General features: G+C 34.3%; 1 long non-coding RNA gene across 1 annotated transcript; it reads right to left on the reverse strand.

Annotated features, from left to right (window-relative positions):
* Positions 1–13181: 13181 nt before the first annotated feature.
* On the reverse strand, positions 13182–37486 carry LOC147827613 (uncharacterized). The gene is made up of 4 exons (XR_015451857.1): positions 37372–37486; positions 36186–36256; positions 25530–25672; positions 13182–16273 (listed from the first exon to the last, which is right to left on the reverse strand). It is a non-coding gene; the product is annotated as an uncharacterized LOC147827613 (long non-coding RNA).
* Between the last annotated feature and the right edge of the window lie 34603 nt (positions 37487–72089).

The following is a 72089-nucleotide window of genomic DNA, read 5'->3' on the forward strand; positions in this document are numbered from 1 at the left end:
AGGAAAAAAGTAATAATGAAACATATTCATACTTATTACATCCCGATATTAGGCTACATAAAATACAGCTCTGTTCTTTGAATACTGTTTGTCCTAGCAACTTCTATGAGGTTGGCTTTCATTCTTTAAAACTCACTGACTAGTGTTTTAATTGTTTTCTAGTCATCTATCTCATCACCATTTGTCTTATTCAGTACTCATTTTATATCAAAACTTTGCAATTCCAATATAACATACATGAAGATGTGATGATCTATAATTTTTTCAGGATAAAAGCAATATAATTTAAAATTATTACTAACAAATTATCCCTGGAAAACAATTAAATCAGTTTTCTTATTTTATACACAGGTTAACATAATATGCACTAAAAACCCTTCATTTCATGCTCATTTCCATAATTTTCACTAAAGAAAATAACCTATCATAGGATTCTTTCACCTAAAACACTGACCTATCACAACTTAAAATGAGTTCAACCATTGTTTAGCAGGAGATAATCGACTACCACAATAAATCTTCCTAAAATAACACCACTTTTCTGCTTACTTCCTTAAGAAAGGAATGCTTTGCCCAAGGGAAATGTTCTTATGATTCAGTTTAGCCATGTGGGAGTAGTAACAGAGACCTGACAGAAAAGGAATCTTCATTTGATTCTTTGCGCTCTCATAGTAAAATACCACAAACCAAGTAGTTCAAAGACCAGAAAAGTATTGACTAGAGGATAGAAGTCTGAAATCAAGTAGTTGGCAGGACCACACTTCCTCTGAAGTTTATAGGGGACAATTGCCTCCATGATTTTTTCCTTAGCTTCTGGGTTGCTTGCAGTTGGTTTTCCTTGGCTACACATGCATCATTCCCTTCTATGCCTTCATTTCTTCATGAGGCGTTCTCCCTTGTGTTTGTGTTTCTATGTAAAAATTTCCCTGTTCTTACGAAGGCACCAATGATTGGATTTAGAGTTCATTCTAATCTAGTCTCTTCTTATTTTAAATACATCTCTTGTTTCCAAAGAAGGACAGCTTTTGTGGTCCCAGCTGAGCATTATTCTTAAGGTCATTATTTAACTCAGAACAGAAATCCTGGTCCAGAGTATTTTGGGGTGGTGGGTGGGGGAGAATGGTCTTGCTTGTATTCCAGGATGGCCTGAAGTCACTGTGTAGCTCAGGCTGGCCTTGAATTCGTGATCCTCTTGTCTCAGACTTCCAAATGCTGGCATTACAGGAGTGTGCCAACATGTCTGTCTAACCTTTTATAGTTTTTAAAGGTTGATCAATGGTAGTATTATAATTCTTTAGAAGGAGGAAGTTGTGTGGTGTTATTACACAGTAATGTAACTATAGATACCAATAATTTGATATTTCAAAATGCTAGATTAAAGTGATTAGAAACATTTTACCATGAAAGAGGGATAAATGTTTAAAGAAATTATATTTTTGAGCTGATTTATATGTTGGACAATTTTTGGGTATATCCAGACTTTATGCTGCTTATTAATATGAAAATCTTAATGTTTTATTCACATTAAAATAATTTAAATATAAAATAAAGGCCATTGCTGGTGTAATGTTCATGCATGCTACTTCCAACTAGAGTTGGTATGTTTTATAAGGAATTCTGCAAATGAGATTAGAGGGTTTTCATTTTGAATCAAGCATTCATATGTATTCTCCAAGAGACCATACTCATAGGCTGTGAGATGGATGGAAATATAAAAATAGGAATATATATTTAGAGTGAAAAATTTTCCAATTCAATTTTTTTCTGCCATTAGGACAATTTGGGTTTAAACTAGTCATGGCTGTGGTTCTGCTGAGTTTAATTGATAGTGTCTAATTTTCAATGGCCACTTCCTAGTGTCTTGTTATTAAGCCTCCCCAATTTTCCCATAACAAGCTGAAAAAAATCTATCCAAAAACAGTGATGACCTGCTGAGGATTTTATGGTAATTTTTATCTCTTCTCAGGCTCATTTGTCAGTTCTCCCACATCCTTCAATTCTATGGCTTAAACAGTACCTTTCCAATTAATTCTAACTTAATATAAATAATTTATTTCTAATATCAGAAAATAAAGGCTTGTAATATTAGAATTAACATGAAGAGCTTAACATTTTGTAGGCATATGCCTTCAGGTCATCAGAGGAAGCAGTATGATGTGAACTAAAATTTCTGACTTTTTTGGTTCATCTCATCTCAATAACCAGTTCTAAATATCCACATTTCCAAGGTTATGTTGCTTATGACCTACTTTTACTATTGATTTAGATTCTGACTATGGATTTTTCTACCAAACAGAAACAGGTTCTGCTTAATTTAAACACACAATAACATGAGTAAAAAATAAGTAATTTTTTAGATAGAAATTATATAGTTAATAGAATTAAAAGAAGAACTGAAAGGCTAAAGTCTTTAGGCAAGACATCCAGGGACAAAAGACATTTAACATATAACATACTCCTAAAATTATCACTGGGGAAGCTTGCAGAGGAATATCCTTGATTATATGTCTAATATCTTTGGTTATGGCTCTGAATCAATGGATACTTATTTACTACAAACCTTTCATTATATATTTGCAAATTAAGCCACAATCTCACTTTAAGAAGCCTGTGTCAACATTTTTATTATCCATGCATGATAAAGCTTAGAAGGTCCTCAAGGAATGTGCCTGAGTATGTTTTTCTCAGTGACATTTGTATATTTGGTGAGTGAATTTATGAACATCTCTGCTTCCCATTTTAGACTTTATGCCTACAAAAATAGTGATGACATTTAACTACAGTCAATGTCATTTTGCCTAACATATAGACATCTTACTTTATTAAGATTACACCAGATTTCTCCCCAGTAGGGATTATTTTGAAGACTTGTTGATTCATTAAATAATATATTTCTCCATTCTACCATTAAAATGAAAACAAGATGGACTTTAAATTGACATATTTAAATATACCCAGAGAGGAAGATATTCTCAGACATATTAATTCAATAAGATTTTTTAAAAAATCTATAAATTTGCATTTCCATATAAAAACCATGCAATAGATAATTCTAAATAGATAATTCTAAGCCCTAATTTAAAATATATTCCATATGGAAAAGCTCAAGTTTTTATCAGTTAAGTCACTCACCTTTCAGAAAGATTTTTTTTATGTGGTCAAAGTTTCTGTCATAAAATTTAAAAATCATTTCTTCACTTTGAATATTGAAAAGAAGATAATGAAAACCTTGCTCCTTGCGATTTCTTTTTAAAACTTCTGATAAAAATTATGCTGATTCATCCACAGAAGGGATTAGCAATTCATAAACTAAAGATTTAACATTTTCTCTTTTCTAACTCTCACTATATTAAATCTCTTTTACTGGCTATTTATATATATAAAAAAAGATCATTGCAAAAACAAAGTAAAATAGTTGCCTTCTTGCATTTAAATTATCTGGATATTTGTAAATGTTGAAAACTAGCTATTTAACGGTACTATTTAATCAATATTATTGCTATATTTGTTTCACAAGAAAGATAAAAATATTAATTTGTATAGACTAGTGGCTGATTCAGTATCATAGGATTTTGAATTGAAAATGCCTGTTGTACAAGCAGGAATTTTAAAAAGAGTTATTTTATTGCATGTTGTTCTAAGTAGTATGAATGCTAATATGACTACTGACAGTGCTTAAATGATTTTATATAATAATTTAGGCATGAAATACTCCTGGTTAAAAAAATAAAGTTGCTTGATTCTATTTATTTATTCAGTAACTAAGGAGGCATTTATTATGTAATTAGGCCTTTGAATGAGGTACTTAGCTAGGTCTTGGGGGTCAAAGACTTAAAAAGGGAATAATAAAATGTGAGTTTTAATTAACAGGAGATTTATATCATTAAAATCTTTCTTCTTTCTCAACGGTAAATCTAAATACTAATTGACAATAGTCTTCTCAGCTATAACCATGGGCTCAAAACAAAAATATAAGTATCTCCTTCTGAGGTTTTAATTAGTATCATTTAAAAAGATGTCAATAAAGAAGTTTGGAAATTAAATGTCCTTTAATCTTTTCATTCCCAAATATGATGGATTATTCAGTTGAAATTTATATACACATATTGACAGGAACACAAAAGATTTATTCTTCATAATATGGGCCAATCAGTTGATCAGCTTACTTGCTTTTATTTTTATCTTATGGTAGGAAGGAGCCCAGAAATAGTCTGTTTTCAACATATAAATTATTTAAATTTTTTGTGTTAAAATCAATGTGTCTTTGAATTTTTGAAAACTCATTACAGCTTAAGAACTGTAGTTTTTTTTTTTCTTTCTCCTTCTCTCTCTCAGTGTATATACTTGTAATTCCAAACAGAATGATTATTAGCATTTTGGCATGTTTGCCAATCTTATTAGGGATTTTGGAAAAGTCTCAGGAGCTCTTATATGTCAAAAATAGTAAAGAAAAATAATTATTTTCAAAGTTCAATAAAGGAATTAAACCCATTCCTTTGTGAACATTCAGAACTCTGGTTTTATTGTGAAATTCAGACAAAACTGTACATTGGCGCCTAGAAATAAATTTGTAATACTTGCTGGTGTTTAACAAGTAAAAAACAAAACAAACTATACTTAGTATGCTCAGGACTATGGAAATGAAATTTAATCAGGTTGAACCAACAGGTTTCTTTCGAATTGTATCATGCCACGATTGTAAGACTGGTTAAAACAAATTTCTGTGCCAACTTTAGTCTTCCATACACAGATTAAACCATCATTTTTGCCTCTGATTTAAAATTTATGATTTTTTTTTGCCTTTGGCATCAGGAAATTTCCATGGTTTACTTTATTGAATAGGGCCTAATTTTGTAACTTGGGAGAGGAAGGGGATATAGTGCTTATTAGTAAACTCAAGGTTATGAAGAGAAGGCTGCATGGAATCCTATTTGCATAAAAATATCCTGCAATTTCTCTTGGGAAAAATGATGACAGATATTTTTGAAGTGTTAAGTAGTTTGCCTAGCCAGGATTAATAGTGCTTAATGAAGCAAGGTGCAAAGACATAGGTGACTGCCCAGAACTTACTTTAAGAAAATAGGAAGGAAAGACATGCAAAAGTAGTAATGATTAGTAGAGAAAAATTCCTTTTAAAGCTACACAATCAAATCTCTTGGAGGAAAAAACTAAATGTTAATGAAGCATCTATTAGAAGTTACCAGGTAAGAATGTAAATATGATGTAAAACACTCCTAAACATAGGAACAATATTCTTTGTGACTATTTCTATCTTTAATCCTTGTGTGTTCCATAACTTTTAAAAAGTATGCAGCTTGTGTGTATTAATTCATTAGTTTTTAAGTGTGAAATAGAAGATAAGGATTTATCTTCTATTAATCTACTTCTTATTAATCTATCTTCTTATAATATTTATCAATATTTTGATCACCCATTGCTCACTCATCTGTTTTCTTTGCCTGAATCCAATTTTGAAAACTATATTATTGTTAAAGATATTGCTTAAAGTTCTTTCATTAGTCAATGTACTAGGTTTGCATACTTCTATTTATTTTCTTTTCTTTTTATTTTTTCCAATAACAATATTTTATTGTTCATCTTACAAGCTGAGCCCACTTCAAGTGTAAAATCAAAATACAGAGCATTGTCATCATTCTCCAAAATTTCCCTATGTATCTTTGTAGATTATATCTTCTTACACCTTCTCCAGATAAACAGTAACACACAGTTAAGTCAAACTCTGTGTGTGTTAATTGTATTGGCATTTATGTGACTTAAAAATGTAAAAGATATTCTTTTGTGCCTGCCTTCTTTTATTGAGCAAAGGGGTCTTTAAATGGATTTATACTACTGGATGATTTATTAGTTCTTTTCTTTTTGTTGCTGAGTAGTGCTCTGTATGGATACATCACATATTGCCATTTATTCAATTTTTCATGGATATTTGGCTTTTCTATGTTTGATCATGATGAATAAAACTGTTCTGAATCCACGCATGCCTTGGAAATGTGGCAGATTCAGTGGTACCACAATAAAGTGAATATTGAAATAAAGAATTTTCACATTAATTTCTTGATTTTTCAGGACATTTAATAGTTATATTTACACTGTAGTCTATTAATTATACAGTAGCATTATAGCCAAAGTAACAATGTACATACCTTGATTAACAGTACTTTATTCCTAGAAAGGCTAATACTATACTCAGCTGAGACTTCAGTGAGTCAAATGGCAATCTTTTGGCTCCTGGTGAGTCTTTCTCTGATATTGATGGCTGTTGATTGATGAGGGTGGTTACTGAATATTGGAGAAGCTGTGGGCATTTTTGAGAATCAGACAACAATGAATTGTTGACATTAACCGACTCTTCCTTTTAAGAAGGTTTTTCTCTGAATCATGTGATGCTGCTTGATAGCACTTTATCCACAGGAGGAGCTTCTTCCAGAGTTGGATTAGGTTCTCTCACTCCCTAACTCCACTTCGTCAACTAAACTTATGTGATATTAAATCCTTTGTTGTCACTTCAGCAATATTCACAATGTAATTATCAGGATCAGATTCCTCTCCCATTTTCTTTACTCATCCATAAAGAAACTCTTCACCCATGAAAGCTTTATCAAGCAATTGCAATTTAGTCACATCTCAGTCTCCACTTCTAATTTTAGTTCTTTCACAATTTCCACCACCCCCATAGTTACCTGCAGCACTGAATTCTTGACCTCCTGGAAGTCAACCAAGAGGACTGGAATCAACTTCCCTCACGCTTCTGTTAATGTTTACTTTTAAAACTTCTTCCATGAATTAAAAATAATGTTTTAATGGTATCTTGGGAACCAGAAAGTTTTACTTTTACTTTGCCCTGATCCTTCACAGGAATAGCTATCCATGGCAGCTATACATTTACAAAATGTGTTTATTAAATAATATGACTGGAAAGTCAGTAGCTCCTCAATCCATGGGCTTCAGAATGGATGTGGTGTTATCAGGCATGAAGATATTAATCTCATTATACATCTCCAACAGAGCTGCTGGGTGATCAAGTACATTATCAATGAGCAATGATATTTGGAAAAAAATTTTTCTGAGCAGTTCTTGACAGTGGTCTTAAAATATTCAGTAAACCATGTTATAAACAGATGTGCTCTAAACCAGGCTTTGTTGTTTCATTTATAGAGCACAGGCAGAGCAGATTTAGTATAATTCTTAAGGGCCTTAGGGGTTTTAGAGTAATCAGTGTGCACCGGCGTCCAGGTCACCAGCTGATGCTTTAGTCTCTAACAAGAGTCAGTTTGTCCTTTGAACTTTGAAGACAGACATTGGCTTCTCTTCTGTGACTATGAAAGTTTTTAGATGGCATCTTCTTCCAAATATGCCTGCTTTGTTCACGTTGAACATCTGTTGTTTGTGTAGCCAGTTTAATGGGTTATCTTTATCTCACCAAGCTCATTTGGTTACTGGGCAGCTTCTACACCACACTGACTGCTTCACTTTGCTGTGGAGATGGCTTCTTCCTTTAAAACTCCTCAACCAACCTGTTCCTACTTTGAACTTTTTCTCTGCAGCTTCTGAACTTCTCTCAGCCTTCACAGAAATGAAGAGTTAGAGCCATCTTTTGAATTTCATTTGGGCTTAAGGAAATGCTGTCATTGGTTTATCTACTACTCAGACCACTAAAACTTTGTCCAAACCAGAGTGTTTCACTTTCTTATTATTCACATGTTCACTGTGGTAGCACTTTCAGTTTCCTTTGAGAATGTTTCCTTTATATCACAACGGAGTTAAGAGCTTGGTGTAAAAGGCCTGGCTTTCAACTTGTCTCTGTTTCCAACACGCCTTCTTCATTAAGCTTAATCTTGGCTAGCTTTTTATTTAGAGTAGGAGATATATAACTTTTCCACTTGAACAATTAGAAACCATTGTAGTATTAAGTAGCCCAATTTCAATATTTTTGTGTCCAGGAATAGGGAGGCCCCAGAAAGAGGAGAAAGATAGAGGAACATCTGGTTGGTTGGTGGAGTAGTGAGAACCAGAACACACATCCTTTTCTATTAAGTTTGCCGTTTTATGTGGGGACAGTTCATGTCCCCCCAATAGCAACATTAATGATCACAGATCACCCTAATAGATATAATAATAATAGAAACTTGAGCTATTGTTAGAATTACCCAAATGAGACACAGAGGAGAAACTGGTGTTTGAAAAACAATGTCATTAGAGCTGCAGCATGCAGAATTTCCCCAATCTACCATGTGTGTAAAGCAAATAAAGTGAGGGCAATAAAACAAGGCATATGCTTATGACCAAAATGGAAATTATGAGTTACATGGCAGGTATATGTTAGAATTTACCAAATAGTTTTCTAAGGTAATCTGGCCAATTTTCCTTCCAACAGAAAATTGTAAGAATTCCAGTACCTCCACATGCTCACCATTTTGGGTACTGTCAGTCTTTCTATCTTCAAGTATTCTGGCAGCTTTGCAATGATTTTCCTAATTACTACTAATTACGACTAATACTTTTTCTAATTACTGATAAGGTTGAACATCTTTTCTTGTCCTCTTTACCATTTATACATTTTTCTAAAGTGTCTGGTCAACGTATGCCCAATTTGGGTTGTTTTTAAATTATTGAATAAAGAATTATTTATATATTCTCAATACAAAGTCTTTTAAAAATACCACAGAGATATATGTGCACCTATGTTTATAGCGGCACAGTTTGTAATAGCTAAGGTTTGGAAACAGCCCAAGTGCCCATCAACTGGAAACTGGATAAAGAAGATGTGGTTTTTTTATAAAATGGAGTACTACTCAGCCATAAAGAATGAGAAACTAGAATCATTTATAGCTAAATGGATGCATATTGAGGCCATACTCTTAAGTGAAATAAATAGGACACACGTATAAATACCGAATAGTTTCTCTGGTGTGAGAAACTGAAAGTGTACATAAGGATTAAAATGATTAAAATGAATAATTGATAATTTGAAATAGGAAAAGGTTCAAAGGTGTAGGGGTGGCAGGAGGGGAAAGGCAAAGGGGAGACAGGAAAGGAAAAATTATGAGAAAAGAAAAAAAATGGAAACAAAGTCTATGTAAATAGGGAAGGGTGGTGGGGGTGAAGGGCACATAGGTAATGGGGGAAAAATAAGAACCAAGATACATCATGTTCAGGTACAAACACCCAATGATAAATGTAAATGTATTATATACCTAAAATGTACCAATAAATATAAAAAAAGATAAATGTATACAAATATTTCCCCAATATATGGCTTGCCTTTCATTTTCTTAATAATATTCTTAATGCTTTTCAGTTTTAATTTAGTTTTATTAGTGCATGTTTGCAGTGAATAATGATTTGTTTTTCATCTCCTACTTCCCCTCCTTTGCCCACTTCTTCTCTCTCTTGATCTCCCCATTTTCCAAAGATCTAGCTCCCTACTTCCAATTATTTATCTTTTATTTTGCCCTTTAATTTATTTATATTTTGCATTTCTCATGTAAGAAAAATCAAGTGATATTTAAGCTTATATGTTTGATTTATTTCACTTAATAATATATCCTCTCTCCTAAAGAGAAAAAGGTTTTAATTTTGATAAACTCCATTTTATCATTTTTCTTTTATTATTTTTCTTTTATTATTAGTTCTATGTCCTAATAAATATAAGATTATAAAGAATTTCTTCTAGAATTTTTTTAAATTTATTTTTTTATTAGCACATGTTTGCCATTCATGATGATCACATTGATAACTGGGAATTTTTACCTGTATGTAATATATCTTAGTTCTTTTTATCCCATTCTCCTCCCATCCCTTCAACCATTTTTCCCCTCCCCATTTACAAAAGCTGTTTCCATTTTTTCCTTCAATTTTCCTCTTTTTTTTTTTTTTTTAAGAAAAAAACGTTTTCCTTTCCTTCTCTTCCCCCTCTGCCTCTCCCTTGTATCCCTTCCCATTTGAACACCTTCTTCCTACTTCCCAATATCTATCTTCCATTTTGGTCCTTATTTACAGTTTGGGTTTAATTTTTAATTTTAGCTCTATAATTAATTTTCATTTAATTATTGATCACATATACAGTTCTATTACTGGGCTGTATTCTGTTCAATTGATTCATATGTTTAAGCATTTTTCTATATTAGGGTTTTTACTACAGAAGTAGTAAATATTGAATTCTTGTAATATAAAATCAGAAATTTGATCATTTTCTTTGGAAAATTGCTTTGGCTGTTCTATATCATTTGAAATTTAATGCACATTTTAAATTTAGCTATCTAATTTATATTTAAAAAAAAACCTTGTAATTTAGACAGAGATTAAGTTGTGTCTGTATCTTAAGTTGGAGACTACCGGCATTTAAAAATATTGAGATTTCCAAACCATGAATATAATTTAAATCTTCATTCTTTTTCAGTGTTTATGTATTTTTAAATATTTTTAAAATTTATGCCTGAGGGGCTGGGGATTTAACTCAGTGGTTCTGGGGCCTGCCTTGCAAGCACAAGGTCCTGAGTTCGATCCCCGGTACCAAAAAAAAAAAAAAAAAAAAATTTATGCCTGAGTAATTCATGCATTTGAGTTTTATTTTAAACTAAATTATATTTTTGAAAAAACCTTCCATGATACATGATATATGATACAATATAAATTATTTTTAAATGAACATTATTTATATATTTTATTTAATGAATGTATAGAGTACATTTTTCTAAAGTATATGCATGGAAACAATAGACATTTATTACATATTATATATAATATTTATTATATATTATATTTGGGATATTGCTCACCTCTTAGAGGGAAAGAAGAAGGAAGAGATAAAAAAGAATTAGAAAAGATTGTAGTTATTTATTTATTTATTTATTTTTGGTACCAGGGATGGAATTCGGGTCCTTGCGCTTGCGCAGCAGGTGGCAAAACCACTGAGCTAAATCCCTGGCCCTGTAGTCATTTTTAAATCTCATTTTCTATAAAAACTTCTGTAATGTGCATATAATAAAATGCTTTGTCTTACTCTTTCTGAATGTTAAAAAAAAATCACAATAAGTACGAGAAAGAAAACTGAATCTGAGGAGAATAATTAGACCAACACACACACCATAGGAGAAATGTCGGTTCCCTGCACTAGTGCTGCAGCTTTGGAATCAGTAAGATACGGATAAATTCTAGATATACTTAAGAAAAAGAATCAATAGTACAGATTGTGGGAGGGAGGTGAAAATCAACTTGACAAGTTTATATCCAGTCGTTAAAAAGGGATGCAGTAGGATACTATCAGCACTCCGGGGATAGCAACTTGAGTCTTTCATTTAAAGGCAAAATGTGAAAATGGCAATAAGACAGTTGGGCCTAGTGTCTCAGGTTAGTTCCAATTCTGTGTCTATTTTATGCCTGAATCAACAAGTCTGATTATAGCTAGGGAAAAATCATGCTGATAAGAGTGATTTTAAATTCATAAGCTAAAATAAGTATGTACTGATGCTTGATCTACTTCCATGGTCTAATAATTCACCAGTTTGTTCCATTCAGAATTGTAAGACATTAAATGTGACCTACACCTGGATCTTCTCCACATTTCTTTTTCTTGTCTGAAAGCTGATCTTTTTTTTTTTTTTTTTTTCCAGAAGCTTATCTAAATCAGGTCTTCTAAATGCACCCTTTGATTCTGAGTCTTTCTTTCATGATTGCTTCCCAGGAATTATCTCCTGACTCCTCTGCTGTAATATATCTTTCTGTTGATTCATCAAATAAGTCTAAAAACATTCTGATCTTTACATTTCTCAAAATTGTGCCTCATCTAGATTTTTTTTGCCAATAACCTTAATTTTATTTTATTTATTTTTTTCATTAAGTTTATTGGTACATTTTAGGTATACAATACGATGACATTCATCATTGGGAATTAGCATGTTTACATGATATATCTTGGTTCTGATTTTTCCCCATTCCCCTGCCCTCCCTGCAACCTCTCCACCCCTCCCTATTTACAAAGACTTTGTTTCCATTTTTTCCTTTTCTCATATTTTTTCTTTTTCCTTCTTTCCTTTCCCCTACCCTTCCCAGTACCCTTTCCCCTTTAGATCTTTTCTTCCTATTTCACATTATCTATCCGGAAGACTTCCTGAAGAATAACCTCCACATGTGTTTACTTTATTACCTCTTGTTTTACCTTAGACAATTTCAAGTGATTTTTTTCTAACACTCTATTAAATTTCGTGAATGAAGTTACTCAATGACCTAATTACCGTATCTAATGACAAGAAACTTCTGATCTTTATCTTTTTCTGCACCAAACTTAAATGGCACCATTAATGTTCCTTCTTGTACTCCTATGAGCCTACTTTGTCTTACTTCCCTAGTTATTATACTATTGCTTTTCTAATGGTTGTGAAGATCCTTCTTGCTTTTTAGTCCATTTGATTCAATTATTGCCTCATCATTTTTATTACTTCATATATTCTTCCTGGGCATTGTAATGTGGGCTACCTCATATTTATATGCTGCTGAGTCTAAAGTCTAGATCTTTGAATTTTCCTCCATGCTTCAGACACACACACACACACACACACACACACACACACATATATATATATATATATGCTTTCATTTATAGATAAAACTGTTTATTGGAGTCTGTATTTGGAATCCAATAAAAACCTGAAAAATCACCTTTCCCAAAGTGCACTAATCACTTCTCCAATTCTAGGCTCATAAATCTTCTCTTAGTGTTTCTACTACTAAGAGCCTGGTTGATAAGATGAGAAATTTAGGAATTTGTCTGGACTCTGTCCTCAGTATTTGCTCTAATACATAATCAATTGCCAAGTATTAACCGATTTTATCTTCTCACCCTGTAAGGATTCTTCCTCTTCTTTCTTCTAATACTGGTATTTTCTAATTTTTCCATCATATCTAACCTAATTGCAATAATCTATTAGTATACTGTCTTATTTTCTTTCTAAAAGCTATTTAACATATGACCATCATGGAGTGATGATACACACTAATATAGTGATTGTTCCCCCCCAATCTTTTACATAGTTTCCAGTTCACAATACAATAGTTTCTCATAATTATAGAATGGTATTTAATATTCTCAGTGTAATTCTTCTATTTTATTTGTTTCCATTTCCTGTCTTAAGATTAAACTCCAACAAAATAAGAAGCTTCCAGTGTTTCATGAACTACTATATATTGACATATTTGTCTATGCTTTGACTACTCTTTTTTATTTCTTTCTTATTTCTGCAATACTATTGTTCTTTCATTTTTTTACCTGGCCAACTTTTACTCATCTCTGAGAGCTTTAGGTTTTACAGACATAGTCCCCTCCTTCAGGGATGACCTATATTTCTTTTTCTTACCCCAAATTGTCTTAGAATATCTTCTCTCATGACCTGTTGCTTCCCATGGTTGCATTCTTAATAATTCATACACCACTACTTGTACTTAATCTCTTTACATACATGTCTTTTAAATCAGAGTAAACTCTCTGAGAGTAGAATTAAGACCTAATTCACTTTTTAAAAAGAATCTCAAGTGCCTGATATAAGGCTAAAAATGAAAGATGACTTTTGTAAAAGGCAGGATTTTAAGATGGCTCCCAAGATCCCATATTCTGGTATACATCTTTTATAACCTCCCATTGTGTGTGTAGGCGTGACCATGAATATGACTGATTACCATTCCCATTATTAAGTTCCAAATCAATTGTGCTGGAAGCTATACAAAGGCAGATTTTCCTAGATTGATTTTACCTAATCATGTGAACACTCAAAAGGAAGTGAGCCTTCTTAAAGTCTAGATTTTCCACTGTCATTGAAGTAAAAGCCCCTAGGAGTTCTACAGATGCAAAGAAATTAATTCTACTAACACTTGTGTGAGTTTGGAGGAGTGCTCCAAGCCCCAGATAAGACTTGAGCCTTAGACACCACCTTAACAATGTCTGTACTTCCGAACCACAGACATCTGTAATAATACATTCGTATGATATAAAGTTGTTAAGTTTGTGATCATTTGTTAAATAGCAGCACACAAAGCAAAATACTTTTTAACCTTCTAAGACAAGTGTTTACTAAGAAGATCAGTGTTTACTAAGTTATCCAAGAGTATTGTAGTCACAGGAGAAAGCACTCAACTTATGGGATTGCCAGAGGTGGTTGTGGCCACCATGATGGGAGCAGGACAACTACTGGTGAGTGACCAACAACAGTACCATAAATGCAACAATAATTGATTTCCACTTGCAACAGTGACTGAGCTGAGAAAAGCAACACAAAAATAAGACAGTAACTAAGGAGTAAGGAAATAGGAAAAAGAAATTTTGGGAAAAATGGAGTGTAACAATTCAATAAAGTGAACTCAATAAAGCATCATTACTCCTTTCATTTATATTCTGATTACACTAAATATGAACCTGGAAAAGGTCCATATTAACTAATGATACTTTTACTCTAAATATTAAAACAAATAAGCTTCAAGGGAATAAGACATGGAAAAATAGTTTGTGACACAGAGTAAAAAGTCAGAAAAGGTCTGGAGTTTGAGGTGTTGCCAAACAACGAAGATGTGCTAGAATCTTTAGAAGGTGGTAGGAACATGGTAAATTTAATTCACTTTATGAAGTTTTGTTCCAAAGATACACAGGCAAGTAGGTGTAGAAAATAGAATAATTTATATACCCTCAAAAGTGTTTCAGGAAGACCTGGTAGACTTTCAAGATAAAACAATTCTCTGCCATTGTTGTTACCCTGACTGACATCTTTTCTTCTGTTTTCTTTCCATCTGTGCTTTTTAGAAAATTTACTTATTCCTTGAGTTTCATTTACCTCTTATTCATTCCCAAATGACTGTGGTGAACAAGATAAACCAAGATAATTCTACCCCTTTTGCAGGAGCTTGGATTGTAAGGGTTATTTGACTAAATAGTGACTTAAAAACAGGTAGGCAAGTCTTCTTTAGAGGGTCTGGGAAGTTTTCTTTCCACAGGAAAGAGAAGAAACTGTCAATCTTCTTACAGGTTCTGAATTTACTTGTTAAAGTTCTACAGGCTTTTTGCTTGCTGCTTGAGAACAGAACTCACAGATGAGACACCATTCACTGGGAAGTGGAGCTGGAGCTTTAAAATGTTGTCCCTAAACCACATGTGCTTCTGCATTTTTTTGCATAAAAAATGTTAACTTATTAGTCAATCCTCTTTAGGACAGAACATTCTATGAGCTGCATTGAGATTGCATCTAAACTGGTAATACTCACCCTGAATGTCTATTTGTTCTCTAAGCCACTTTACTATTTTTGTTCCTCTCTAAGCTTCATAATGAAATGCGCCAAGAAAGATGTGTCTCTTTGCTAGTCACTATGTAATATAAAGTCACCTTTTAAAGACATACATTTTGCAGTATGTAGGTTTATCATAGGCCCTTGCCTCTTTCATACCAACTTTAACATCACAATTGATTCCCGATAAAGCCAGAGACCTAGAAAAGGATAAGCACGCAGGTATTTTGCAAAGACATAGGCATTGAGAGATAATAGACTGGGATACCATGGCTTGTCCTGAAAAGGTGATTCACAAGGGAAGCTAAGAAATCCAAAGGTAAAGTTTTCTCACTTGTTTTGCTCTAGGTTGGGTTCAAAAAAATCTTAGAAAAGACAAAAGAAATATAATATTACATCATGGGAGCTATTAGTCATGGGACAATAGTCTTTAATGAAAGAGCAATCTCTTTAGGTAAGGTTTTGTATTTCCTTTGATTAGAAAAATGCATCACTAGATCAGCTAATATGGTAAAATCTGTAAAAGCAAAGTAGAAATACAGATGAACCGCCATGATTGCTTGTGCAATGTTTTTGAATAAAAGGAGAAAAACTGCCAACCAATATATAAAGTCAAATATCAAGTGGGTATTACTATTTTAAAATGTTTTTCGTCAAATTTTTAAAAAATAAAGGTAAATTGTTGAGCAATTTTTCAACAATTACACAAAAATCTATGTCAGCTTTATGTATATATTATCTTCAAACTTGTATTCAACTCTTTTTTTCTGTAGAAGTTTCAAGACATCAGCTCCAAATGAAGCCAGGGTCTCTTTAAATTATAACAACAGAAAAACATACAAGTGCATTTTTTTGGATTGCACAACACAGAAAGAGACTTCAGAATAACCCAATCATCTGTGTGTCAGAATGAAATGTTTCAGGTGATGGGAGATGTCTGTCTTGTCTTTTTTTCTCCTCCTTCCACTCCCATATTTTAGAATGGATACACCTGAAAGAAAAATACATTTATGAGTATGAATAAAATTTTGGTTTTCTGAAAGATAAAAATCACTACAAACTTGATCTAATAAATGATTATTCAAAACCTAAAAGATATTTTATATAATAACATAGTTCTGGTAAGTGTATGTTAAAAGAACAAGCACTTTGGACAAGACAGTTACTCTTTCAATATGGGTTTCACTGCTCCTCTGGCAGAAGAAGTGACCACCTGAATACTAAATAGTACCAATTTGGTCTGGTACTTTCCGACAGGTGGATTTGAAAGAAACATATTGTGTAAACCCGTGCATGTCAGTGGAAGATGAGAAAAATGATGCTTAGGGCAATCTGATGGTGTTCTCTAATATTCTGTGCTGTTTGTGTCTCTTCTTTGATTATCTTTATGTCCCAATTATTAGCAGCCATTAGTGCCCTGTGGGTAAAGCAAAGCACAACAAAACAAAACAAAGATCTGTCAATCTGCAACTGACAGATAGGTCTTTGAGGTTTTAGATGGATTTATTGGTTCTCTGTTTCTAAATCTGTCAAAAAGACCCAAACAATTTCCTGTCTGAGAGAGGCTGAGAAATGAGCACCTGGAAGCCTTTAATAATGATGATGCTAGGAAAGCATGATACTTTTGGAGTTAATTTTAAATGTGAATTATATTGAGTACTCAGGCTCAGAAAGAAACTCCTCTTGTGAAAGAAAGGGAAATACCACATTTCCTGAAGAGTTTATAAAATGCTGTCAGATTCTGTTTAGAAGTGGTATCAACAACACTAAGAAACTAAGTTCATTTGGGCTCCACTGAACAATATGAAATCTGTCTTGATTTTTATTTTTTTGTTTTAATTTTCATACTTCATTTTTTAAAAAACTACAGAATCCAGATTGGTGCACCATGGCTCCCAGGCAGAAGGAGGCTTCTGGGTAGGTGTGCTGCAGCTTCCAGCCTAGAGAAAGCTTCTGGGTAGACATGCCACAGCACTAAGCCCAGAGGAGACCTCCAAATCGTCACACCAGGGGTCCCAGGCAGCAGGAGGCTTCTGAGTAGGGGTCCTACGGCTCCCAGCCCAGAAGAGGTGAGCCCCGTGGGAGCCAGGAACACAGAGCCACCCTACTCCTGCCCCCCCCACCCCCTGCGCATCAAAATGAGAAGACAGGTAAACAAAGCCACAGAACCAGACTTCCAGATCACCCACAGCAACCCCAAAGGGAAATGAGATGGAACACTCTGATACTCAACCACCTGGACTCCCTGAACTAGCAACGAAAGAGGATCTGGAAAAAATGAAATCAGAAATAATTTCTCACATAACAGCAAAGATCGTGCCCATAGTGCAAGACATGATTAATAAATCTAGAGAGGATACAGATATAAAAAAATAGAGAAGCTGAGGAACATGATGGAATTCCAACATAGGAAACAAATTGAATCCAAAAAACAGATGCAAACAGATTTCCAGGAGATTAAAAACTCCACTGAAAGTCTATGCAGCAGAATGAGCCAATGTGAAGACAGAATTTCAGATATAGAAGATAAGATTGCAATTAGTGACCAGGAAAATAAAAAATTCTTTAAAATTTTAAGGGACCACGAGAAATCAATCCAGCAGTTGCTAGACGATGCAAAGAAAAATAACATAAGACTGATTGGAGTCAATGAAGAAACAGGAGAGAGTGCAGATGACATAAAAAAACTGTTTACAGAAGTGATGGCAGAAAACTTCCCAAGGAGGGGAAAAGAACTTGACATACAGATAAGCGAGGCATATAGGATTCTAACTAGCCTTGATCAAAAAAATCTATACATAGGCATATAATTGTTAAGATTCCAGAAACCCAACAGAAGTACAAAATTCTACAAGTAGTTAGAGAAAAGAAACAAATCACATACAAAGGAAAGCCCATCAGAATCACAGAAGACTTCTCAGTGCAAACCCTCAAGGCAAGAAGAGCTTGGAGTGATGTGTTTCAAGCCCTAAAGGAAAACAACCTCCAACCCAAATTGATGTACCCTGCAAAACTATCCTTCAAAATTGATGGTGAAATAAGACACTTTCATGACAAAGAGCACCTTAGGAACTTCATGAATACCAAACCATCACTCCAAAATATTTTAGACAAAATCCTAGGAAAAGACAATGAGGATCACAACCCCAGGAAGCCTAGCAGAATGAATCTGCTGGGCACGACAAGAAATTAAAAGCAAAGGGGGAGGATCAAACAAAAAGAAAAAGTCATGACAATAATAAGTCAATATGTATCAGTTATAACCATCAATGTTAATGGTCTCAACTCACCAATTAAAAGAAATAGACTGGCAGAATGGGTCAAGAAGCAAGATCCAACAATATGTTGCATACAAGAAGCACACTTAATTCAAAAGGAAACTCATAGACTGAAAGTTAAAGGGTGGAAAACAATACTCCATGCGACGGGAACCCCCCAAAAAGCAGGAGTAGCTATTCTCTTTGCAGACCAAGTGGATTTCAAACCCACACTGATTAAGAGAGACAAAGAAGGACACTACATCCTTGTAAAGGGAACAATCCAAGAGGAAGAGATGACAATCATAAATATCTATGCACCAAACACTAGTGCACCCAACTATACAAAACAAATACTAATGGACATGAAAAATGATATAAGCACTAATACAATAATAGTGGGGGACCTCAATATTCCATTGTCACAAATAGATAGATCAACTAGACAAAAAACAAGCAATGAAATACTAGAACTAAATCAAACTATTGAAGATATGAACCTAACAGATATTTACAGAGTGTTCCACCCCACAAAACCAGAATACACATCAGCTGCACATGGGTCATTCTCCAAAATAGACCACATACTCGCTCATAGAGCATATTTAGGTAAGTGCAAAGGAATTGAGGTTATCCCCTGTACATTATCAGACCATAGTGCAATGAAATTGGAGATGAACAGCAAAAAAAACCTGCAAAAACTTCATAAACACATGGAAATTGAACAACACATTTCTGAATAACCAATGGGTCACAGAGGAAATTCAAGAAGAAATCAGACAGTTCCCTCAAATAAATGACAATGACAACTCAACATATTGGAATCTATGGGACACAAGGAAAGCAGTCTTGTGAGGGAAATTCATAGCAGTGAATAATCATATTAGGAAAACAGAGCGTGCCCAATTAAACAACCTGATGCTGAACCTCAAGCTTCTAGAAAGAGAAGAGCAGGACAAACCCAAAGCTCCAACAAGGGAGGAAATTATAAAGATCAGGACAGAAATCAATGCAATGGAGACTAAGAAAACAATACAAAAAAATCAATGAAGCCAAGAGATTTTTCTTCGAAAGAATCAACAAAATTGACAAACCCTTAGCCAACCTTATCAGAAAAAGGAAAGAAAAGGCCCAAATCCATGCAATTAGGAATGAAAAGGGTGAAATTATGACAGACCCAGCAGAAATCCAGAGAATCATCAATACCTACTTCCAGAACCTATATGCCAATAAGATGGAAAACACAGAAGAAATGGACATATTCCTGGACATGTTTGAATTACCAAAGTTGAGTGAAGAAGATATAGAAATTCTAAACAACCCAATATCAATGAAATTGAAAACATAATTAAAAACTTACCAATCAAGAAAAGTCTGGGTCCTGATGACTTTACTGCTGAATTCTACAAGACATTTAGAGAGGAACTACTGCCACTACTGTTTAAACTCTTCAATGAAATTGAAAGGGAAGCAATACTCCCAAAATCATTCCTGGAAGCAAACATCTCCTTGATCCCCAAAGTGGAGAAAGGCCCAACCTAAAAAGAGAACTAGAGGCCAATCTCACTAATGAACATAGATGCAAAAATCCTTAATAAGATACTGGCAAACAGCATGCAGAAGATCATCAAGATCATACACCCTGAGCAAGTGGAATTCATCCCAGGGATTCAGGGATGGTTCAATATATGCAAATCAATCAATGTAATACACTATATCAATAGAGCCAAGGACAAAAAACATATGATCATTTCAATAGATGCAGAAAAAGCATTTGACAAAATCCAACACGCATTTATGATAAAAACCTTACAAAAAATCGGAATAGATGGTCTCTACCTCAATCTGATAAAAGCCATCTATGAAAAACCAACAGCGAATATCATACTAAATGGTCAAAAACTGAAATCCTTCATACTAAAATCAGGAACAAGACAAAGATGTCCACTATCACCACTCCTGTTCAATATAGTTTTGGAAACATTAGCCACAGCATTTAGACAAGAGAAAGAAATAAAAGAAATAAAGATAGGAAATGAAGAAGTCAAATTGTCATTATTTGCAGATGACATGATACTCTACATAGAAGACCCCAAGAACTCCACCAAAAGTCTTCTAGACTCAATAACCAAATTCAGTGAAGTAGCTGGATACAAGGTCAACACACAAAAATCAATAGCTTTCCTCTACACGAACAACAGACTCATTGAGAGAGAAATAGGGCAAATAATTCCTTTCACAATAGCATCCAAAAAACTGAAATACCTAGGAATCAACTTAACGAAAGAAATCAAAGACCTCTTCTCTGAAAATTATAGCACTTTGGAAAAAGATATTGAAGGGTATTTCAGAAAATGGAAAGACATCCCTTGCTCCTGGGCAGGAAGGATCAACATAGTGAAAATGGCTATACTTCCAAAATTGCTATATAGATTCAATGCAATCCCAATTGAAATCCCAGCAGCATACTTCATAGACCTTGAGAAAACAATCCAAAAATTTATTTGGAACAAGAAGAGACCCAGAATATCAAAAGCAATTCTAGGTAACAGAGACATGGCAGGGGGTATTACAAACCCCAACTTGAAACTAACCTACAAAGCTACTGTGATAAAAAACAGCATGGTACTGGCAAAGAAACAGACCTGAAGACCAGTGGAACAGATTAGAAGATGCAGAAACAACTTCAGACACACTCAGTCACCTCATCTTTGACAAAGGAGCCAAACACCCTCGCTTGAGGAAAGATAGTCACTTTAATAAATGGTGCTGGGGAAATTGGGTTTCAACTTGCCAAAGACTAAAACTCGGCCTATGTCTCTCACCATGCACTAATCTAAAATCAAAATGGATGAAAGATCTAAACATAAAAACAGAAACACTGAACCGGCTGGAACAGAGGTTAGGTAGAACTCTTCAAGACATTGGCACAGGAAAAGACTTCATGAACAAAAACTCAATAGCCCACGAACTAGCACAAACAATCAACAAGTGGGGTATCTTTTTACTAAAAAGCTTCTGCACAGCAGGAGAAACCACCAGCAGTGTGAAGAGACAATCCACAATGTGGGAAAAAATTTTCACCAGCGGCCCCTCAGACAAAGGTCTACTACCTGGAATCTATAAAGAACTTAAAAAAATCAGACCTCCCAAATTTAAAGACCCAATGCAAAAATGGGCATCTGAAATGAACAGACATTTCTCACACAAAGAAGTAGACATGGCAAATAAACATATGAAAAAATGTTCAACATCACTGGTCATTCGAGAGATGCAAATGAAAACAATGCTGCGATTCCACCTCACTCCAGAAAGAATGGCTGCTATCATGAAATCAACCAACAACAAATGCTGGTGGGGCTGTGAGGAAAGAGGAACACTGGTCCACTGCTGGTGGAAGTATAGATTGGTGTAACCACTGTGGAAATCAGTATGGAGATACCTCAAAGAACTAGGACTGGAAGTCCCATTTAACCCAGCTATTCCTCTGCTGGGTATCTTCCCCAAAGAATTAAAAGAATCATACCACAGTGATATATGTGCACCCATGTTCATAGCAGCACAGTTTTTAATAGCTAAAACTTGGAAACAGCCCAAATGCCCATCAACTGGAGACTGGATCAAGAAAATGTGTCTTTTTTTTTTTTTATAAAATGGAGTAGTACTCAGCCATCAAAAATGAGAAGTTAGAGACATTTATTGCTAAATGGATGCACATTGAGGTGATACTCTTAAGTGAAATAGGACACAAATGCGTGAATACTGAATAATTTCTCTAGTGTGAGAAACTGAAAGTGTAAATAAGGACTAAAAGTTATAATAGATAATGTGAAATAGGAAGAAAAGGGGCAAAGGAGAGAGGGAAGTGGGGGAGGGAAGTGGGAGGGAAAAGGAAAGAGGGGAATGGAATTAATATGAGAAAATGAAAAAATGGAAAGAAAGTCTTTGTAAATAGGGAGGGATGGAGGGGTTGAAGAAAGGGTAGGGGAAGGGGGAAAAATAAGATCCAAGAGAGTATGTAAACATGCATATCTCCAATGATGGATGTCATTATACTGTACTCCTAAAATGTACCAATAAAAAGATATACAGAAAAGTAGAAATTCATCATCAAAAAAAGAAAAACTGCAGAATCAAATTTAATCTCTTCTTCCTTATTGGATAGAATTTGGCCTCCTTTTACTCTAAAGATTATGATTATGTGACTTTCCTTAATGTAAGTAGAATACAACATTCACAATTTCTAACTGACTTAAATATCATTTTGTGCTCATAAATGGAAAATATTTAATGGTAAGTGCTGGAAGTGTCATTCTTCGGTTTACTCTTTTTTTTTTTTTCCAATAGCAGGAATTGAATTTCTACTAAGTCATGAGCAAGATACCAGAAATCATAATTAAAATGTGACAGATCTATATGTGGACCTTTTTGTGCATGTTTTGGTGTTTAGGGTGTTTTAGGAAAATCAATGGACAAAAACTAAACAGGGAATTAAGACAGTGTATTAAATGCTATTGAGATTGCCGGTTTGTAGTTAAATTAACCAGATGATTTTTTAAAAAAGGACTTACGCTTTTAAAAGCTCAACTACTTTATCCTGGGTAAAAGTAGTCAAGTGAAGTAGATGTTTTATTGATGCCTCTTGACATTCTAACATCTATGATTCAACAAATAGTTTTTTTGAAAGTGCTTGAGTATAAAATACACTGACTCAGTTACCACTCTGTCCCTTGACCCTCTGACCTTGTTCTCCTTTTAAGATATTTCTGGGAAGGGTCTGTTTGGCATGTAGATATTCACAGTAAAAATGTGGCAGTTAGTCTGATAATGCTAATTTGCAATATTATTTTAATATCACTGGTGACTTCAGGGTTACCTAGTTTTAGTTACTAGCTGAAGCTAAAATTTCCTCTTTTATAGATAGGCAGTTGGTATTAAAAACTGTGTCAAAACTTCTTTTAAGTATCTAACTATTGGCATTCTTCTGAACATATTCCATAAAGTCATGTAAGCAGCTACTTCAGAAAAAATAAGTTGATTTTATTGGTCCTGAATACCTTATGAAACTTCTAAAATAGAATCTGGAAAGAAAACTGATGGAAAAAAATGAACTGAATATACTTCCAAGGAAGGTACTAGTAAGTGACATTGGTGGATTTGACATTTTAGCACATGTCAAGCTTTGTATTAGAGTTTGCAGAATATGGCACAAATTCCGTGCATTTTCATGTCTTCAAATAGAAGATAATACATGGATGACAACTGCCAATGTTACAGCATTTTCATATTTTAAATTTTCTAATTTACATTTTCTCTTCATATTTAATTTAAACAATATTCTGAGAATATAATTTTCAAATCCACCCCCAAATAAGAAAGAATATTATGTATCTAGAATGATTGACATGGATTGCAATATTACTGAGACAGAGGAACACTGGCTGGTCCAAGTCAATTTTAAAGTTAATTTAAAAAATATATTAATTTTTCTACAAAGGGAGAAGATAATTCAAATCTGTAATGTGGTGTCATTATCACCACCATTATTATAGGAATAAAGAAATTGGAGGAGATGACAATTTAGGTCATTTGTAGTGATAATAGCTTTCAGTAGTTATAACTTTATCACAGTGCTATAAATTAAATGAAATAATGTATGTAAAAGTGATTTGAAAATTATAGTGTTTTATATAAAAGTACATGTTGGGCTTTGTGATGGCCAGTTCTTTCTTAGTTGATCATTTAATCCAAACCAATGGTCAATTCAGTCAATTCAGAGTTTTACCTCTTTTTTGTAAAATGAGTGTGCTATAGATTGACTGTTAGGCAGCTGCTGTAACATGACTTTCTGGACCCAAACAGAGTCTTGTGGGCCAGAGTGTGGAGGAGAAAAGCACCATTATTGTTGTCTGATTAGACAAACCTAGCCATTATAGAATTATTTGAAATGGTTGTAAAAGAGCTGGTGATTCAAACAGGACAGTGAGCTCCTACTGACTGGGATAAAAAGGAAAGCACAACCAGATGCCATTTCAGAGTACAGAGTGTATTAGTTAGGTTTTCTATCACTGAGACATAATATCCAACACCCATAAGTTAAAGAAGGAAAGGTTTAATTTAGCTCATGGTTTCAGGAGATTCAGTCCATGGTCAACAGGCCCCAAGGCAGGAACATCATGGTGGAAGAACATAGTGAAATAAAGCTACTTATGTCATGGTACCTGGGAAACAGAGCAGGGAAACAGTGTCAGAAACCAATGAGTTTGTGATCATATATGGTAGTCAAGATCATGGGTCCATGACCACTCAGACACATCCAAAATTGTCCTCTACTAATCTTCTAGGTGTTAATTCACTGAAATTGACATATAAGAATTAATAGTCGCAGGGAGCATGTTGGTCATGCTTATTTTGGCAGTTGTCTGGATATCTAATTATAGCACTCAGACATAATTTAACTAAAGAAACCATTGTTACATTTTTCTCAAATGTACATAATACAGAAGATAAAAAACTAGCATGTATTAAGAATCTACTTTGTGTATGTGTTTATATGCTACATTCTTTATTAACTTATTTAACAAATGCTATTGGAGATATACCAATCTGTCACATAAATGGCAATTTCATTTTACTGGGGCTTACAACAAGGTAGAGGAGTAATTCAAAAAGAAAATTAAGGTAATTTGTGATATCATAAGTGTTATGGAGAAGTAATAGTGTAGTGTTGTAGAATGATTGAGACATTGAATTAATCAGCTTTCCTGGTGCTGGGACATAATACCCGACACCCAAAATTTAAAGGAGGAGACATTTAATTTAGTTTATGGTTACAGGGGATTCAGTCCATGCTTATCTGGCTCTAAGACAGAAACATCACGGCAGGATGGTGTGGCAAAGAAGCAGAGTTCATGGTAGCTGGCAATCGGAGTTGAGAAAAAGCACAAGAGAGGAAGCTGCCAGGACCATATATAGTACCCATGGTCATACCTCTGTGTCTCACCCAGACACATGCAGAACTGTTCTTCACTAATTCCTGAGGCATCTCTCAAACCAATCAAATTGACAATTGGGTTTAACCATCACAGGTATCTTAGGTCGGGTGTTGTCAGCAAGTTAACTTTGATGCAGAGCTGAAGAAAAAAGAAAGAGTCATATTGTCAATAGTAAATATAAGAAGAAGAACATAAAGCAGCACCCAAATGTGTCAGATTTTACTAAGAGTTTCCAAAAATACAGCAAAAAAATATCATCTGATTTAGTAAAACAGAGATCATGAATAACCGACAAGACAGGACTGAAATTGAAGTTGCTGAAAATAAAGATACAGAAGTAGAGAAGTTTATAGAAAATACTTTCAATTACTTTAATATTAAAAAAACTCAGACATGGTAGTAGATGGAGAGAAATTGGTTCCCAAGAAGTAAATTTTCAAAGTACTGTATGATGCTAGGCGTCATCTCAGATCAATAATAATAATACGAATAATGATAATGATGCAAAAGTAACTATGCTGGCTTATAATACGCCAGGTATTTTACTAAATGCTTTACCTGAAGTATTAAAATTTAATATAACATCTTCCCTTCAAAGAAGGCACTATAATGGATTCTGTTTTACAGAGAGAATGGAAATGCAGAGATGACACACACAATCAGTGGCAGGGTCATAGTTTGAACCCAAAAGGTTTAAATGTAGAACATAACATTCATAACCAATTCTCTATAAACTGAAGCAGCAGGTCATAAAGAAGGGAGTTATTGAAATTAGATGCATTATGAAGTAAGGTACTTCTACCAAGTGACTCAACCTCTTGATGCAGGCTCAACATTCACACTCAAACCTCCTTGAGTCAAAAATTTCCCCTTATAGATTGCTGCAAAATCAACTAGCCCACCCCTCTCTAAAGTTACCCAACACTGTGTTTCGGGGTGAGGAAAATGGGAAGCAAACCAAGGAATTTATTACATAAAAATTGTCAACCCGAATGTGCATACCTGGTCATATTTCAGGAAGCCTGCATGGTCTTCTGAATTGAAAGCTTTATATTTTATTTAAAGGCTGTGGTCAAATACCAGTATTCGGGAGCATTCATTTTCATTCTATAAAATGGAGATCTAATAATTCTTAAAGGATTTTTGAGAGATAAACTATCTTCTGTAGGTATTTTCTAGGCTAAAAATTGTTATTCTTTGGTAAGATGTTAAGATGATGATTTTTGCTATGATTCAGTTCATCGTTCTTAGGTGCTGATGCATACCAGCCTTTCCTGAATTTTACCTCTTCTCTTGTTTCCCCCGCTGGATAAGAAAGGAACAGGAATGATATCTGCATAATAAATTGACTCAACAATTTTGCATTGTTTTAGTTGGATTCAGCCAAGAGGAGGCATAAATAGGAGAGTAAGAGTCAGAAAAAAATAATACACTACACTGGCTCTCAACTTGCCAGGCTAGTTTTAAATAGCTCTAGTTTCCTATAAAAAACAGATACTGTCATGTACTATTTCTGGTTCTGGTAACTGTTTTCTCCTCTTGCCCACTGAGGACAGGGGGTAGTAACAGTTTTCTATTTATCAGTGTCACTATGCTTGACTATACTTTGGTGCCTTCTCCAAATACACTTTAATTACCATTTTTGACTATGAATGTCTGAAATCTTGACCATGCTGTTAACCTGGAGATCTCATTTTGTTTTATTTTCATACAGTGGTTTCTAATATTTCACCAGTGGTTCTTTTTAAAAATCATCCTCTACAGAAGCATCTTAACATTTTAAGTACTGGCTCCTTAAAACAAATAAATAAACAAACAAACAAACAAAAAACTGGTGGTGCCATCTTGTAATTCTAGCACTTTGAGAAGCTGAGGAGGGAGCAATTTAAGTTTGAGCCCAGTTTGGACAACTTAGCAACTCAGCAAGACCTTGTGTCAAAACTGAAAAAACAATAACAATAATAATAAAAGGGATAGGAATATATAGCTCAGTGTGAAAGCACTGAGCTTAATCCCCAGTAGAACCAAACAAATACACAATCAATACAACAAAATGACAGGTAAAAGCTAACATTAAAATCTAGTTTAAATATAAACAAATGTTATCCACTATATTAGTTACATATGTAATAAATACTTTTTACATTTTATGTCTTGCTTTATTTTCTGATAAGCAGGAGTTAAAAATATCAATTTGTTGGCTGGGGATTTAGCTCAGTGGTTCCGCTGCCTGCCTCACAAGTGCAAGGTCCCAAGTTCAATCCCCGTTACCAAAAAGAAAAAATCAATTTGGCTTAAATTTGTAGCTTTTGTTTAATGAATTTTAACATATTTTATAAACTATATAAATTATTTTCTATTGAAGCTTTATACTTCTATTTTTTAGTGATTAAATCTGGGTGAAATTAATATTGTATTATTATGTGAGTAGGGATAAAGTTTCATTTTTTTCTATAGTAATTACCTATTTAATAGTTCATTTTTCACCATTAGTAATATCAACACAATCAGAAGCTAAATTGACATATCCCCATTCTTTCTATTGGTTAATTTTTCTATCCCTATATTAACATCATTCTTTTCATGTAGATTCAAAATAAATCCTAATAACTCTTTAGTGTTTCCCACTCTACCTTGATTTTTTTTCCTTTCTGAATGCCTTTGCTATTCATGACATTTTGCATTTCCATCCAAATTTTAAAGTTAGTCTGTCAACTGCTATGCAAACATGTTGGCATTTTAATTTGAATTGCATTAAATCTATAGGTTATTTTAGGAGAATCGACATCATTGTGAGTGATAAAACTTTTAACATAAGTGTGATACCTTCCATTTATTCAAACTTTATATAAAGTCTTTGAATAACATCTCATAATTTTCTGAGTCTGAGTTACATATCTAGATATCTCACTTGTATTTTTGTTACTGGAATCTATAGGTTTTGAAAAATTATATACTCTATCAATATATTTGGATATTGATTTGTACCCAATTGTTAAATATTTTCTTTAAATTTAATAATTCATTTGTAGAATTTTTGTCCTTTTTGTAAAATCTGCTAGCATATTTTTATATGTAGGTAATAAAATTATCACAAATAATATAATACTTAATAATTGTATTTTTATGGATAATTACTACTTGTCTTTTATTTTACTGTCCAGACCAAAACCCCCAATAATTTCTACCGTAAAAGACTTTATTTACTTGTACTTGATATTTAGAAGAATGTTTTGCAAACTTTAACCTTTATATGCAATGTTTATTTCATATATGTATTATATAATATATACATGTTCATGTATATATTTGTCACATCAAGATAATTTCCTTATATTTCTAGTTTTTAAAGATAAACAATGTTGAACTTTGACAAATGCCTTATTTGCATTTATTGACATAATTAATGTTTTTATTTTTGTTAATTCATTGACATTTTGGAGTAAATTTATTGCCTTATAATATTAAACTAATAACTTCCACTCAGAATACCATAAATTGCGAGTGATGCCGATTGTCTTTTTAAATGTTTCTGAATCAAATTTCTGATATTTCATTTAGGTTTTTGTACCTATATCCATAAATAAAATTGGTCTGTACTTTTCCTTTCTCATTCTAATATTGTCTCAACCTCATAATTTTTGTTGGAAAATCTTTCTTTCTTTGTTTCTCTATTATTAAAAAAAATGAATTACTTGTTCCTTTTGTGTTTAGTAGATCTCATCAGGGAGACATTGGGGTGGTAGTTTTCTTTTTGGAAAGTGTATAAATTGTTGATCTATTATTTTTTATGGTTATTAAGTTGGCTGGATATTGATTCTTTTTTGTTTACTATGGAATTATTGGCCTTAGGAATTATTATGGCTCCCGGTTTATAACTAAGGAAACTAAGCTCAAGAGCTCATCCATCTCCCTACAGTTGCTCTAATGGAATATTCTGAAGGCCAGAAAGCTGATTTCAAACTCCAAGTGCTTTTTTTTCCTGTACTGGGGATTGAACTCAGGATCTTGAGCTTGGCAAGGCAGGTGTGGCACCACTGAGCTAAATTTCAGGCTCTAGTCTTTAAACTGCTATGTCACACCACTTTTTAAGTTATACATTTCTGGATATATGTCCATTGATTCTAAGTTTTCAGGCTTTTAGAGATAATGATATATATGTTTCATTTTTAGACTTTAGTGGTCTATAATTATTGTTTCAATTTTAGCCTAATTTTGCATGACAGTTTTAAATTTTTATTACCTAATCAGAAATATCTCCCCCCTCACTATCTATCTGGGCTATCTAATTTCATAGATTTGGTTCTTGAACCCTGGGCTTTGCACCTACCAGGGAAATGTCTGCAGCTGAGCTTCACCCTCAGGAGAAATTTATAATCTTTATGAGCTGGTTCACATAATCAACTTTTGACTTTATTTCGTATGTCGTATATTGCTTTAGGAATCTCTTGCATCCTTTTGTTTTCTCCATAGTTCTAATTTTACCATTTTCCTAATTTAGGCTGTCTGTAAGTTTGGTTTATTAATATCCAATATATTTTCCAACATTCTGAAAGTCTTCACATGAATAATTTTACTTTGTTGTTTTTCGTAATTCCTTCTTGATTTCCTCATAAACCAGTGAGTTATTTAGAACTTTGAAAAATCTTTCCTCAAAATCACAGTTTTTCTATTTTTGTTGTTAGTGTTGCTATTTTTAAAAATTATATATCATTTCTTTGTACACATTCTCAAAAAATTATGAATTTAAACAAATAATACCAGTAAAGTTTCAGTCAGCAGACAGAAATCACCTGTTATTTCAATATACTTCCATATAAAGAATTATGTGCTAAGCACAAAACAATAAACTACCAGGAGCATAAAAGAAGACTTTAAGTGATACTTTCCTCAACTGAATGTTGCTACTTCTTTTGGATGCAGCTTTCTCTAGCATCATCATTTATTTGGGGCACCAATAGAAGCTCTTCCATGGTTTCACTGAAGCCTTCTTTTCTCATCTCATCAGGTAACCAAGTAGAGAAGATTCTGTGTCATCCAATCTACTTTCCCCAGTGCCACCTTTGTGATGTGTTACAATGGTAATTTGATTGTTCTTCTACTCTTCGTTATATTTCAATGGCCTTTTCTTCCTTTGGTGATGAAGATATTTAACCTGCCTAAAAGAATGTTTAGTCTCTAACCAGTCCTGGTTTGTTGTCCACTTCCTGAGTGGCTTGCAGTCTCCTGCTGCATAATGGGGTGAGGTGTGTATCAGCCCTTCTCTCTACTTTGTGCAGGAGTTTTAACTGTATCGCTTCTTTGCATTTGATACACTTAATATGTAGTTTCAATCTTTTCCCCTATCTCTCTTTCACAACATTTATATTTAGCTCATCAGATTCATATTAGCCATCACTTAAAAAAATCTTTTCTCCTCCTCAGATGAAGATCAAATGTGCTCACTTAGGATCCTGATCAGATCTGTGCCTTAGAATTTATCAGGATACATTTTGTACTGTTCCCAATTTACAGATGAATAAAGCTAAGAATCAGAGTCAGGTACAGATTCAATGGTACTTCTCAGTTTTTCCTTCTAACTATGTTATTATTTAAGGGATAGAGATAATCTAAATCACAGCATACATAAAGGTAAAGCAATTCTAAATGGAATTTTTTAGTTAGAAATTGCAAATGTTTTGAAAAAGAGGTTTTTAAAAAAGTGAAATAGTACTCAGAAAATCAATATATAATATCCATTCCTCTCCTCAGCTTTCTGGGTATTGCAGTTTGAAAAAAGCTGCTCTATTTGTGTTTCCTGTAGTATCAGAAACAATACAAATCCACGTACGTAACAAATCATTTGTGAGATAATGACAAAGAGGTAGACAGCTTAAGAAAAACAGGAAGAATCCCTATGGTACTTTAAATATTAATCAAAACATTTTTCCTTAGGAAGACTTATGGTGAACTTGAGATTAACAGCATGAGTCATATCCAGTCCAGACCAAGCCAGGGGTAGGAGAAAGTGTCAGTTTAGAATTCATTCCACTGCAGGGAAGATGGTTGTACAATTATCACAGAAATAAATTACATAAACATAACTGAGTCGTACGATAAATCTTTACAAAAGACTTAAGTATTCCTAAATTTCATGGCATTATTATTTCACCAAATTTACTGCATTCTTGCAGGATTATTTGTCTATGTACTCAAAGGCAGTAAAAACAGCTGATAGCTTAACTATTAGGAACCCTGATTTTTGAAATCCCACTCCTTTCCCTGCTTTGGGGCTGGGGACATCTTATTTTATAAATAAGAGGTTAAGATTTATAATCTCACAGATATAAACTTCAAAAGTCAACTATGCTATTTAGCAATTGATGACTTTGGGCATTTCTACTTGATCTTGGGAAATTTCTTTGCTTCTATAAACACAGATAATATCTTCACCTTGTAGTTGCATAAAGATGACTAAAATTAAATATCATTTACAAAGCAACAAACTGGTGAACAAACTTCAAGTTTACTCATGAAAAGATTATCTATTGGTTTTCATCACTCTCAACATAGTGATCTGCTTCAGGTGATGTCTGATCCAGAGTTGAAGCAAGAGTGGAAGTGGCTCTGGACATATGCTATGCATTCTAATCTCTTTCCCTCGTTCCTGTTGCAGTCACAGCTTTTGCTTCCATTTGTCCTGTCAAAATACTCTTGCAGATCATCATATTCTTCCCTCTTCATCCGACAGGAAGTTCAGGAAAAAGAAAAAAAAGATATCTTGGGCCAGGGATTTAGCTCCATGGTGCCGCCGCCTGCCTCGCAAGTGCAAGGTCCTAAGTTTGATCGCAGGTGCAAAAAAAAGTCTTGGTTTTAGGTATATCTACCAAGGTTAAAAGATTCAAACTGACTGGATGGCGTTCTGCTGTATGCTGCCCTTAGAACCGTGGGCCACGACAGAGGGAATGCGGTTGGTTGATTTCTCAATAAACTGCTCTTAGTATCCTGCACTCTTCATCCCTGGAGCTGAGAGTTGACCACTATTATCCTAGATGTTGTGGGCTCAGAGGGAGGAATAAGTTTCTAAGAAGAAATTAGGCGAAGGAGGTCTGTTGTTCCAGGAGATAAGTTAACAAAAGAGCCCAGAGAGGGCTTAGTCTATAAACAAAATTTTACTCTCTCATATAAAGATGTTAATTCTCACTGCATGCATGACAGATCTCCACATGTGACGATATTAGATAACAACCAAACAACCCAATAAAATTCCAATCTTTACTCATAACATTTCATTCTCCCTTGTTGGTTTTACAAAAGTGATGTTATGAATTTCTTCAAACTTTTAACTAGACTTGTATTGGTTGTTTTTGTGTTTAGTAGGGTAGTTTTTATGATTATCTCCCTTAAATAATAAATATGATTAACAATAATATAATGAAAAGAAAAATGTTCTTTTCAAGTATATTTGAAATAATATATTAGCCTTGTAAATTATATTAGTTTGGATAAAGGAAGAAGAGTAAAGCAAAAAATTGCTGGGGTTCAATAGCAGGATCATGTCATAAATAATATTCAAAGGAGCGACAGTAAAATAGAGTCCACTGGGGTAGGACAATTAAATGGGAGGAAGCATCTTGTCTATATTTAGTGCCTTTAAACAAGTGAAAGTTAAATTGGTCTTACAATGATGGTGGCAAGTTGTCCTAGATCTGTCTGTTGCAGAGCTGTCACTGTTAAGTTGATTTCTCACTAAACTGCTCTTCCTAGTATTATGCAGTCCATTTTATTGCTGCTTTAGAGAAAACTTCTCCCAGTCATCTTGGATTGCACGCCATTCTAGTTGTTTTGACTTAGTGTTGAAGCTTGCATTCATATCACAAATGATACCATGTCTCAAATTTTTCTTCAACTCTTTCTATCCCCCAAAGCCAAAGTCAGTTTCTAGCAAGCTTGCTAGGATTTGGAAGTAATACAAAACAATGTGTTAAGTAACAATCTTCTAAAACCCGCTGCTTTCTGATAGAAGAGGAGGGGAAATTTTGTGGTTCTTGTTGCATGATGCTTGGGTATGCTGACTCAATAGAGAGTTGTGTAAATAAATTGGCATGAATTGACTGGTATTGGATAACAAAGTTGGCTGGAACCTTGGTTGCTGCAATATTTATGGTGTTCAAGTAGAGTTCTACCCTAAATGGAAATTCAGAAACATTATTTACACTAACACAAGAGGAAGTAGTTGAGGTATAATAGAATTAATGGGCTTTCTGGATAATATAATCCTTGAGATTGTTAAAATCTCTTACCTTTGGCAATTGGAAAGAAAGCGGGAAACATTTTGTGAACTCGAAATAGTCTTGGATGCTGGTTTTTGTTTTGGGACAACCTAGAGAATATAATCTATCCTATTTTGGCTAAACCTTAACTTCTGTGGGTAAAAATATATGGTGATTCAGGCAGAAAAGACAAATAGCAGAAAAAGATCCTGGCGTGTGATTTTCATAAAGCAGTTCCTTAAGGGACAAAGTATTTCATTAAATCCTCAGAAATGGATATTGGACCAACATAGGATAAGACATTTGGTGACCTTTGCAAGGGACACTTTGTCATTTTAACCTCTGTCCCTGCCCTGATTTCCTGGCTCTTCACAGAGGGTTGGGAACATGCCCCCTTATGCCCTCCTCTGCACTTTAAAGGGCAAGTGACAGTTAATAGTGCTTTTTGTTCAAAAGACTGTTACCAAGTCAGTTTATGTAAACAAACTTTTAACATATTTCTCAATGACTATTTTGATTTGGCAATAATTTCAGCACCAAGTTTTAAGTTTGAACCTTTAGATCTGCCAGGATTGAGCACAAGCTTGCTGGAAGAAGCTCCACTCTGTCTATGCGAAGATTTCACAGTTGCAGGTCATGGAGGAACAATTTAGAGGACTGATTTTGTTTGGTGCCATGAAGGGCGCTCTGGAGGACTGGAAGAAGGAAACTACCTCACATGGTTAAACACTGTATGCTCTGGGAGTCGTTTTTTCATTGTGATCCCACCAGGAGCAGCCTAAGTACAAGAGATAGCTCATAGTGTCATCAGTTAGTGTGAGCAAAGGGCACCAGGAAAATGGCTGAAGTTCAGTAGGAAACTCATTACCATAGTATCTTATACTTTTACAAAAGCTTGTTTCTAAATGGAGCTACTCTTTGACCATTAAGTAAAGACACTCGTGGCTTGCTGCAGCATAGCAGCATCTTTATGGCCTGGGTATCACTTTCATGTTAAAAACACCAAGTGACAAGAGCCACAGCAGCTGCCCTTGGGTCAGGGTGAGTCAGCGGCCTGAGTGTAAACAGGACTCCGCTGCGGTTCTGACCCTGGCTGCTGATTGCTCCACTGTTCTCCCACATCCTGGTCCTGTTTCCTGATACTGAAAAAAAGTCTATAAACAAGCTGTTGAGTCATCATTAAACTTTGAGCCATTAAAAATCACGTGTTTTCTTAGACATTTAATGCTGCATTCCCACTTTACCTTACTTTTTAAGAGTGACTGCTTTTAAGTCAGCTTCAGAACACGCTGGGAGACTGACCTTGTTCAGGTCAAATTGCAACAATGAGGGCTTCAGAATGAAGCCCTCTGCCCCTTCCTCCCAACCCGCCCACACCACAGAGCTGGGACAGTCACTTCCCAGCGACTCTCACCCAGCTGCTGAGGAGAAACCAGGCCCTTAGGAAGATGAAGAGGGATTCTGACATTTTACCCAGATGCTGATGAACAGCGAAGACAGAACAAATACAAATCTTCAGCCACAGATTTAAAGAAACGATATAAATATAGCACTATCTGACCTTTGGAGAGAGGAAAAAATCTGACCTTTGCAATGTTCAATTCTTACCTTTATCAGAGGCAACACCTCCTCAATATACTGTGTGTCGACACCAGTCCACATTAAATTTTCCAGCTCATATGGTAAAAATAGTTTCTGTATGTATTTGTACTGGGGATTGGATCCAGGTGTGCTCTACCACTAAACCACCCCTCCAGCCCCTTCGCATCTTTTTTATTTTCTACTTTGAGACAGGATCTCAGAAAGTCACAAAGTTGCACTGGTTGAGCTGAAACTTTCCATCTTCCTGCCTCAGGCTCCCTCAGTGTTGGAATTACAGGAGTTCATTACCACATTCATCCAGGACATAACTTTTGTAATAACCTATTTTAAATACAAGAATGTACCAACTCAAATTAAATGGTTTATTATTGTCTATTAACAGCTATATCAAATGAGCTAGCAAAAGATGTTTCTTTTCAGAAGATCTTATTTGTTGCATATGAAAAATAATTTAAATAAATCAATATATAGGTTAAAGACTGCAGAGACAAAGCTTTGTAATGTAATGGTTTAAAAATAATTTAATATATTCTTTAAAAAGAAATCAACAAAATAAAACATTTTGCAGATTCCTCATTCCTCCACCCTTCACTCTGTCTATGCAATTAATGACTCCTCTCATGCTCTTACTGCCTTGGTCTCCTCTTATACCCTCAGTAAGGAAAAGTATACAAGGGATATTTTATTTCCATATGTCATGGAATTTCATAATGCAGTTTGAAAAAATATCCTTCAAAATACATTTTTAACTTGTAGAATTGGATGAACTGTATGTATAATCATTTTAAATGACTTACCTATCTCTGTGTCCATTAAAATGTGAGCAGAACCCCTTCTTAGGTGAGTTCTAGTCTTCAAATAGAGTTTTCTACAATAAATTTTGAAAAATCAATTCAAGACTTTGGAGAACTGAAATATGATACATGTATTTTTTCCTCAATAAACACTCCTCAAAGTGAATTTTTCAAAAAACATGTTAGAAGTAATATGTAACTCTAAATCTCAAAAAGCCTGACTATCCTAAACTGTGCTTATGAAGTACCAAACACCAATTTAGTTAACCCTGCTTCATGTAATTATTTAATCTCAGAAAAAGGAGTTCATTTGCACCTCACTCTGCAAATGTCACTCAGTTATATACCTAACAGGTAGTATGAACAGTTGTATTATAGCAACAACAACTTTAGGGGCTGGGGCTGTAACTCAGCAGTATAAGATGTGCCTAGCATGTTTCAAACTCTGGATTTAATTCCCATTACACACAAGCACACACACACACACACACATATCTGAAAACACTTTAATGGTCAGATAGTGTCCCTATACCAAATTGCTCTGTCTAGTAAAACAAAGTGGGATTTACCCTGGGCTTTATTTTTACTGTGGATCCTAACTAGAAATGAAGAAAGAATAGGCTTTCGGGAAGAAATCACTGGATGTGAAGAGGTTAGAATTCATCATGCACCTGACATGGGAAGCACATTTGCCTAGTGAGTACCATTTGGCTGCATTCCTCCCCATTTCTGCATCTTTTCCCCTCAGTTCATTCCCTCCTTCATTCCCATCTGCGTCCCTGTAGACTTGTGGGCTTTTCCTGTGCATAATGGAATACAACTGTTTATCACCAGCTCAAAGCTTTTTACATTTAGCAGGATTTTCAGTGCCTTTCTTCATAAAGGAGCCAGGACTACTGTTTCAACACATGTATTCAATCTGCATTGTTACCAGTGGTCTACACGTGCGGTTAGGCTAAGTAAGTAGCTCAGTTTTGTAGCAAAAGTGCCTTTAAAGGCTTGAAGGTGAAGAAAAATGTGAGAAAATTTAGTGTTATTTTACAGCAGCAATTTTTGAAGAAATAGGTATTAATAGGGAAAGGAAGTAGAACAAGATGAATATTACAATCACTGTTTAAAGACAAACATTTTTTCTTTTGTGCACTTCACAGTAAATATCATTTCACAATAGCATCTTTAAATTACGAACCCTTTAATGCAGAATTCTTGCTCATTGTAGTGTGACCCTTTGCCTTTGGTATCTCTCACATCCACTGTCTTTCTCCCTTCCCTGTCACTGCCCAGCACTTGCTTCTTTCTTCAAGAGTGGAAGGGATTAATGATGAATCTAGGCAGAACAAGTGATATGAAAGCACTTCTAGCCAATAAAAGTTGCAAGGTCATTATTAATAGGGAAGCTACTAGGAGCTTGTTAGTAGGGAGCCTTGGCGCTCACAATATATACAACTGGAAAAAGTGATAGTCGGATCTGTAGATGAGGGGTGTTTGGGCAGAGATGTAATGTTCGGATTCGTGTGTTCATGGACCCTCCACCCCAGATGGCCCAGTTTTACCCACAGCAGAGGCGGTATGCTGCTGAGAGAGAGCCTGTTCATTTTCCACTTGAATGGAATCTAAAAGCACAGAACTCTCACAAGAAACTTGGGTCTCACAAGGTTTTAAACCAAATTTTGCAGATTCAGGAGTGAAGTCAACTGAACTTGATAAAATCGTGTGCTTTGGTCCTTCCACCCCCAATATCTACAAGTGAACCATCTGTGCTATTCTATCAAGTATAGGGAGAGAATCATGTCTTATCTGACCTATCCCAGATCTTCCTAGTTAGCAATAACCATAAGTAAAACCATTTAAAAATACATTCTGCTGAAGGTGTAAAATGTCTTTCTCCTTCCCTACTTATTCTTACCTTCTCTGACCTCATAGACTCTGCTTAGTCCTTGATAAGTAAGGATCCTCTTTCTCACTACTCCCAGGAACTGTATTAAACACACATGACTCCTTTGTGGTTACTTAAATTCCATTAGATTTCTTTTTCTTTGTCTTTAAGATGTCTGATTAAATATTTAAATTTTGTACTTTTCCTGAAATTATTCATGCATTTTTGTCTCAGCCAAAATACTAGTTATTCAGAGTTAGACACTCTAAGGACTGAGACATTTCTTGTCTCCTGTTCCATTTGGAATTTGCTGTGATATAAGCGTTGTGTTGGGCAGATCAAAATGTTTAATATATTTAGTTATATTTAACATGTCCCAGTCTTCCTCTCAGCCTTTCTTATCTTTTCCCTCTCCACAGCACTTACTGTACTATGTAAATGTGGTTCAGTAAATAAAATAGTGCTAGCTATGTACCTGCCATTGAGTTAAGTCTTAACGTGTACTAAATCAGCTAATCTCCAAATAACGCAACACAAGTACCATCTTCTATGGGGAATTTAAGTTCTTTGACTGAGGTCACAAGCTAGGGAGTGGCAAAAATTCTATCAAGCAGCTAAGCTATAGAATTTGTGTCCTTAACCACTTTCCTATGCTGTCTCTCCAGCCTCATAATTTGCTTAAGGAATCATTTATTTTAGGCTGTTATAATGGTCCTGGGAGGGTTTCTGAAAAACCTGTCACAGGTGTGTACAATCTTATGCTCTCTTCATTGGCTAATGCACTTGAGCTACTTCTCTGTCAGGGTAATATCTTACAATGATCAAGTGCTGAAGAAAAATTTTTGCCCACACACAATCCCTTGTAAAAATGCATGTACCAACTCTATACAAAGAGTGCAGTCAGATTTATTTTTTTCTAGATCATTTTAGATAATTATCAATATCATCAAGATGAGAAATAAATTGACTCAAAAAATGGTTTGTATTGAAAAGAAAGGGGAAAATAAATTTGAACTGTATAATCTTCATTCAAATACTTCCTGAGGATTTTGTTGTTATTGAACTGATGCGGAAGAAGCAAAAAATTTCAAGTACAAAGGCTGAAATTATAGTTCTGATTTTTTCTTGATTAGTAAAGATAATAAATTACTAATTGATGTGCTAGGATTTCATGGTGGAAACTTGCTATTGATCTGTTGGTTGAGTCTCCCACCTGGTGGCTGAATTTTTCTTGAATGCAGCTGCAGTAAGCATCGGCAACAAATAGGTTTTTATAGACCTAAAGGACTTCTGAATAAGTTCTCTTTTATTGGAAATTTATTTGCAGAAATATTCAATGTTTTTCTTATCTTGCAATCTTGTGTATAATTGCTTCCTAGGTAAATGTTTAAATAAAAATATCACAGTAAGGGCTCGGGATATAGCTCAGTGTTTCTTGTGCCTGCCTGGCAAGTGCAAGGTTCTGAGTTTGATCACTGGTACCAAAAAAACCCACAAAAAAACACAGTAAAAGGCATGTTGCCAGCCATCTCTCTTGAAAGCACTGTGGCATGCTCTGAACACACTTACTCCGTCATTCTTGCCACTTTCTGAAGCAATCCTGAAGTCCCCTTTCATGACTGTCCTTAGTTGCACTGCTATGTCTGCCCAGATGTCCTGGATGTATTAAAAATATTTACATTTCATGGTAACTTTGACTTTTGGGAAGAACCAGAAGCCACACGGTGTCAGGTCTGGTGAATAAGGCAGATGAAGACACATTGTACTTTAAAAGTCTTTGTATTGGTACATGTTTAGAATATGTAAAAAATTCCATTCATTTTGTTGAATCGGTACATATACATATCTCATCTTTATTTTACTCACCCCTGCCTTTCCATCCTCAAAGAGCCATCCCATCTCCATATAAACTAATCCCTGTTTCCAACCATTTCTCTTTCTTTCTTTCTTTCTTTCTTTCTTTCTTTCTTTCTTTCTTTCTTTCTTTCTTTCTTTTCTCTTCATTTTATATTTAAATTATTTATAATTTGCATCTCTCATACAATATAAACCAATTTTAGCCTTTTGTGTTTGATTTATGTCACTTTGTATTATATTCTCAGAGTCCATCCATGTTCTTAAAAATGACTCAAATTTATTCTTTTTTATTGCTGAATATAGCATAATGTTTTTATGAGCTGGCTTTTCCACTGGATGGCACTTGGCAGCAGCATTTGCTGCATTTTAAAAAAATCAACACATAAAAACACTCAGGAAAGTGGACTTGCAGAACTGCTTCACAAAGTGGCAATGATAGGAGAACTGTGTTCAAAGCAAGGGGGGATTAGGAGGGGAAATTGTAACAATGTGTCTTTTACAGTAATACTTTTAAAAAATTTAAACATTAACTATATATTTTGATCACACCTTTTACATTAACTGCATTACTGAACTTCTTTCGTAAATGTTTCTCTATTTGTAGTGTGGGACCCACTCATCAACTGAATAGTTTGGAAAATGTAGATTTCTAAACCTTGTCCTAGTTCTATTATTAGACTCCTCTGACATAGGACTCAAGAATTTATATTTTTAAATGAATGTTCCAGGTAGATTTTGCTTGCTAACCACTAAAGGGCTAGAGAAAAAGGCTCTTATCTTGGTTTATTTTAATGCTGTTATTAATGTTAATCTGAGGTAGAGGAGAACTTTAAAATGCCTAATAAATAGAAACTATCACAGAAGCATTAATAAAGAGGTTTTGTCTTTTGAAAAGAGATCTTATAGACAACACCATTTTCTGTACTTTCCCACAGGCATCAAAACTGCCCTGTCTTTAATAATTATTTTGACTGCTTCTTCCAAGGGTTTCAGAGGTAGGTATTAAAGTGCGTGTTGTGTAGAAAGAATATATAGACAATAAAAGACAAACTATAAAGTTTATCTCCATGAATAATCTTTCTTTGTTTGAAACAAATAATATGTTCTTTTTTAATCAGGCCCATACTTTGTAGGGGCTGGAACTAACCTGTTGAACCCGGCATGCAATTTAGAAGGCAAATCCAAATGTTTGGGAGGTCTGCCCATCAAAAACTCTGACTGCATAAGCAGACAGGTTTTCCTTCTTTTTCTTTCACTGAACCTGGGACCTGAGCTATACTTTTCTCAGCTGGAAGTCTCTCTTTCTTGGTTTTGTGATTCATCTCTAAACTGCAGATACTTTTAGGTGTCGAAAACATTCATATCGATTTAAATTAAAGGGTTGGCTCTTCCATTCCCTTCTACTTGTCTCGTCAAATAATGAAAAAAAAAATTGAGCAAAGATGCTTTGCCTTTTACAACAATAATAAAATAACAGAAAACTATTAGCCCACAAAGTTACATGTTTTTTTCTTTATTACCATTACTTGCAATTTGAACTAAAACATTCCTTGAAGGATCTGCCAAGTAATTTTTAAGGCATCTCGGTTAATCCCTCTCCACTGGAGGTAGCCAATTCTAACTGGTCTCTGACAGTAAGCATTCCCATCAGATCTCACCTTTTCACTCCAATGTTGCTTTTACTGTTTTATTGATAGAATGGAAAACAATAAACTTCAGGGACAAGGTATTTGAAATGAAAATTTCAGAAGATCAGTAATTCCAAAACTATATTGTGGTCAAGACTTAAGAAATGAGTGAACTACAAGATTATTTTGTGGTTGTTTTCAACTATAATTTCATGCCTAGATAGTTTAAAGAAAAACAATATGATAAGATGAAACTAGGTTACTGAGGATCTTCTGGAAGTAGGGCACATGTAGTAGGGCACAATGTCTACATCTCAGATTAAATGAGTTTCCAAGCTAGTTCTTTATTTGTTATGTGTTTGGATGCATTAGTTGTTTCCTTATGTACAGAACAGGAATGACTAGAGTACTAATTAGTGTCTGTAAGTATTACATGATACAATGAATATGTAACTCAGCAAGTTTCTTAACATGTTCTAAGTTGTCAGTATTAATTATTTTTAATTATTAGTAAAAGAATTAAGGCAATATTTAAGATGAGTTTAGGATTGTATCTCATTTCTTTTGGCTTTGGTTTTCTTCAGTTATACATTGCTTCCAAATTCTTTTGCACACCTTTATTTCTGTGATTAAAATACCTTTTAAATATTGTTTAGTAACATCCTTTATAAGAAATATTTGATGAGACATGGAGGGCAAAGATTAGACAATAGAAAAATTACATTCTTAGGTATTTGAACTCTGAAATCAATACATAATATATGACAATAGAGAAATCTATCTAGAGCTATCTTGAAAGGTGTGTAAGTCAGCAATATTCAACACCTAATTTAGTATAGTCAGTCCTTGGTAATCAGCTATTTTGAATTCATCAAATTTGGTACTCAATGCATTTTGATGTGGTAATTTTGTCCCAGGACTCATCATTTATTTGGTACTCCACCTGCAAACTAGAACTTGTTGGTGTCAATTGCCTTGAGACTCACTAACTTTTCCAGACAGAATAATTTGTCTAGCACTTGTCAGCATTTGTTTAGCATTCATCTCAGAAACAATTAACAATGTGCACCAAGGTACCGCTGTAGTTCTCAAAAGGGAGCCATTCTTCCCCTGAAACAGCATTCGGCCATATCTGGAGACATTTTGTTTCTCACAACTTGGGATAGTTATTGGCATCAAATAGGCAGAGATCAGAGATCCTGGTCAACACTCTAGAATGCATAGGAAGCCCCCACAGCAAATTCAGTTCCAGCTCAAAATAGCAATGGTGCCAACATTGAGAATGTTTGCCCTAACCTGATAAAAGTAAAAATATACCCAAGGAAAGAATACAATTTTCAAAGGGGTCATTCATAAGTCTTAGAAGTAGAGAGAAAGAGAATCACAAAGACCAATATTTTGTGTCCAGTCATTGTCTTTCTAGGAGATGTGACTGCCAGGCCAACATGACTGTTATAGTTTAGACCTAGAATGTCCCGAGAAACCTCATGTGTTCAGAGCTTTTGGAAGGTAATTAGATCACAGGGGCACTGTACTCATCAGGAGTTCAATCCACTGATGTCTTCATAGCTGATTGTTTTGTTGGGAGGTAGGGCCTGGAAGGAAGAAGTGGTCACTGATAGCATGATCTGGAATAGTATATCTCCCATTCTGGATCCTGTCTTCATTCTCTGCTTCCTGACCACCATGATGTGAGCAGCTTTCTTTTGTGCCAGGCCCACCACTATGCAATTGCTCTTTTGAAGACTGGTATCCATGGGCTGAAACTTCTGAAACTGTGAGTCAAAGTAAACCTCTCCTTCTTTAAGTTTTTTGGTATCAGATATTTTGTCTCAGTGACAAAAAGATAACTAAAACATTGACTTTTGGTCATTCCCAGAAACCAGTCTGTGTGAAAGGAGACACTGAAACCCTAAATGAAACCCCTTTTCTAAATTCATACTCATTGATTAATCTAAAAAGTGGGCATCTTTTGTACTTTCTATTGGAAAAAGTGACTCAAAATTTTGTTCCACCTAACAAATGAGACTGTGTAATGTAGACTGTCATTTGGACTATGATAAAATCAATTTTCCTAACTTACAAATGTGAAGGGTACACTCCTAGGCAACAGTCAACTGACCAAGGTAAATGCTAACTTGTATTCAACATGGGAAGGTGTTTAATTTATAGTTCAATTTCTGTAAGAGATATATGCTCTTCAGATTATCTATTTCTTTGTGAGTAAATTTAAATAGTTTCTGTATTTAAAGGAATTACATCGTCATCGAAGATACAAAATGAATGGGCAGAAATTTATGCAAAATATTTCTTAAGTATTTTCTTCATATCTCAGGATACTGTAGTGATATCACCTTTGATATTACCTATATTTTAAACTTTTTCTTTCTTTTTGTTGATTATACTGTCTAGAATTTATCAGTTTTACTGATTTTCTCAAAAAAACTTTTGGTTCCACAATTTTCTCTATTGGTTCTATCTTTCTCTCTTTCTACAAACAATTCATTGATTTCCTTACTGACTTTTATTTCCTTTTTCCTTCTTACCTTGAATTTAATTTGTCACTCTTTCTCTTGCATTTTAAAGTAAAATCTGAAATTATTAATTTGATATAGTTCCTCAGTTACCATATAAAATTTCCCTATGTACCACATTAGCAACCATAATGCTGCTGTATTGTGATTTCATTTTCATTCTGGCAAAATATTTTTCATTTTTTTTTTTTTTTACTTTTTTGACTGCTTAGAAGGCATTCAATTTGTAAATGTTTGCTGACTTATCAGAGATCTTTCTAGTTTTTCATTCCTAAAATAATTATTTTTTATATTCATAGAACATTATTTGGATGACTTATATTTATTAAAACTTTTCTTATGGACTCAGTTATTGCCTAACTAGGTAAAGGTTGTTGGAAAATTTTACCTAGTTGGAAGTTATGTTGGAAAATAATGTTTATTTTTTGATTGCTGGATGTGGTATTCTATAAAAGCCAATTGGTTTAGATGGTAAATAATTTTGGCCACTGGGCAAAAACATATTAAGGCATATTTTAAATTATACGTTATTTTATATGTTATCATCTAGAAATATTTCTAGCTTTCTCCAGTAAATTTCTTCTTTTTTATTATTCTAAATTTTGGAGACTTTTAGTCTTAAGATTTCCTTAAGTCTTTAATTAAGAGTTAACCATTTTAAGAAGCTTTTCTTGATTTCTTCTAGAGAACTATTAGTAAACTATAGTTTATATTGGTAGTATATTCATTGATATGTTTCTTTTCATGTTCTATTGCATGTAAAGATCAGTTCTTTTCTATTTTCATATTCTCAAAAGCTAATAGAGAATTTGGAATACAGGATATCTTCAAAATTTTTTCAGAGTAATAGTGTTATTGTTTGCACCCTTGACATTTTTGATTATATTCAATCCCACTTGGACAAAAGTTCACTTTTTTTGGAGTAACTGAAGTCATCCTAAAAGATTTCAAACTAGTGACAATCCAGCATCACATTGAACAACTCTCATCATTCAAACATTGTCCTTTCTGGTACTAACTCAGTCTGTGTTTGAAGAGTTCCATTAAAAATTCTTTCTTATTTTATAGTGAAACCTGCCTTACTGCTTATTTTATTTAGAAAAAAGTGCATCGTTGTGTTTATTCTTTCTTGGTTCTCTTTAGCCATTCTTTGTTATGCTAAGTATCTCTAATTTCTTTATCTATTACTTTTATGTGAAATAGTTTAGTGACTATGTACCATGGTAGTTATTTTAGACCATGTGTATACATAATGTTATAGGTTGTCAATGTACATTTCATGATATACAGAAATATAAGCAATTTTCCAGCTGTTTCCATTGTATCCATAAGTTTTCTTATTCTGAACATAACATTTTCGGTGCACAATTATAGAAAGAACCAAATGTGAGAGAAATGCAGAAACTAGAGGTTGTCTACTTCTCAAGCTCTTATCAGGGCTATTATACATAACTGTGTATGCTGCTCACTGCTCAAAGATTTCTATATAGAATAAGAAGCAGAAGATAAAAATCTCATATTTCCACTCTGTTATCCGAGAATTTTGAGTTCATGTTTGTCTGTGTTGCACAAGAAGTTTTGTTCATTTAATCCAAGCTGAGTGCCCGGTTTTTATTGATCTAGCAAGGCACTTTGTCTAATTATCACCCGAGTGTTGTAATATAGTGACAGTCTTCTTCTCATCCATATCTCATATTAGAGAAAAATTGCCTAAAGTGGGTAAACCACTACACCCAAGCCATACAATTAGTGATGTAAACATAAAATGTACCTAGGAGGAGTACATTCTGAATGAAATCACTCATTTGGATATTTACCTCTACCTGCTCATTGTTTACATTTAGCCATATGTGTCCCAAATGTTACCCAACCAAAACTTCCCGAACTTAGATTTTGTTACCTATGATACACATTTAATGAAGTAAAAGAAACTCCAATCCCCACAACCTGAACATGAAGTTGTCAGATGAGGAAGTATAGAACACAGATATTACTAGAATAAAGGGTACACATGATGACTTGAGACAGTTTGATTCATTGTTGTGGTTAAATTCATATTTCATTTCTGGACAGCTTCACCATTGCTAGGTTACTGAAGACAAATCATATACTGTAATGATTCTTACCACAAGGTTTATAGAAGTAACAGAATAAAAGCAGACATCACATCATACTCAACCAAGAAGTTACAAAATGAAAAGTATTAAAAATTAATTTTCTGAATTCCACTGTATTTGCCATATTAGCTTTATGCATTACTTCATTTTCTTTCTGCTATAAAATTCATTAATTTTAATCCAGGATTAACAGAATAAGAAGAGGAGAATTGGTTTTCTGTAGGATATTCCATTGTCAAAGTATCCTAATGTGTGTTATAAATAATGAATGAGATAGTGTTAGAGTAGGGACTCTGTAGGCAAACAGAGTAGCCATTGTACAAACTGGTGATAACTCTATAAAAAGACAAATACTAAAATGAAAATCCTTTTATATCCTGTCTTTTGTTTCTCTAAGTTTTGGTGAAATTTTAAGTAAGTTATTATCTGGATGTAAATCTTACATTGAGAGAGAAAGAGACAGACAGAGAGAGAGAGAGAGAGAGAGAGAGAAAGAGAGAGAGAGAGACACCTGGGAATGGCTAATACAAAATTCTTTAATTAATGTTGTATTTGGAGATCACAACAATAATTCATTAGCCTAAGTAAAGCTATTAGAATGGTTTACTTCTAAAACTTGTCCTTTTATAAGCAGTTTGGGCAGAGGTTGGAACCTCTACCAAGCAATGAAAGGCAGTTCAAGTTCACTGAAAGGAGTGATGCATATAGTAAATCAAGGTGAATTTACCCCCTCCTCAGATTTTTTGAAGCTGAAGGAAAATGCAAATCTAACCAAATGGATGACTCTGTGAGTGACAATTTCCCACTTACTTACTTTATTATGTTTCTCTTTGGCTGTAATAAAGATGCAGTGATTGATAGGACTATGGCAGTATTTTAAACACTATGATGAATGAAGGATCCACAGGTGAACTTGGGAGAAGTCATTTCATTTAGCCTAAATCCTCCAAAACCACTTTATTATTTTGGGAGGAATTCTACTAAAGGAGTTTAATTTGCCACTTCTATTGAAAAAAAAAAAACTCAACTGCAAAGTTACTCTTTCAAAGCAGAAAAATACAACATATTGAGGTAAAGTTAGGTAGGGGAATGTTTCCCACATTTTTATATGTAAAGCTTAAAAGGATAACGTGTTAAGATCCACTTTATCGCCCAGAGGTCCTATTAGCATGTGAATCCAGGGGAATACAAGCCACATAGATTGAACTGAAAGGGTACAATCCAGATTGAGGTGGGCTTGGCTGACATGCAAGTATTTGGAAGCACAGGTAGTCTAAGGATTATGCATGGCAGAAGAGAGGTCCCAAAATGGATTATAAAGGAGCCATCGCAGAAGATGCATCCAAGAGACAAATGAGAAGTCAAGAAGATGGTGGGTAAGAATTCCAAAACTGAGATAATTAAAATCAGACTAGGAGACAGTCTAGGAGGCAGAAAGCGAAATTACAAGTAAAAGATGTTGTCTGAGTGAGTTAGGTACAGTGACGGTGTAGGCTGAGCAGGACAGTTTTTCTGTAATGGACCAGTGAGTAAATATTTTACACCTTCTGGTCCATTTTGTGTTCGTGGCACCTACTCAACTCTTTGTAGCATGAAAGAAGCTACAGAGAAATAAATGAATGAATGTGGCTGTGTTGCTATGACAATCTACTTGCATAAACAGATGATAGTTTGTATTTGGCCCATGGTTTATCAATTAATAGATTCTGATATGTACATAGTGCTTGTTTAAAGGAATCTATAGCTGGTCAGGAATCACTGTGTAAGAACATGGGCCACTAACCCATGTGTGGTATATATAGGTCCCTGGAACCCAGGTCTTCTTAATAGGAGGCAGGGCTGCTGAAAGACCGATTTTCAGAGTGGTCACTGGTACAATCTTAGGGCACTGGAGTTGAGGAACAAAAACAAAAGATAAGGAATTTGAAGAGCAGTAACAGAAAAATGTAGACTTTTTTCTTCATCTTATGATCATTTAGCCTGACAGGCACTAGGAACTTTTGTTTTTCCTTTGGACACACACACACTCACACACACAAACACACACACACACACTGACTTTTTTCCATTCTAGAGGCTGACATTCTGTTTCTTTATATTTTAAGTTCAGATAGTTGCATGCCTTTCCCTTTAGGTTAGGATATTTCATAGAGTGAGCTGCTAACATATTCCTCAAAAGATGCATTTTACTGGTATTACAAGAAAGGGCATCTGATGAAATTGTGATATATATACGAGTGACTATTTCAAGTAATGTATTGCCTGACTGAAAATATAATCAATGTGCATGCTCATGTGTGTTTATGGGATATAAAAGTACACAAGGAAACTTCATCAGTCAGGGAAACAAATGAGCGCTCTGAGAATGAAGGGAAAACAAGGACCATTAGTAAACTCATCAGTCTGTATTTGAGCCTTAAAACAAACTCCAGATGAAGGAATAGCCAAATACATTTTTTCAAGGCCTACAGGCAAAGCATTTTTATGTTGAGATTTTTTCAAAAATGTCAACTTTGAGTTATTGTTAAAATATTTTGAATCTCTAAGAGGTCTTGTAGATATTTGTGTTTTGCTTATTAAAAAGTATGCATACCATCATTTAATGCTTTGAGCTAATTTTTAGTGGTATTTGTTTTGTGACTTGTACACTTACACAGAACTATAATATTTAGGGGTTAGCAATAAATGTAGGCCTTAAGATCTCCCTCACAATTTATGTAGTCACCTAGAAAGAGAATTTGCTTTAGTATATTGACACTCTCATTTATTACATTTATATAACTTAATTTAAATGAATCAACACTGCCATTACAATCATCATCATCACTATTTATCATGGTAGACATGAATACAGCACCTCCATATATTATGCCTCTTAGTAATTACAACAATCCAGGGAAACAGATGAGAACATGTGGTTCAGAGAGATTAAGAATCTTGTCCATGATCACCAGTTGGTATGTGTGCGGAGCTAGGATTTGAAACCAATTCAAGCACATCCCATGCCATTAAATATAGTATAAATAGTTTACATATAGTATATAAAATAACTAATTATAACATAGTAATATTAACACTAATTGCTATCTATTATTAAGCAATTATTTGTTGAGATAGTTTGAGTCTGATCTTTTTCTACTATAATGCAATCTGTATTACAAATGAGCTCCATATTCATGCTTCTGAGTTTCACAACTACCTTCATAAATATCAGCCACCATTGCATTGTTTAGCACAGTACAAAATGCTCCTTTCTTGGCAGCTAAGTCCTTTTTGCCCTACCTTATTTTGCTTTCCAGACAGGAAAATATAGATATGCTTTTAGTGAACACGGTGCCATGTTTCTTGGAAGATTTTGTCTTCATTTACTCTTTACCTTTTATAAGGAAAGATTACATGTTCCTATGTTTCTATGAATATGAATCTTTTATGTTCATTCTTTCACTTGTTGTTTAATATTTTCTGAGTATATATGATGTACTAGGTGCTATTCTATGGTCAAATTGAACAATGAACATACAGGATGAAGCCCATACTTTTATAAAGTTATTATTTCAGTGCATAGCAAGAGACAACAAATGAGTAAACAGATAAACCCATAATATTTTAGGGATAACAAATACTACAAAAAAACAAAATGAACAAGAAGTAGAAGTTGGCAAGGCAAGGTAGAGGTGAAATATTTTGGCTATCTTGCTCCAAACTCTTAATTTGTGGATACAACATCTTGTTTACATGGACTCTAGGTAAATATGAATTACCTTATCTGTGATTCTCCAATATCTTCTTAAATATGCATTTCTTTCTTATAACCTTGACAGTCCCATGACTCCGTAGCATGTTTACTTTGAAATGCTGAGAATGAATTGATTTAAGATGGAGCTGAATACAGAGAGGAAGGACAGAAAAATTTCAGTGTCCTGTAGCTGTCCACAGAAACATGCTTTTAATGATTTTTCCATGCTCATGCAAAATAAGCATCCAGGACTTCAGGTTTTCTCATCCACAAGGTACACCATTGAAAGCCTGCATTCCCACACAAGGAGAATCTATGGCTAGTGATTTTCTTGTGTGAGTCTGAGTGTGTGTGTGTGTGTGTGTGTGTCTGTGTGTGTGTATGTCTGCATATGTATTATGTAACCGTGGGAATACAGCTGGAATATAGATTTGGCCCTACATTCAGAAGGGAGCACTCAGATTGTTTTCAGGTTATTGATTTTAAAGATGGCAAGAATTTTGGACAGTTATATTCTTGAGCTCTTAAATGAGAGACTTGCTATGAGGAAAATGGATTCAATAGAATCTGAGCAGGTTTAGAGATTGGTGGAAAAGTATTTGGAAAACCATGAACCAGGGAACATGGAGGTACACCAGGCCAACTGGGGGGGGGCTGTTTATGGGGTGTCATTAATGTGCAAGAATCTGTGGGCACAGGATCTAGAGGCAACATTCACTATAATGATTCCCAGACATGAAATCACTCCAGCCCAGGTGCAAAACCAACATTCCTTAACAAATCTATCAAGGAACTCCAGATGTTTGTATTGAGGGTCACTTATAATTAATATAACTTTTCCAGTTTTTCGCAGCCTCAGTCTTCATATGGGTCTGTTTCAAAGGAACTAAAAAGAACTAGGTTTTCCTGTCTCTTCTACAACACAAATAGCTTGTATCTGTGTTAATTTAAATTATCTAATAAAGCAGAGATAATTACTTGAAGTTTTTATGTTAACTTCTTTTTTTGTTTAAGTTAAAATCATGAGGTGCAAATTAACTTGCATTCAGAAAAAAAAACTCATAAGATTTCATAAGGGAATGAATTTCATAGGAGAAGGACAGAAAGGAATTTATAAAGGATCCAGAGCTCTGAGGATGTTAAATTGCTATAATATGAAAAATTAATAGTAGTAACTAAAGAACATTATTTTAAAATACTCAGGATATTAATTTTTAAAAACTCTCATTCCTGAAATATTTGGAGAAAAATGTTTAATGCATAAAGTAAGCAGGGATACATTTGTTCTTATTTTGAATGTTCTCCCATGGAGATTTGGCCTATCTTTTATACATACAAATATAAGCTGCTAGGAATCCCCAGGCATTAAAGAGGATTTGAGTAAACTTCAACATAGGGGTAAAACTCATAAACATAAGATATTGAAAGTCTTAAAAATATATTATCAGAGTTCAATGTGGAAAAAATTTGAAATAATATATTACAATTTTTCATGAAATCCTGAAATGAAGATAATTATTTATAAAGTAATGAGATATGCAGAAAATTAGAAAGCCCTAAAAGGGAGGTTAATAATTATTATAAAACACATACACATGTGTGCATTCACACACACACTCATACACATCACATTATTGCCATGTTCAGAGAAAGTGTGGGAGAAAAGCCATTCGCAATGTAAAATTCAGGTCATGTTTATGGAAATAGAGAGATAAAAATTTAATTACAAAGAATTTTTTTATTTAAGAAAGTTAAATTTGAAAGATGTAAACTAAAAGTTATAATAGAATACTATTGGAAAAGTTATAATCTTTAAATTTTGCTTTGGAAATTTCTTCAATAGAATAGACATGACTAATGTATAGATATGAAAACCTTCATTCTTCTGAATTTTAAGTAAATTTCTACATTAAATAAGATCTGTTCCACTTAAAAAATTTTTCTGAGTAACTAAATGAATATGAATATTGAAATTGCAAACAATATATCATATATTTTGATTAAAGACAACATTTATTGTTTTAAACTTAAAAGATGGAAAAGAATGCCTATGATTTACTGTAAATTGTATTAGTGCTTATTATCCTCCTTCCTTGATTTGTCAATTCTTATTTAAAGTCTTTGTTAACATTAAAAGCCATTTAGCATCTAATTTCAATATTAAAACATACCTACAATTCTGAGCCCTGCTCTAATTTGGGGTGAACGAGGACTCACAAATGCCCAGCTGGCTAGTGTAAAAGATTGATGATGAGGGAGTAACGGGGTGCAGAGTTTGATATATTGCCTGTGTTTCTGCTTTGTGGCTGTCAAGAACCATGTTCTGTGGAAGATGTAATATTGAAGTAAAGTTTAGGCACAACTATAAAGTTGGGAAAATGAAAGAGGTACAGACAGCAATTCTAAGAGAGGATAGTAGTAAACCTAGGAGCAGCTGATAGCTTCTTTTCTCTCATGTTGACTATATATTCCCCTTGTTTCAAAACGTCAGTGGAATAAATTAGTTATTCCAGTATTAATTGAGCATCTAGGCAGGATATATTTAGCATAGTACTATGTCTATTAAGTTCTATAGTCTATTAAGTTCTGCCCCTATTATCAAGGAAATCAGATACTGAATGGAAAGGATAAATGAAGATAAAATTGTTAGAGTAATAAAAGCAATGTACAACTGAATCACAACTAAAGGCATGTACCTTAGTGGAAGGAAGCTTTACTAGAGTACAAGAAGATGTTTTTCCTTATGCTTTTGTGGGTAGAAGGTGTTCTTCCTTTCCCAGCCTTGATGTTTTGTTGTATACCCTGCTGATTTAGAATATGAGAAACATGTACTGTGTTCAGAAATCAACTTGTTGTCTTGACCGGAGAACAATGTTTTTCTCTCTCACTTAGTCCCTTTGCTGTTTACTTCTTCGTTTGCTGCTGAACTCTTCACAATGCTTTTATCAAATAGTCTTGTTTGGATTAGGATTCTTGTCACAGAGATGGACCACGTGATAGTTCATGATCTTTCTATGTGAGCCACTGTTAGAAAACAAAGCTAAGCCATAAACATGATGATTGCACTTGAAACAATTTGCCACGTCTTCTGGAACAGAACCTGTGATGTAGTAACTGAGTCTTTACTTTAAATCTGTTGACTATGTTTGTTTTACCCCTAAAACAATAATAAAATAATTGCTATTTGTATTAAAAGGAAACTGAGATGGGGGGAGTGGGGAGGGGAAAGAGACATTTAAAATTAAGATGTGTTATGTACATGTACCAACTCCCCATGAGGAATGTAATCATTATGTACTGCAAACATGTACTAATAAAACAATTAAAAGAAAAACACAAAAGCCAAATATAGAAAGATGTTCAATCCCTTCATTGGCTAACAGGCCTATCTTCTTAGGTTACCTTTTGCAGTTAGGTATAGACATAATGAAAATACAATTGGAGGCATTGGCATTAAATAATTCAATAACATTCCTTAGAAAAAGTATCAACCTTTTTTTGTCAATCAATTGCCAGGCTAAATATAATTTGAGAAGCCTAGAGAAGTTAAATTATGAACATCAAAAGGCACAATTTGACATTACTTTATAATCCTTTGGGTTCTGGTAAAGTTGAGTCATCATTGGCCCTGGGTGATGGATATCAATGACCCCAGTGGAAATTGTTATATGTTGAACAAATAGGTAAGACTTATATCTTCTGGTGGATGTGATAATTGAACTGAGGTCAATCCCTTGAGCAAAAAGATTAGATAGGTTAGAACTAATCATGTAGAAAACTCTATTTTCCAGTTTACTCCAATTTAACTCTAGGGACATAAAACTTCAATTTACTAGTTGAGCAAAGGTCATGGGGTGACATGCAAGTAATGTTACAGTCAGATTTCAAGGTGTTCAGAGTGGATATCATTTATAATCCAAAAGCTCGGGGTTAGAGTGGGATAATTTAAAGTACTCAAATTGGTACCCAAGTAAAATCCAGCTTGGAAAAATCAGTTTCTTTGATGAGAGGTCTGCTAATAAGAATGATGCACTGGAGATTGGTAGAATATCACAACTGTGATAACTGAAGTTGATATCTTCCTGTTTGTTATCAAGGTTAATCATTATTTTTAAACAGTTAATCGAAATTAAACATAATTATTTATACATGGATTTTCTTTCAAATGTCTCTCATCTGTTTATCACTTATTCATTTTTTCATTCAAATATGCTCATTGAGTTTTAATTATGGAAACAAGAGCTGGAGGGGCATGCATGGAAAGAGAGATTTAGACTCAGACCTTTTGTAATTCATATTCAAGAAGAACACACAGACAAAACAATTACACAAATAGTTACTGAATTACAGTTTTGACAAAGGTGCTAAAGAGCAGTTGAAGGGCCAGGACAGTCACTAGGTAATCATCTAAACATCTAGGAGCATCTAAGATTCAAAAAGTTTTCCTTGAAATACTGAATTCTCCTGATCCCCAAAGGATGAATAGGCATGGATAATAAGGGTGTAGAAGTAAATGGGAAAAAGCACTGTGGGCGAAAAAGCAGCTCTGTACAAATCCCTTGAAACAGATTCCTTGAGAAAGCCAGAGTTTCAGGAGGTGGGGTGAATAGAGATAATGGAACATGATGGCTTGCTTATGGAACCCACCATGTTGTATGTCCTGTTCATATGCCAAGATCACGGTTTCCATTTTAAGAAAAATAAGACATACAATATTTTCAGAAGATGAACATAGTCATTTTTCATTTTTAAAAGATTCTCTTGGATGCAATGTGAGATTTTTTGGGGATTGAAGAATGAGAAGAGTAAATAAAAAAGACTATAAAAGCATTTCTGTAATTCAGAGAAGCTAGGATAGAAGCTTAGACCAAGTTAGTAACAATAGACCTGGGAAAAATGAACATAGGTAAGAGATATTTAATAAAAAATAGGCAAGATTTGGTGATTAATTGACAATGAGGCTGGGAGAAAATAGTTCGAAAAATGCTTCTCTTATTCATGGCCAGTGTATAAACATGGGGTGGAATTTATTGATAAGAGAAATATTGGAGAAAGAAAAATTTTATAACATTGATGTCAAACATTGAAAAAATTTGAACAAGTTAATGATCTATAAGTCACTGGATTCTAGTCTTGTAGACTGAACAAAACTTGTATGTTTTGAAAGAATTTTTCTGTCACCTGGACAGTGACCAACATGTTAATATAAATGTTTCTCCTTTCATGATTGAAATCAGTGAACACAGCATATATTGTGAAGAAAAATAACTTTTCCTTTGTAAAGAGTTTCTCTCCTACTTCATTCATCATCCATCCATTCATTCATTCTTTGCTTACTCATTCATCAATACATACTGGACAACTTACTCATTTCTGACTTCAGCTTGGATGCTGAAAATATGGCAAGGATTAGGCCAGATTGAGATGAAGGATATTTTGATCTTTCAGATTTTCTTGTGTGAGGGAATTTAGTATCAGGAAAAAAATGTTACAATGGTTCTTTAGGCAATTTAGTAATATTTCATACATATTTTAGAATGTTGATAATTTACTTTTTAGGAATATACTTAAATATCTACATATTAAGAGAATAATCCTTAAATTCAATAATGTTTTAGTGTATTCTTTAATAGCAATAATAAAGAATATGTTAATGATCAATGATGGATATTTTGAAAAAAATCTGATATGCTCATTTAATCTCCAGTCATTAATGTCTTATAAAGAATTATTTATAGATATGTAAAGTTTTTCTTTCAGTATTAAGTGCCAAATTTATGACCATGTGATTCTTCTGTTAAAAGTAAAATGTAAGTATTGATATATATGGCTAAGACTGGGAAAACAAAATATTTTAAAGTAATGATATTACTTCTTTGTGCTGTTTTTTGTTTCAGAATTTTGTACAATGAGTATGTATTTCTTTGTAACCAATAGAAAAATTTCAATCAATATAAAAATTATCCATCAATTTTTTTATTTTCTCAAAAATCTTTTTTAGCACATGTAATTATTGCAGATTTAAAACAAAAGAGAGGGAATATGTGTGTCTGTGTGTATCTCATGTATGTATATTTGGAAAAGGTGGTTATTGAAACCATCTTGATAAGTTTGAGGCTTATTTCAATCAGGAGTGAATAAAAGCTTATTGTAACTATTCATGCCCTTTTAGTCTTTATAGAAATAGCAACTGAGTATATCTCCACTGCAGACATTGCTTAGAGGAATTAAGTGATGAAAATTGATTTTGACTTAGTGATGTTTTCATATGTAAGCCGGATAACATTTTAGTCACAATTGTGGAATCTTGTGAAAAAAAGAGATGAAAGCTGTATTTTATATTATTAAATCTCTCTGGCCAGCATGTCACCAGGCTACATTTTTAGAACTCTGCAACCTGAGTATTAGGAACCATGGATACCAGACAACAAAGAAGCAAAAGAAAGATTTATAATTTAATGCCAAAAAAAAATTGACTCTATTTTGTGACTCCATTTACATGTTCTGAGACCCTGAGGAAAATCTCAATTTTGCTTAAAGAGAATACTTTTTTCCATTTAGCAAATATTTATGAAGCAGCTACTATATGTTAGATATATCCTTCCCCACCAAAGCTAGGGAAGAACTATGAATAAAGTCATCTTGACTGGAAAATCTCCGGAAGAGTGTGCTAAGTCCCTGCAGGTTGAAGAGGGAAGAGTAGCAAACATACAGGTCTCATCAAAGCAGGCACATATGTGAAGCCACATTCGAATTCTGAAATGCTATGCTTGTACTTTTGTGTTTGTATTAATAACAATATTTTCAGGTTTTATTGTTATCCCAAATGTTTAACTATTACAATGCACATTCTAAGTTTACCAGTTTTCCTGTATTGTTATAACAAATACTCTGAAGGTTTAACAGTGTATTTAGTCAATACAATTCAAAAATGCTATTGTTTTCCTCACTTGATGCCATCAGTATCTTTTTAATCCTGAGTGGTCTATAAATTGTTTCTAAGATCACATACAAATGCTTCTGTGAAGTGTTCTTTTTTACTTCATATAAAGAAAAAGCATGAGGATTGACTCCTAAGGGTGGTACCTTGTCTCAGCTCACCATTTAGAGGTAAAAGAAAGGCCTTTCTCTTTAGGAACCCCTTCCAGAATGGAAGGTTACATGACCGAAGATTAAATTCTAAGTCTCAGATTAGCCAGAAAGACTGATACGAAGATCAGCAATAGCTTGGGGATGAACCACAACTAAGGCAGAAATTGTCAGCTCTCATTGCTTTAGAGGAACACAAGAAGGGAGAAGTAGAAGATACAGACAGTGACTGAGAAATGGAATCAACTTATTGTCAAGGGAACACTTGGTTAGATGTGGGTGAATATTCATGTGTGTTGAAAAATGAGACAGGTCCCAATTTGACACTGTGAAAATCTGTAGGAGGGTAGAAAAAGAGAAGCTGGTTGCCAAGGCTGCAAGGGAGTAGACAACTTCTGGACTCTAACTCATTTTCCAGGGAAACTAAGGAGTTGTAATGCCTAAATGGACCAATAAGTTTATCAAATAGCAAATATCTCAGGCATTGGAACTATTTCAGCATTGCATACAAAATACTATATTTCAATGGCAGGCTTCTAAATCTCATATTAACAGAGCCATATTTCCAATGAGTATTAACAAATATTTACAGAGATATTGAGATTAGGTTATACAACTGAGGAACTTTTATGGGGGCTATAAAGCAAGATATAAATTAACGGACTTCTTGGTAATAATCATAACAATCAGATATTGCGATTATATGGATCTGACAACTTATAAAGCACTTTCCTTTATGTTAGCCTCCACTTTTGAGATTAGGTTATGCATGGGATGCATGTGATATGGGGATATGTGCATGTATGTGTGTGTATTGCTCCCAGTGAATCGGAACCTTGCACTTATTGTACTGACTGATTATTGAATAATGACTTGGATAAATATTAGTGTAGTGCCTAAGTTCCGAGGAGAATTGAGATTTCCAATAGGCTGTCATTGTCTATTGTGTCTTCTGTCTTCAGTAACTGAGTGGATTGAAATAAAAGCAGGAATAATTTTTTTTATTTATAGATGAGTAAATTGCAATTAAGACAAGTAAAGTAAAAATGGTGCACTTGAAGTTTCTGTACTTCAAGTCCCTTGCCAGGATTGAAGGAGAGGCAAAGTCAATGGGAGTAACTAAGAAAGAAGCCAGTGCAAGTAGCTGGCCCCTGAGAGTGAGTTAAGTAGGTCAGAGAATACTGAGAGGAAGCCAGTATGGCACATAATGGGGTGTGTCAAGTTCTTGAATATCTTTATCTTTCTCCTCTTGCTTCCAATGGATGTACTTACTCCTATAAATTTTGAATTAGGTGACTATTTGCTAAAGCTAGGGGAAATTAACTTTTATTAAGCATGTGGAAGAAGCAATTACTATAATTCTCATTTTAAGAAAGTCAGACACTAATAGAGTTTATATATTTTTATATATTTTTAAGATTTCACCAAACAAGGCATAACTATTCTGCTTAAGTTCTTGTCTCTACAATTGTGAAATGCAGGCTTAATGAATCAGTAAATATATACCCATGCTTACCATGGAAACTCACTATTCAGTGTAGGATGTAGATGTGCAGGTACACAATTACAGCTAGTAAAAAGTGCTATAATATTTCAGATGCTCAATGAACACTTGGGGTTATCATGGGGATATCAAAGAAAGCTTTTTGGACATCAAAGAAAGCTTTTTTAAATATTAGACCTAGAGTATACTGAAGGTTTTAAAGTTTTTTTACTGGGTCTGAAAATATTTTCAAGATGAAAGAAAGTAGACAACCTTGGTTCCAATTATCTAGAAATTATCTTAAATGTCCACATCACCTAGCTGTCTGCTTTATTGGCCACTGACACAAATGTGACTTCAGAAATGGAGGTGTTGCAAAATAAATTATCTTACCAAATGTTAGAAAACTAAATGTGGATTGATTTTGTAATGGTATAATTTACCAGCAAATTCTATCCAACTCTATTGTGGAATCATCTGCATGTAGTGCTTTGTGACACTTTGATCAATAGCTCTCATAGTTTATCTCTTTATAGAATATGTGTGGCTTTTTCTGTCTTCATTCCTAAATGTACTGACTTTTCATTTTCTATTTCACTTCTCTCTGTAACAAGATTTCAAACTCTTTTGTCTTCATTAAATGCTTGAGTCACATAGACACAAAGTATATAAATTTGACTCTGTGGTTTCAATTTTCCTAATTTGGGATTTGCGAATATCGTTAGCATGCTATCTACATCTCTTCTACCAACATATTTATTTTGAAGGCTAAGTAATAAATAAGGAATACAAGATTTCACTAAGCACTTAACTACATTTCTGGTCTTGTTTTGCTATCTTTAGTGAGCTTTTAATCTCCATGAATGTTAAGTGACTTTCAGTTTTTAGAATGAAGTATTATGGTACATTGCCAAGTACATGACGGTTAAAACACCCACAGACTCTTGGCAGGGAATAAATCAGTGAATGTTCGTGTGGACAAATAGTGTCTTAACAAGGGAACCATATGTGTTCCAGTGAAAAGTTTTGTGAAAATTGCTTGATAAAGGTATTTTCCTATATCCATGTAAAGAAAAAAATTCATCAAAAACTATCAAGGTGACAACATTGCCTTTCATGATTTTTGTATGTCATTAGCAATTAATCAAGCTCCTCAAGGAGTTGTTAGTTACAGCTCTCTTCGGTTCAAGACTTGTGTGAAAGCCTCATAATTAGGAAAAAAATCTTACCAAGCCTTCTGTTTGAGGAAGCATTGCTTTCTTCTCTTTCTGTTCCAGAAATGTGTAGGTATGTGTGAAGTCAATTGGTTATAATAAAGACAAGACAAAAGGAAGTATGGAAAATCAAGAATGTTTTTGTTTGAAAGTACTTTTGCTCTAATTTTGCATAAAACATCATATATATATACTTGTGTATTATTAAAAGAAAATTTATATAAAACAATGTCTGCTACCTGAAGAAAGGTGCTTAGATCCTGAGAAAGTGAAAGTCACAGAACTTATTTGCTAATGAAGAGTTTTCCTTCCTCTCTGATGGCTACCTTAGGAGAAATCTTTGTCATTCAATTTTTTTTTCACATGAATAGCAGGCTTTTCATAATTGCCACAAGCTGAAAGTAACCAAGATGTATGTCCTTTAATAGCTGAATGTTTGTTACTACAAAACACTGGTGTATCCATTCAAATGAAATATTATTTAGTGATAATGAATAAGTGAACTCTCATAGCATGAAAGATACAAATGTATATTGTTAAATAGAGCAAGTCAGTCTGAAAAGGCTGCATATTGAGTATAATTATAAGACATTTTGGGAAAGCAGCACTATAGAGACATTAAATACAGCAATGATTGCTGGTAGTTTGATATGAAAATTGAAAAGATAAAGGCAGAAAGAATATTTAGGGACAGCAAAACTGTTCATTTACCAATGATTAGGGTATATGAGAATACAATCACAGATATTTAACACTGTGTATTTATTCAAACACATAGTATTTTTTTTAGACACATAGTATTTTAAACATAGAATAAGAGTAAATGTGTAAAATTAAAAAGAATTAAGTTTGGATGTTATCTGTACAAGAATTGCAGGAAAGAACAGAACAATCTGTATTGTAAAACACGAAAGAGCCTTACTGAAGAATGTGGGAGAAAGAATTACTAACATGAATGACCATGGAATGTGTGGTATCTATGAGACTAAATGTGAACAAGCAAACCAAATTGTAAATAAACAAACACTAATACTCTAGTTAAAAAATTACTTCACATGGGTTTACATATGGGAATTCTGATACTGTTATACATACACTCTGGAATTCAATAATTCATGAAATTGACAGCAGAGTTTGGGAGATTATATGTCAACAAGAGAAAGAGCCTGGAATGATTTATGTGGCATTAATAGGAGAGGTTTGGAGAGATCAGAATGAATTATAAATGAGGTAGATAAGGATGGTTACATAGAGAAATATAGCTATATTGAACATGTTAGGTAAGTGCGCTACTACTGAGCCACAGCTTCAGTCCCAAATCTCAGGGTTATTAACAACAGTAAGTCACTTCAATAGTGTGCACCTTCTCCATTGTTGGTGGGAGAGGAGACTGGAGCAACCACTGTGGAAATCAGTATGGCGATACCTCAAAGAACTAGGGCTGGAAGTCCCATTTGACCCAGATATTCCCCTGCTGATTATCTTCCCCAAATAATTAAAAGAATCATACTACAGCGATATATGTGCATCCATGCTTATAGCTGCACAGTTTGTAATGGCTAAAGCTTGGAAAAAGCCCAAGTGCCCATCAACTGGAAACTGGATAAAGAAAATGTGTTTTGTTTTTTTTTTTATAAAATGGAGTACTACTCAGCCATAAAGAATGAGAAACTGGAGACATTTATAGCTAAATGGATGCATATTGAGGCCATACTCTTAAGTGAAATAAATAGAACACACATGTGTAAATACTGAATAGTTTCTCTAGTGTAAGAAACTGAAAGTGTAAATAAGGATTACAATGATTAAAATGAATAATTGATAATTTGAAATAGGAAGAAAAGGTCCAGAGGGGCAGAGGTGATGGGAGGGGAAGGGGAAAGGAAAGAAGGGAAAGGAAAAATTATGAGCAAAGGAAAAAAATGGAAATGAAATCTATGTAAATAGGGAAGAGTGGAGGGGTGAAGGGCTCACAGGTAATGGGGAAAAAATAAGAACCAAGATACATCATGTACAGGTACAAGCACCCAATGAGAAATGTAAACATATTGTATACCTAAAATGTACCAATAAAAGAATTTAAGGAAAAAAAAAGTGTGCACCTATGGTGTTATATCAAAAAACGGTATTCATTCTTTGTAGTCTTTTTCCCCAATGCACATTATTTTGACCTAAGTAGAAGGAAAACAAGAAGAATCATGATTGTAGTGCATTGTCTAAACAACTTGACCTGTACTGCTCAAGATTCTATGCATCATCAAAACCAAGAAAAGTCCGAAAAACTTGCACACAAGAGTAGCCTAAGGAGACACAGCTACCAAATGCAATGTGGTTTCCTGGGTAAAATCCTGCAACAGAAGAAGGACATTGGGAAAAACTAAGGAAACCTGAAACATATGAAATACATTAACAGTGGTAAAAATAACAATAATTCAATACTGACTTACTAAATGCAACACGTGTACTTTTATAATATTAGGTATTTATAATGGGGGATCTAAGTACAGAGCATATAAAAACTCTCTGTAGTAGCAAAGCTACTCTAAAAAAAACTGCTCTAAAAAAGTTTATTTTACATGTAAACATTTTGTCATCTGAATGCCTGAGGTTAGAAGGCAAATGCTAGAGATTATGTGGAAAGTGAAGGGAGGTTTTCTTTCTTTTCTGAGATCTATCTTGAGAGTTAGATCAGAAGTGAAGAAGAACAAGGGTAATTTCTATATTATATACACACACATGCAAATAAATGATTAAAGATAATTTTGTCATAAATAACATCAGATAATTCCAATCTTTAATTCTTTACTACATCTCCAATTCATTCAATTATTTATTGAAGTTTTTAATTGACCAAACTATAGTTGACTGCATCTACAGATATAAGCCACCAAGGATGGAAAATATTTGAAGACAGAATTTCATCTGTACTACACATGTACAAATATATTTTTTGGCATTATTCCCTAAACAATATAGCATAATACTATTTACATAGAATTTACATTTATTATTTATAAGAAATATGAAATGATTTAAGTTATAGAACAGGATGTACCTAGTATGTACAATGCTGTGTCATTTTGCATAAGTGGCTTGAGCCCTGGGGACCTGGAACCAACCCAAGGACAGCTGTATAACCTTTGCATCTTTCTAGAGCCCATAGAGGAGAAAAAAAAAGTCCCAGCCCTCATAGAACTTAACTATGATGAAAGTAAAGGCATAATTAAAAAGTAAACATTATTTTAGATTTTATATGTTCAATGGAGGAATATTTAGGATGATAGAATATTTTGTTACTCCAGGAAAGTGAAATATACAAAAATCTACAAAGCCTTTAGTCCAATGAATTACCATTCAGAACTCTGTCAATGACTTTTAAGAAAAAAACAAATGTCCTAAAACCCATACCTACCTAGCAGAAGAAGCCAAAAAATAGTAGTCCTTCCCTCTCCTCAATTTTGTCTTTGGTTCACATGAGAGGACATTGGCTGGCCAAATCTAGACCTCATTTTTAATTCCTGGTTTCAGGATGTCTGTGAAAAATAATTTTTCGCTCTGCATTCTTTGCATCACAAAAAGCACATGAGACTCTGGTGGTTTAAAGGAGAGGCTATTCATTGTATCACCCTAGAACCTGTAAGCAAGAAGGCAGATGAAATCCTTGTTTTCATGAACATGAGTACTGAAAATATTGTGGAGTATTAAAAATTAGATTTGAGATAATATAATTAGATTTGGAAATATAAAGATTATGGATGCTTTTAATAGAAATCAGTTTTTTCAGTTATGGAGAAAGAAACTTCGTGTACTGGGTAAGTCTTTCAGAGTTACATGAACTAAACTTTAAGCACAACATACTGTGAGAGTTAAATCAATTATTAAGTCTTGACATCCAACTCGTTACTTCTCAGCAGACTTTGGTTGCAAAACTGTGGGGAGCGCAGTTCACAGATCAAAACACCAGGATCAAAAACCCAATGTGATGGGTTAGAGGTGGCTTGTCCTCAAGGTAGAGATATCAACATTTTACTAAGTGAAATGAGCCCAGAGATATATTAATTACAGAACAGTTATTTATTTTCACAGTTGGCTGGAGAACATTAAAATTTGGCCAAGCATCAGGTGTAAACAATAAAGATAAGGTCCAAAGTAGACAGACACACAATTATTTAGGACTTTTGGAAACTGAAGTAATTGGTCTCTAGCACAGGTCTAGGAAAATTTCCATAAGGAAACCATGTGAATTCATGGTTGTGTAACAAGACTCCCTTACCCAGTATGTGAACGGGGGATGTTGCAAAAATGAGAATAGTTGTGGCTGAAAGGACTTCACTTTTGGAAAAGAAAGTACTAAATTATGAGCTCTATGTTTGATAAAAAGATTATTTTCCACCCATAGTCTTTCTCAGAAATGGGATAAATAGATCATCAAGGGCTTAGTTTTGGTATAACAAAGCCATTATTTCATAGGACTAGTTCCAGAAATGTAAACATTTTTCTATTGGAAAAGAGTATTGCAAGATGCTTCTACTGGTAAGATGGAACATACCATTCTGTTGTAACTGTTCCGAAGTAAATACAAACATGAATACATTTGTAAACACAATTCTAGAATTGATCCTCCTCTTTCTCTTTTGCAATGTATCACAAACTTTCTGGTCAGTTCTTTATTTTTATCCTTCCACATATTATTTGCCCCTCAAAATCAATGTTTTGATTGTGAAGGTGATGTTTGGGAGATAGCTGAGCATTACATTTGTGTAAGAACTTTTTTGGGACTCCTAAAGATGGTATAATAGATTATAAATGACAACAATAGCATCACATTTTCTAACTACTAGACAATTCAACTCCTTGTTTTTTCTTTCTTCTTTTTTCTTTGTTTTTTCTTCCTTCAAGTCTTCTTTTTCTCCCTCCCTCACTCAGGAGGACATCTCTTCCAAGGGACACTTCTCAGAACAAAGCATTCCAGGATCAATATTAATTTAAGAGTTAATTTTTAAAAATCTCTACCTTTAAAATTATCATCATGACATTTAGTAATGATAAATAAATTATTAATATGTATGTGAATAATAAATTTAATTCCTTTAACTTTTATCCTTTTTACAATTATCTTTCATTCCCCAACCCAAGCTTCTGGTATCTAGGTTATAATGAATTGTTTGTGTCAGCTTAAGTTTTTAAAATACTAACACAAGATGAAAACAGTTACTGATTTTACAGTGAACATGAATTAGAAATTTTAAGAATTAGCCAGTAAGTAAGGAGAATACAAAGGATAATCTTAAATTTTTTTGTAAGCTTTCAAACTTCTATTTCATATATAGTTGAGATATTTTTCTAAGAATTATCAGAATGTTTCTCTATATGTTACAGCATGTCTTCACAAAGATAAGCAATCATTGGACTATATTTTGCATAGTTTCTCATTATGTTATAAATATTTATGGGAGAAAAACATGCAATTGGCAGAATTAAACATGAGTAAATTTTCCTTTTCTTTTCTCAGGGTGCTAGCCTCTGTAACAGATTCTGTGAACTTGAATTTGGAATACTAAATTTAAGGTTCTTTATTGTAAAAATGTTTTAATTTAAAAAGTTCTCTCTCAACATATGAATTAATTTGTAAGTCCCTAAGTAGCTGTTGTCTGTATCTCTCAAAATTATATAAGAGATCCCAGTATCCAAAGATGTTAATTGAAAACTCCTCTTGTCCTTTTTCAATAAAATACAAACAAAATGTTACAGTTACCACCCAGAACAAAAATATTTGGGTAGTACCGTGTAGGGAATTTTGAAAGGTTCAATTACATTGTCAAGGTCACTTAATGAAGCAATGACAGATGAATCGTTCCTAGGAATAATCACTTTCCTTCCATTTTCTACCAGATTTTGATTCAGCTTTGAACGCTGACAGATATATAATTGTTAAGAGCTTGCAAGCCAACATAATGAAATGATTTATATTTTGAGTGATGAAACTGTTATGAATACCAGTAGAAATTTTATAAATAGTAACAGCCCACTCTATTTTTTTTTCACAAATTTCTTCCCTCATCTTTTTTCATTACATATGGGCAGTACCCACCGTTAGTGGTTAACTACAGGAAACCTAGAGGAGAGTGAAGCTGTTCCCACCCCAGATCCCTTCAGTTCAAATCCTGTCTTCACTTTTCTCTCTTAAGATTGGAACTCCAGAACAGATATTTGCAGTTGTTCTGAATCACGGCCCGTGGTTCTCTTCTTTAGTGGTCTATTTAGATCTCTGGGAGGTTTGGCTATATGATCTTTCCCCAGATAGTGAGGATAGGAATAAAAGAGAGTGCTTTCCTAATTTGAAAGGTCACAAAAGTTCATTAGAAAGGAAAAGATGGATTGGCAAACCAATTCCAAAGCCCACCAAGACAAGCCCACCTGCTTCTCACTTCTTGAATGGCTCAAATTATTTTGATCTTTGCAGGCATTATTAAAGTTTATTTTATTTTCATTAATTCTTGCTGCAATTATTGTTTTTAATTTGGTTGCTGGTTTATTTTATGTAGACATTCATTCGAATTATGGTGTGTGTGTATGTTTGTGTGTTTCCGGGTCTTAGAATTTACAATAAGCGCTGGAAGGTAGATAAAGTCTGCAGAATGGTAATTGCCATCATTTGCAAACATGCATATTTAACTGGTGAATGAAAAATAGCAGATACAGTAGTTGCATGGAAAATAAGCACGTGATATTATGCAAAATATTATATGTCAAGCAAAATAAATATATACAAAAACATGAGGATAAACTTAGATACTTCACTTCCCTCTCAACATGAACCACCTTCTTCTTCTGATTTCGAGCCTGCCTACAAAGATAACAAGGGGTTTGGTGCTGAGAGACAGTGCTGTTTGATAAGCCCTGGGGTATGTGTCAATTGTCCTGGGTTTAATGATAGCTCAGCCACATCTAAATCCTGCAAGAAACTTAGACAAGACACTTTAACTTTCCTCAGCCTTGATATTTCTCATTTGTAAAAGTATACAGCTGTATTATATGTTCTGGCACCTTCCAAATTTACTATGACATCCAAACAATGTAGGCAAAAATATTGTGCAAAATTTAAGTCCATAGTACTGTAACATTTTTTATTTTTAATAAGCTTCAGCTTGTTGATTAACGATGAATGACTTTGACTCCCTAACACCCACTATAGATTCACTCTTTACATGAAGTCAGAGGGAAGGCAAAATTAACTCAGGCCCAGGAAAAGTGACTTAACTTTCTGGGCCAGTGCTGACAGTAGAGAAGAGACTACCTGATCTTTTATTCAAGGGACACAGCTTCATTGGCATCGGGCTCAACATGACCCCTGCAAGTGCTTTGTTTTGCCTTCATTAAATCTCCACAGCATTTCCAGGTGATCTGAGTAGGCAGACTTACATGTGCCCACAGTACAAGCAGCTGACACGCACATCCTCACATGAAGGTTATTGATAGCTGGTCGTGTTGACCTCACACCCCTGCAGGCAGTTGAATTTGTGACCCTCTTTATTCATCAAATATTTATTGTCTCCATGAAAAGCACCAGACACTGAGGGACTCAAGAACAGAAGCATAGAGTTGATATATGTCTCCTTGGGTTTGACTAATGTTCCTATGGGGAACTAAAATTAAGGGGAGACTAAGTTGTAATACACAGCAGTAGCAATTGAGAAATTCCATATGTGGTAAGAGAATAAAGACTGTGGGAAAAATATCATTTCCAGATGAAGTGATGAGGACCAATTAGGTATAACAGAAAAGCTCACTCACTTGAAGAGTGGGATAAATTTTAGAGGGTGAAGAAGGAGCTGTCGGGAAAGAGTATTGATGAAGCAATACAACCCAACAGGGCAAGCCTTTGCCCCATCTCCCCATGCTTTTTCAATAAAATGTTCTGTTCCAGAAATGTAGCTATTTGTGCTGCATGTTGTTCCTGCTTAATGTATCAGAGTATTCTGTAACTGTTTGAGCTGCACAATGTTCCTACCAGATGTTTCAGGAAAGTTCTGTTCACTCTACACTCCTACTTCTGTGAGCATGCTCACCCATCATATGGGCCCAACCCCTACCCCATTGATCTCTATATAAGGCCACTTCCACTTCAACTCAGGGCTCAGAATTCTGAGTGGGCAAACTCCTCTGAGCCAGCCGGCTAATAAAAGTTTTCTCCATCTCTTTGAGTATCTTTTGGATTCTTGAGTCTTCAAATTTCTGGACCTGTAAGCAATTGAGTGATAAGTACTTGAACTGTAGCACTTGACTGTGACACTGAGCTGTTCCACTTTGCCACAACAGAGTCAGTACTATAGATGGAAAGCTGAGACTTTGGGAGATATGTGGAAACAAATTTACTTTTTAAATGCTTTGATGCATTTTTGATACTATCAGGAATCAATTGATCTTAAATGTAATTGCTATAAATATAACATACTAAAATATTAGATTTCACTATTATTATCCATGGTAACGTGGTTAAAACAGTGTACCTTTCAATTACTGTTTTTACTAGATTAATCAGAAGGGCAACAGTCATTTACATTATAATCCATGGAGTGAAGTGGAGACTTATATTGCTTTGAGCTGGACAGTGACCACATCGAGTCTATTACAAAGATATCAGTTGCAATTCGTAACATAAAATATCTGGAAATATGGGGCATGGGGCACTTAGATCACACTTGAATGGAGAGTAACACTTGGTCTGGTGAAGACTGATGGTGAAGAGTAGTAAAACAGTTCTGGACAAGAAACCAGGGGACCCATATTCCATTCTCCATGGTGTTCTAATGTAACTGCGTAGTTACGATTCATGAGGATCATGAATCCTCAGTGATTATGTGAATGGAAAATTATTACAAGTTGTGAAGTGCTATTTAAACAATAGCACATTTGGAAATAGGATAAGGAATTTCTGGAAAGTTTGTGAGATGTATAAGAATGAAATTTATTAAATGGCCAATATCTATATTATTTACCTTGAAATTCCTTTTCTTGACAATAGAATGAAGGTTTATTTATGGACTGTATTAATGTGGCCTACAGTTAAAGGAAGGTGATAGAAAGAGCAGGAGAAGGAGCAAGAATGTGGTGCAGCTTCTGAAGCTGATGAAAAGTTGAGGCTGAAAGTGTTCTAAAGAGCTGTGCACTCATCCAGGGATCCACATACTGGCAGCTGTGTGAAGCAGCATTTGTCACATGTGGGAGAATGGTCCCTCTTCTCTAGTTGGGAATTAACAACCTTGCCACATTTTTGTCACAGAAGATCAAGGTGTGCTGCTCCATGAAAAATTAAATGATACTGTGCAAACTTCAGGGTTCCCAATTACAGGCAGCAAAGAACATTTTAGGTAGTTTAAGCAGAAATGAATTAAGACCTAGTTGGTAGTTCAGTTAGCATTAGAGAAAGGCAGAGAACCAGATTTGAGTTTCATGGTCAGAAAAAAATGTCCTACCACACCATGGACTTTTCTAAGGGAAATGGCTGTAAAGTTGATGCCCAAACTTAGGAACCTGGAGCAGGCTTTGATGCGAATATACCACCATGCTATCCAGCACATCTCAATTCCTTTTGACCAGCTGCCTCTTGATACAGGTGGATTTGATTGGAAGAAACCGAGTATAGGCCTGCAGTCTAGCTGAAAGGAAATCAATACAATGTTGTTTTAAGCTTTCTGGTTCATGCAGCTAAGAAAGGGAAGGTAGAAAGATGTCGAAGCACATACTAAGTCAGCCAACTATCAGGATCCTCTACAGGACAAGACCAGTTAATAATTATAGTCACCTTATATATAGAACCTGTTGTGTTCAGGGCCCTATTTTCAGTTTCTTTGCTGTTTTAATTCATTTCATCCTTAAAAACAATTCATGATGTAAACACTCATCGATTTTATAGAAAAGGAGGTACAAGACATTCAGCCAGTTGCTCCAAATCATATAGCTTCTATATGGCAGAGCTAGGTCAGGGGCCTTGTCTGTCTGTCTCTAAAAGGCTGTAGCCTGAACCATTATCTCGCATTGCCTTTCATACCCAGAGTGAGATGACTGTGACAACCAGGGAATATAGGGGAAGGATAAAGTTAAACTGGTAAATAGTCAAAATTATTGGCTTTGGTAAATGGGTGGACTTTGATATGGAATTTGGCCCCAATCTGGAATTCAGCTCTTGGACACAGCAAAGCTACCAGTAAAGGAATTGTTCATTTCTATTATTTGGTGAAAGTTTTGCAGCCTGGCTATGTTGCATGGCAGAGAGAGAAGCAATCCGGGTGTTGCTATTCCTTCCATTGTGGTCTTATGCTGTACTGACATAAGAAACTGACTGGTGGCACAGCAGAATAACATTTTTTTAGGAAAGGTCAGAGAAGATTGTGTTCCGACTCTTGACATCACTGGAACAGTCTTTCGCCTTGATAATTTCAGATCTTTATCAATGGCCAGGAGAGAGACAGTGGGAATATGGTCTGACTCCCAAATCCCAGCGTGATCATGAAACACAAAAATTGAGAAGAATCATCTGACTTGTGAACTGGGAAAATTTGCATTGGAAATCATTGAGATAAAACAAATATTGACTTTGAGTATAATAGTTTATAACTACACTTTTCAAAATGCACCAGGGTAAGTATTATTAGAACAACGATAATTTCTCTTTCTAGTTGAAGTTTTTATTGTCTGATTTTAATGTGAAAGTTTTGGTCTTTGATGTCTGGATTGCTGGGACACATATGTCTGTTAATTACTTTATTTAAAAAATACCATTGTTCAGATGTTAACATGGTTCATGTCTGGACTTCCTGGAGACTATAAGGCTCTCTAGGGGGTACTTTGCCTGATGAAAATGTTGTTCCTGAATAATCATTCCTTCCTCATATAAGTGTGCTAATAAATACCACTAACGAGCATATTAAATATGTTTCTTCCTCCATTATGTGCTAGGTCACCCCTAAACACATCATAGATTGGTTTTACTTACAAAATGGAGCTATTTATTTACTCTTTAGGCAAGAGATTCTTGGCTAAGGGCCACTGTATTGCTTGCTCTCCTATGCAATGATTAAAAGCATTAGAAAGATGTAAATCTGAGTAGCAGCAAATAGAATGAGGAAATAAACAGAATAGGAAAAGATGTAAACATTTGGTAATGTCAAAAAATATTTTTCCTGTTAGAGAGAAGTGTTTTTTAATATTACATCCATGTAATATTTTTTCCAATCTAGTATGAATTGTCTTCAATAAATATGTTTGTGCTAAATCTAACCATGTTTCAATGGAGTATAATGTGAGAACCACATGTTAGGAAATCTATCAAGCATAACATAGTTATGGCAAGTGTTTTATGGTGATGGAATAGTTACATTCTCAAAGTATGAAGGAAGAAGAATTGTCTTATTTTCAACAACTGTGAAGAATGCCCAGTAGGGAGGTCAGCTGTTCGACAAGATGACATTCCTTTTGATCTATGCCTTCTTGTTTCCTATTGTTCTTTTGTTCTATAACTTGATGCTATTCGCTGAAATGTATCAACTTTTAATAAAAGTTATTTAGCCTTTCTACGTCATATTCGTATGGTCTCTATTGTATCATGATTCATCAGTATAAATATAAGTGATAGTAATGGAGTCATTGCAGTGACATTTTTTGCTGTATTTATGTTTGACTATGCAAAAAATATCTTCCAGTTTGGGATCCATATCTCATAACTGAATAAAGAGTTCACAGAGAATTCCACAGTTTATCACTTTTTTCTGTCCTTATAAGTTGTAAACATAAACTTAGAGACCTTGAGTGCTTTGGTAAGATAGGTCATCATGAGAATTTCAGTCACAAAGCAAGTTAAGAAGAGTAAAATATAAGGAGACATGAGAAACATCTTCTCTATTTTAATTAGCAAGTTACCTGGAAAGACTTCATGCTACTGATTAGAAAGTCAAGGTGTATTTTACTACCAAGGGAAACATAAAAGACAGAGGAAGAAAGAGTTTCTCAGGGCACTGCATCATTTAACTGACAGACTTTTGAGTGGTAGCCAATAAAATCAGGCTATCACTATTAGCAGCACTCATTACATAGCTAGAAAATATTGATTACTTGCTTTTCAAGAAAATGACCTAATAAATTCTTACTTGATCCACCATTTCCTTTCTCCATATTTGTTCTGATTTGCTGTTGAATCCATTTTTTTATACATTTAAATCGGACAGTTTTCCCCATAGAGGAATGTGGGCTAAATATAATGAACAGGATCGAATTTGTGTTCAGATTATTAATGGATTGGTAACAACTGTTACTGTGCCATGTTTCTCTCAACAGCTGTTTATATTTTATTTAAAGTCTGCAAAAACATTTATAT

This window comes from Heterocephalus glaber, unplaced genomic scaffold (assembly GCF_053883595.1).
Source record: "Heterocephalus glaber isolate CG9 unplaced genomic scaffold, H.glaber_assembly_v1.0 deba00001442, whole genome shotgun sequence".
Lineage (NCBI taxonomy): Eukaryota > Metazoa > Chordata > Mammalia > Rodentia > Bathyergidae > Heterocephalus > Heterocephalus glaber.